This window comes from Ixodes scapularis, unplaced genomic scaffold, assembly GCF_016920785.2.
Source record: "Ixodes scapularis isolate PalLabHiFi unplaced genomic scaffold, ASM1692078v2 ptg000187l_1___fragment_1__unscaffolded, whole genome shotgun sequence".
NCBI lineage: Eukaryota > Metazoa > Arthropoda > Arachnida > Ixodida > Ixodidae > Ixodes > Ixodes scapularis.
Window position 1 is genome coordinate 368,696 of NW_024609930.1, and position 71,587 is coordinate 440,282.

General features: G+C 46.3%; 3 protein-coding genes across 3 annotated transcripts; 2 read left to right on the forward strand and 1 right to left on the reverse strand.

Moving 5' to 3' along the window:
* Positions 1-29,101: 29,101 nt before the first annotated feature.
* Positions 29,102-30,043, forward strand: LOC120839487 (uncharacterized protein K02A2.6-like). Its single transcript, XM_040209756.3, has one exon. It carries the CDS (start codon positions 29,183-29,185, stop codon positions 30,029-30,031), a length of 849 nt encoding a protein of 282 aa, XP_040065690.1. The 5' UTR covers positions 29,102-29,182; the 3' UTR covers positions 30,032-30,043.
* Positions 30,044-31,231: 1,188 nt separating this feature from the next.
* On the reverse strand, positions 31,232-34,263 carry LOC120839486. The gene is made up of 3 exons (XM_040209755.1): positions 33,750-34,263; positions 32,114-33,660; positions 31,232-31,429 (listed from the first exon to the last, which is right to left on the reverse strand). The coding sequence occupies exons 1-3, from the start codon at positions 34,261-34,263 to the stop codon at positions 31,232-31,234; spliced, it is 2,259 nt and encodes a 752-aa protein (XP_040065689.1).
* Positions 34,264-58,702: 24,439 nt separating this feature from the next.
* Positions 58,703-64,708, forward strand: LOC120839485. The gene is made up of 3 exons (XM_042287698.1): positions 58,703-60,966; positions 64,250-64,474; positions 64,600-64,708. Exons 1-3 carry the CDS (start codon positions 58,703-58,705, stop codon positions 64,706-64,708), a joined length of 2,598 nt encoding a protein of 865 aa, XP_042143632.1.
* The last annotated feature ends 6,879 nt before the right edge of the window (positions 64,709-71,587 follow it).

The window sequence follows — 71,587 nt, forward strand, 5'->3', positions numbered from 1 at the left end:
AAATTAAATGACAGGCTATCACCTTCTATAGCCTTGTTTGGTCGGCCTTAGAAATCTATAAATACAGCTACAGCCAACTATAGAAAAGTCTAGGGCCCTGCGTTAAAGCCAAAAACCAATAAATATCGTTTACCCGCCTATAGACAATTCCACGGTCCTGAGTCTAAAAACTCAGGGCCATGCTTCAGTCACAACGACAATAATCAAAATCATAATAAAATTAATAAATAAGTGCGTTTTTAACAGTGGCCAGGGAAAGTCAATTGGTCGTCTTGCTGGCGCAGTGTAATAGAAAGCACAAACAGACGCTTGCGCGCGCGCAGGTACACACATGCACGCGCGCAGGCACGTACACACGCATGCACGCGCGCAAACCGAAACTAACTCAAGCAACGTTTCGTTGCTTGAGTTTCGGTTTTGCACAAAAAAAGAAACAACCTAAAGTTTAAATAAAGCCTAAGGTTTAGTACATTTTTTATATTTTACATTATTACTGTAGCGAAATTCTTATTGTTACTAATATAATAATGGTTTGCTTCCTTTCGTTCTAAAAAAGAAAAAACGTCTTTTGAAGAGTGCGCAAGACCATCGCTATTGCAACCAGTTTCGGTTGGGGCTGACGTTGAATGGCCGTTGGAGTTGCAGTGGCTTCAGAAATCTTCTTTCTTTTTACGGTTTAGCCGTTTTAGAGGATATTTTAGTTATCTTCCTTACGAGGACCGTGTTCAAGATTAGCAAGCGATGACTGAGAGTTGGGAGACGCTGCGTCGTGCCAAAGACCGTAAGTTTAGGACAGCGTGGACGATTCGTGCAAACGCCGGTAAGCAACTTTCTTTTGTTTGTGCGAAGTGGGCTGCTGTTTCAAACTTTGTCGTGTACCGTGTGCTTTGTAAGCTATGCTTGATTCTTACTATGCTTCTCCCTGTGTTATTTCTTTATTTGAAAATAGCGTATCTTCTTCAAAACCTGTGGCACTTTCAGCAGTGTGAGGTTTGTCGTGCGGCGGAACTGGGCATGTTCTGGGCGCCGTCCCCCAACGCTCCTCCGACGACGCTTTTGTGGAGCGTTCAAGTGTCATCTGACGGCAGTTCAAGCATTCAGTCGCCGTCCCAAAGTGTTAATCACAGGTCATGCTAGGTCTGACGTCTTGTGCCAACATCAGCTTGCCACCGATTTGTTTCATAAAGCGGGAGCGATAAAAACCTTACAAGAGCGAGCAGCATGATATTTCTCGTAAGCTAATGCCTGTGCGTAAAGACGCGCGGTCTCTTCGCGTTTGCCGAACCGGCACACTTTGCAAGTTTACGATTGTGTGATGTAAAAAAAGAAGAGTGTAGATGTCACGTTTTTTAGTGGTGGCGAAATCCCTTACAAAAAATAGGGCAGCTAGAGAAAGCAAAAGAGTAAAGCTATACGCACTCCGGAGTGCACTTCGGACTGAAATGGCTATTCGCACTCCGCGGAGAGCTCATGCCGCTCGGGCCACCCTTTTCGAACGGCGCGTGTATCACTGGGGAGCTTGTTAACACAGCCCCCGCCTGCGTTCACGCCGCTTCGCGGCGACAGTACACACTAAACATTGTAACACCCATAAGCGTGTAAAACTGGTGTAAGAAGGGTGTAAGTTAGAAAAAACACCTGTTTTACACCATTTTTACACGATTTCTGAATATCGGTAGGTGTAAAAAGGGTGTGCTGACGTCTTAAACCCCTTAAAAGCCCTTTTTGCGCCCTACTTGAAGCAATTGTGTCCAGAATCGTGTAAAAAGGGTGTATGGGCGAATTTTATGCCCTTTATTCACACGGTGTGAAAAGGGTGTAATCATGATGCTGTCAAATACACCCCTGATTTCATAGCCGTTGATGTCTATTGCTTTGGTGAGGCTGTTGCTGATGTACGGCGGTACAAACATCGAGTATAATTAATCGCCACATGAAGTGGCGTATGATTAGGACGTTCTAGAGAATAGATTTGCAACTCCGATTGAACTCTCGATTCGACACGAGCCGGAAATTACCTGTCGCACGTGCATCAGTTTTATCAGTTCAACTTTGATTTTAAATAAATAATCTCCGCTAGCAAAAATGAACGAAGACGTTTAAATATACAACCGAGGCAGCAAACAGTATTGCGCCGCTAAGGAATTATATCGAAACGATAGTGCCGATACCATTTCGGTCTAGCTAATATTTGTGAAAAATGGGATGGATCGCGTCGACGCCATCCTGACATACCGTACGCGGCGCTTTTTTGGTTGAGTGTCAAAAGTGTCTTGCGTGAATCAGCTATGCCGGCGAGGTATTTATATTTCTTGTCTGCCTAAAATCCGACGTTAAACCACAAAACAAAACAAGATTGAGCAAAACGGAATCTGCTTACTTTTAACCCGAGAAAGACCTCCTGCGATAAAGCCTTGAAGAAACTGTGGCGCCTTCATTTCGGATATTACAAACTAACCTGACTGGGTTACGATCTACTTATAGCACCTTCACTGAGATTTTATATTTGTGTGCACTTCTGAAGAAACAATGTCGCAAGACAATCGAAAGTGCCGTATTCATAACACCTCCGCTAGGGTTCACGACACTTATCTCTACGTAATGACACCAAAATATCTAGCGTTCCGACGTTTTTTTTTTTTTTTTTTTTTTATGTGAAGCCGCGTCTCTTTTTGTTTCATGCTCTCAGCTTCTTAGCTTTGACGCGTGCTTCGATGGCTTTCAAACTTGTTTTCTTTTTATTCACTTTGTGATTTCGCGGTCCGCACCAGAGCATGCCCTTCTACATGAGGGACTGTTCGATGCGCTACAGGTTGTACTACTCAAAGCAATTGCAGACGAGGCCCATTTCGCGACCTTCCCCAGGCAGTGCGGGTGGTCATACAAAAAAGTAGAGGAAGATTAAGTGCTTTGTCCAACCCCCTTTCCCCACCGGGGGCACCTGTGAAAGCAGGTCTTTGGAGAGTGGCGTCTCCACGGATTCCGAGCCCCGCAGGGAGCGCCTGCACCTTAGGTGCTAGGTGCTTGGTGAGTAGCGTCATTACGGACCCCAGCCACGTGGGCCACCATACCCGCACGCAGGGGGCACCTACTTTAGTAGGTGCTTGGTAAGTGGCGTCACTACGATCCCCGATCCATGTGGATTCACCCACCCACGTCTGGCTGTGCGTGGCGTACCCGTGTCGGGGGAAAAGGGGACCCTGGTGGTTGAGCTGAGCACGGGGTATGTTTGAACCCTTCGGGGCCTTTCGGGCGAGGCAATACACCGCTTCGACCCCAGCTTCTCGTAGACGGGTGTCCTGGCTTGGCCCCGACCAGGATGATTCAGCCAGTCGCCTCTTCTACCCTCTTCCTTCTTTTACTTTTCCTCCCATCTCTTTCTCTTTTTTCTACACTCTCTTCCTTTCTTTTTTACCTTCTTAGGCGGCAAGGGCTAACCTTGAGCGGAAACAGGTCCTGTCCCTGCATCCACACTCGGTTATAGTGCCCGGGCAGCACTGGTAGAGTAATTGTGTCAGCCAAGCCTTTCTTGTTATGGCACATTACCTACCCCCTCGTTGGGCTCCGTGGTGGGCGGTGCACCCGGGCACTGAAATTCCTTCCCATCTTTATGGGTTCCAGAACTAAACAAACTGATCGGACCCTGAAAAAGACCCGCACCGAAGTCCTTGACTTTTCCACTAAGACCCCTGACCTCTTCAAATATCCAAAGTTACTTGTTCTGCACTATGAGGGCGAAAAGCCACTGGCTAAACTTTCTCCTTTTTTAGTTTCCAAAGTGCTTGAAGGTGTTATCGGTGCGAACTTTAGCGCCAAAAAGATGGTATCAGGCGACCTCCTTGTGGACGCATCGCCATCCGACGACGTCACGACGCATCACCATTCGTCGCGACGGCGTAGAACGCAAAACAAGGCATGTTATTCTCACTTTCGACTCCACGACTCTACCCACTAATGTAAAGGCAGGCTACCTTCAGTGCCGTGTCAGGCCTTATGTGGCGAACCCTCAGCGCTGCTTTAAGTGCCAGAGGTTCGGCCATGGGTTGCGGAGCTGTCGGGGTAGCGAGACCTGTGCCAAATGCTCCAGTAAGGAGCACCTCGCTGACGTGTGTGAGAACGAAGCTCGGTGCTCTAACTGTAATGGAAAACATCCAGCATACTCCCGATCTTGCCCGTTATGGAAGCAAGAATAAAAAAATTCTCCCCTTGAAGGTTAAAGAAAACATTTCCTACATTGATGCAAAAAAGCGTTTTGCCTTTGTCTCCAAAGGCTCTTATGCCCAGGCTGTACATAGGGGACCGGTGCGGCCAATGGTTTCGACTGGAACACAGACGTCTACGGACGATCTGCGCCTCCCGTCGAGGTCCCCTGCGTCATCGGGAGCAGTGCCAGTGACACCGCTTTCCAATCGCAAGGTGGATGCTGCCTCCTCAGCATCCACCTCAGGGCGGGGGCTGACGCCCCCTGCTCCACCTGGCCCTTTGGCCCCTAAGGGCCGAGGCCTCCCCCTCACACCTCTGCTCCCCAGAGGAAGCCAGGGGAGCCGCCGAAGCAGTCGACCTCCAAGGGTCAGCTGCCGGCGGCACCAGACGAGCCCATGGACGTAAGTGGGCCCAGGTCCGAGGAGGATGTTTCCCTCTCAGGATCGGAGTCGTCTCTTTCTGTCGCCAGTGACCCCACTTGGAAACCGAAAGATCCTCCTAAAAAACAGAGTACCCCACGCGTAAAAATAGATTTTAAACCTTAACGAATCTCCCTTTTAGGTTAATTTTTTTTTCGTCTCTAAATGGCAAAGAACTATAGTATCGTGCCGTGGAATTGCCGTGGTCTTTTTCCTAATATTGGTGACATTAATTTTTTTCTTGATGAGCTTCAACCTGTCCCTATATGCCTACAGGAGACTCATCCCAAGGACACACAAACAAATGTTCTACGTCGTCATCAGGTTTTTAGAAAGGACCGCGCGTCCCATTGCAACTCCTCTGGTGGAGTAGCTGTGGTTGTGCAGAGTGGTCCTGTGCTTCTGTTCCTCTCACAACCCCTCTAGAAGCAGTGGAAGTTCGTATTCTTCTTGACCGCCTTATTACACATGTTTCACTTTACTTGCCACCAAATATTCCACTGCATTTACATGACCTGCATGGACTTGTAGCGCAACTTCCGCAACCTTTTTTAATCTTGGGGGATTTTAACGCCCACCACCCCATGTGGTGTAGTGCCCGCCAAGACTCCCGTGGTGGTGTCATTGAAAAATTTTATTGTCGTCCGGCCTTTGCCTTTTAATTGGACACGATCCTAGATTTTTTAGTGCAGCTCATAATACATTCACTTCCATCGATTTCTCTCTTTCATTCCCAACTTTATTTCCCAGTTTTTCTTGGAAGGTTTTAGATAACCGTTTTGGGAGCGACAATTTCCTGTTTTTTTAGAAAGTACTGTAGCACCTCCTTCAGTTTCAACACGTATCCCCAGGTGGAAATTAGACAAAGCTGACTTGGCTCTTTTTGCATTGGAAGCAGTGCTTGACCTTACGGAACTTTTAGCTATGACTCCGGAAAATGCCGCCTTTTACGTTACTGACCGTATCATAAATGCTGCTTCTGCCTCCATTCCACAAACATCTGAAAATCTTCCTAAGCGCTGCAAGACTTGGTGGACCAAAGACTGTTCTGTTACGCTTAAACGTCAGAACAGGGCCTGGGGCACTTTCTGCCGCTACCCAACGGTCTGGAGCAAGATAGAGTTTAAAAAATGTAAAGCAAAGGCTCGTTGGACAAGGAAACGAGCTAAAAAAAGCTCATGGATGAAATATGTTTCCAAGGTGAACAGTTTTGTCACTAGTAAGGAGGTGTGGGACCGAATGAGGAAAATTCAGGGTAACTACCTGTCTTTTAGGACGCCTCTTTTCCCCTCGGCTTTGCCAACCTTGAAAGGCCAGGCAAATGTTCCTACGGAACATTTTTGTGAAGTGTCTAGCTCGTCTAATTATTCGGCAAAATTTAAGAAGTTCAAAGCTCTAGCAGAAAAGCGGCCAATTGCTATGTCAGGATCAGACACTCTTGTATACAACCAGCCTTTCACAATGTGCGAACCCGAGGTGGCCCTTGGGTCAAAAAAGCAGTCGGCACCTGGTCCTGACAAAATCCACTATAAAATGTTGCGGCACTTGTCTCCTGAATCTCTATGCCATTTGTTAACCTTTTTTAATCATTTGTGGAGGGATTCTGCCTTTCCTCCGTGCTGGAAGCGGGCTCATATAATTCCTCTCCTCAAACCCGGTAAAGACTCTACTCTACCAGCAAGTTATCGTCCCATTGCAATGACCAGTTGCCTTGGGAAGACTTATGAAAAACTAATAAATAGACGATTAGTACACTTTTCAGAGACTGAGGGAATTTCGGATCCCAATCAGTGTGGGTTTAGAATGGGGCGATCAACATTGGATCATCTTGTTCGCCTGGAAACTTTCATACGTGAAGCGTTTGTTCATCGACAGCACTGTGTTTCGGTATTTTTCGACCTAGAGAAAGCATATGATACTACTTGGCGTTACGGGATTCTAAAGGACTTATACACACATGGTGTCCGTGGCCGCATGTTGCGCTGCGTAAGGGAGTTTTTGACTAACCGAGCTCTTCAGGTTAATTTTGGTTCCACACTTTCGGATGTTTTTCCTCAAGAAAATGGCATCTCTCAAGGGGCTGTATTAAGCGTCACTTTGTTTGTGGTGAAGATAAAGAGCCTTGCTGCAGTGATACCTCCATCAGTTTCATATTGATTATATGTAGATGATGTGCAGATTTCCTTTTCGTCCTGCAATCTCTCAAGTTGCGAGCGCCAGCTTCAGCTTTCAATAAACAAAATGAGCAATCGGGCCAATGAAAATGGTTTTAAGTTTTCATTTGAAAAAACAGTGTGTTTGCCCTTTTCACTATGTCGTGGTCTGTCGCTTTATTCTTGTTTGCAGCTCAATAGCGCTGCGATACCTGTAAAACACGAGCACGCATTTTTAGGGGTTATTTTCGACAAGAAACTTACCTTTCTGGCTCACGTCAAGGAGCTGAAGCAGAACTGCTTGCGGTCGTCTAACATTCTCAATGTACTTTCACACACATCCTGGGGGCCTGACAGGCGATGTTTCATCCGATTGTACAACTCACTGGTCCGTTCCCGTCTGGACTATGGTGCAATTGTTTACGGATCAGCACTGCTATCTGTCTTAAAAATGCTGGATCCGGTCCATCACCTTGGCCTTCCACTTGCCACAGGAGCATTTCGGACATCGCCTGTTTTGAGCCTGTATGTAGATACACATCAAATGTCACTAGAGAAGCGCAGACAATATCTTAGCTTGTGTTATGGGTACAAAGTGAAATCTGATCCTATGCATCCATCAAACAATTCAATTCACACTTCCATGTTTTTACGGCTTTTTGAAAACAAACCTAGCATAATACGCCCATTAAGCTTCCGACTTCAGAGCATTTCTTCCTCCCTGCAGCTGGCTCTTCCTGAAAGTGACTTCATTAAGGAAACACAAACTGTTGCCTCTTGGAAGGCAGTAAGATTGTCATGTGACTGGTCGCTTACAAAATATAACAAAAGGTCAGTTAAACATCAGGTTCTTTTCAAGGAATTTCTTGCATTACAAGAGAATTATCAAGACTGCGTGCAATGTTTTACTGACGGGGCCAAAACCTCGTCTTTCGTAGGTTCCGCAGTTTATTCGGAACACTTTAGTAGAGCGAGACGTATTGACAGTGCTGCAAGTAGTTTCACTACTGAGCTTTACGCTGTGCTCATGGCGCTTGAACACATCTTAGAAGACCGTGTTAGGAAGGCTATTTTGTTCGTAGATTCCCAGAGTGCTCTACTGGCTGTATGTTCTCTTACCCTTACGAAGAATCGCCTCGTTCAACAAGCGCGTGTCCAAATGAATCGCGCTCTCCTACTTGGCCTTGATATAAAACTATGCTGGGTGCCAAGCCATGTAGGTATTCCAAGTAATGAGGCAGCAGATGATTGGCTGCCTCTGTTAATGGTGGCCTAAAAGCATCGGTCGGCCTACCCTATGAGGATTTTAAACCAGCTATTAAAAAATCAATTTATAAACTTCAGGAGTTACAATGGAATCAAGAAACAGACAATAAACTACATAATATCAAAACTTGTTTAGGATTATGGGAGAGTTCCCACCAGAGGAAGCGGTTCCACGAGGTCTTGATGTGCCGCTTGCGTATTGGGCACACTCGTTTAACGCATCTATATTTACTTTGTAATGACGATACCCCGCGTTGTGAGCATTGTGGCAAAATGTTGACTGTCCTACATATTTTGTGGCACTGTTGGTACTTGGATCAAAAACGACGAGTATGTTTTTCCACTATTTTTAGATCCCATCTTCTATTTCATCCTAAATTTTTGCTAGGAAATGAACCTCTTGTACCTTTCAATAAAGTTTTGGAATTTCTTAAAATAACAGGCCATCTACACCTGTTATAACCCCTCCTTTTTCACCATATGTTTTTTTTTGTTTTTTTTCCAGATAATTCCTTATTGATTATAACTTTTATATTTACCTGAAATTCATATCCATATCTTTTACACGAATCAGGTTCATACTTTTATTGCATCAACAACTACTATAGCTCTGTCTTCTCCTTAACCCTTTTCCTGCAATAGTGTATGCAATTGGCGCATTTCGGCCTAGTTGTTCTCGCGCCATAAAACTCCAATCAATCAATCAACCCCCTTTGACCTCGTCTTCTGATAAGCCTCCACACCTTCTTCTGTGTCTTCGTGTGGCTGTGAGCGAGTGCGAAGGCCGCTTCTATCAAATCAGAGGGGCGGCACAAAACACGTGACCGCTCTCCGTAGAACAAAACCGCTTGGACGAAAATTTGGCACGTGACTCGCTCGTGCGCGCTGATGGGCTCACTGGGACCGTAGTCCTTCCGTATGCCAAGTTATGGTGAGTTGTAGGGCCTACTTTGGTCCGCTTTTCAAAAGGGGGCCCCCGTCAGTGCTTTCGTCTTCTTTGTGCGTTGCAGTCGCGGCTGAAATTTTTCGTCGCGAAAGGCCCGAATACATCCATGCCAACTTTTCGGTAATGGTCGTTTATTTCGTCGGAGTCCATGGAATTATTATACTGTGTTTGTTGGACGCGTTTCGACAAAGAGCTGCTCAACGGCGGCCGTGAGATTTCCGCTAAATGTGATCGACCGCCTTCAGCCTCGACATTGCGTTTCCGTTGTCTTGTGCTGCCCGAATCGGATTACGCATCTATCACGATTCACGACAGAGAGCTCTTCATCAGCGACCACGAAACTTCTGTTGAATGTGAGCGACCGCCCTCATCCTCGACGTTGTGTTTGTGGATTGTTCTGTGCTGCCCGAATCAAATTACGCATCTCTCAGGGATTACATGAGATCGCTCTTTTATTTGTAACTACTCTGCAAGCATGCTTCTGATAGTAGTCCTGCTTCCGTCTCAATAGAACATTTTACTGAACAAACATGAACTGCGGCTTACGTCCCAAGCAAGTCAAGGTCGTTTTGTTTTTCCAAGCCTGCCAGTTTTGTCCAAGTCACCAGTGCTATAAAGCATAATTGTCGCAAGAAAAGTAAAGTTGGAGATTAAACTAGGGCCTTCGGTTGTATAATTTAAAGGGGTTATGAAACAATATTCGGTTGGAATGTTCATAACCTTACACGCACGGACCGCCACTGGTTCAGGAGCGCCTTGGTCGTGGTGAAATTGCGAGGATAAAGGGGGTCTATTTCTTTCAGTCTTGCCCGCCAAGTTTGATGACGTGCGCGTAAATGTAGCTTTGCCATTTGCAAGCTTGTAATTGTACGCACTTGCCCGCATAAGCAGAGGTATGGCTGCGACCAGATGACCTGCTTGCAATCGTCTATAGAGATTTTTGTAGAACCTGGTAGAACCTTGATCGAAAAATAAAAAGTGAACCAGGCATGTTTCGACTCCTTTGCAGTCTTCTTTTCGTGCACTCTTTTGGGTTATTAGACCCTACTTTATGGGTGTTGGTCATCGCGTCTTTTTTTCTTTTCCTTTCTGGCGGTGGTACACCCAATTTAGAGGGCGTACTGCGTAGTCATAACGCCCTAATAAAAAGGTGTACGGTGGAATCACACCCTATTTTAAGGGTGTTCAGAATAACGTCGTCCTTTAGGGGTGTTAGGAAAAACGCCCTTTTGTTAGGGCGTTTCGGTACACCCATAAGGGTGCTAGCTATAGGACAAGCCATTTACACCCTAAAGGGTGTGATAATGTTTAATGTGTATGTGGCTGCTAATTACAAAACTTCAGCAGTACACGCCGCTTCGCGGCGTTCAGCCGGCAACCCAAGCCCCGCTGTCCCGGTTCGCACCTCCGAAAAGGGAGTCCCATACCATTTAGTTCTGCAAAGCTTCGTCAACAACATTGTTTTTTTTAGTGCTTCTTGTGAAAACAAAATGTCGTAAATATCGCCAAATACATAAAAAAAAACAAATATCCGAGAAAAAAAAAAGCAGGCCCACCGCGGATCGATCTGTGTCCACTTGCGTATAAAGAAGACACCTCAACCCCTATGCTATGCCATCGCTCACAAAACTCGTTGCGACCACTTGTTTTATACGAGATTAGCGGAGTGCGTATAGCCATTTCCGTCCGAAGTGCACTCCGGAGTGCGTATAGCATTATTCGTAGCAAAAACATAAAGAAAGGTAGAAAAAATTGAAATTAAACGCCTAATGTCCTGTCTGATTTTTGCATGGAGTTGGAAGACAACCACCGTACCAACTCGCCCGGTTATTCTTTCTATGAATAATAGAATAATAATAATAATGATAATAATAATAATCAAGAATAATAAGAATAATAGCCAATAATAAGAAATAAATAAATGCCAACTGTTAATGTGTTACAAAAATCGTAAATGATGCAGTGCAGCCCTACCCTGCTCTACCATTTTTATGATATCAGATAATGTTTAAACGTATAGGACAGTTTATAGCAACCATTTATGTCCGACCCATTATATTGAATCGTTTCTCTAAGAGCTCGAAGTTATATAAAAAAGTGTTCTTCATAAATTAATCTGCACCAATGGAATGTGACTTGTATGTATGTGCTCAGCAAAAGAAAAGTATGCATTCAAAAAGCGCCAATCATTTTGTTTCTTCTCTGTTAGAGCTTCTTTCCGGTATACTCAAAAAGTGGGCGCCTAGGTCTAAAAAAGCGAAATTGACTTTTCCTGCAGGGCTGTAAGACCTGACTCAATTTGGCTAGCAGCTTAAAACCTATGGGAACCTGGGGAACCGAACCACAAGAGTGACAGTGACACCCGACTTGCACTTCCTCAACGATAGCGCCATGACTAAGGGGGAGCTGCCCTAAAGTGAATGCAATAGCAGGTGGGTCGTTCCAGTGAACCCCTATACAAATGATGCAAAGCAGAAAATTATTGAAAAATGTATTATTAAAAACGTGGAATGTGAAGGGCACGGACAAGAAGGAGGAGATCAACACACGCTGTGTTGTGTTGGTATCCTCTGTTCCCATATTCTTCATGATTTCTTTTTAATGATTAGCAACCAACTGGTTTAATCATCAGCACTATAGTGCTGATGCTTGAACTAGTTGGTAGCCAATAGCAGCATGCTTTTATTTACTATCTACAATAAAAGTATGCTGCTATTTATTAGTATGCATTAACACTGTGCTTACAGTTGAGTCCTAGTCATTCATTAATGAACAAAAATAAAAACGAGGGTACAAGTTAGCTATACAGGCTAAACAAAAAAAGAAGACGAAGACAAAGCTACGGATCGGACGTGTGTTCTAGTCTCCTCTATTTTCATTGAATATTTTGCTTACGTCGACTTCATATCAGCAAGTAGCTCCACAACGTCATCGGGAGGTCCCTATAGTCCCCTCCAAGGCCTTCTGACCCTTCGATCCGGTTTTAAACCGGCGAGGTATGAACACCACGACCGCCCCTCCAACTGCCATGGATGAAACACCCGACCCGACCGCGCAGGATGACGCCGTAAGCCTGTCCGACTCGCTGATTGAAGACACTGAAGGTGCCTTCCAGGAAGTGACATCCAGAAAGAAGAGACGCTGCAGCAGCCACAACTCTGGCTCCAGCGACACGACCATCGTCACCCTCCCAGAGCCGACAGTTGGTCTGGTGGTTCTGTTCACGCCACTGGATCCAGACGTGAGCATCGACTCCATTGATCCGGTCCGCGTCTCTAACACCCTGGAGACGCTGGTGCCCTCATGCGTCATTGAGGCTCGATTCAACAGGCGAAAAAATCTTCTCGCGGTTGACACCCGGAATGGCCAGACATCGCGGGTGCTTCTAGGCTTGACCACGCTTTGCGGCATGAAAGTTCGAGCGTTTGAGCCCCGTGGAAACGTTTGCAGTGTAGGCATCGTGCGCAACGTTGACATCGCTCTCTCAGACACTGAGATCGTCGGAGTGCTACTGTCAAGTGTTAGCATCCGTTGTGTTCGTCGGCTTGGAAAATCAAGCACAGTTCGCATTGAGTTTGGATCTGCCACACTTCCCCAACACATCTACGTTGGCTTGGTCCGGCATGAAGTCGACCTGTACGTTAACAACCCTCTGCAATGCCACCGATGCGGGCTCTTCGGTAACGTTGCGGCTGGCTGCAAGAGGACGTTGGCTTGCCTCCGCTGTGCGCAGCCCCACGCAACTGCGCAATGTGACGCCTCTGACCTCCACTGCGTAAACTGCAACAAGTCGCATGAAGCAACGTCTCACATATGCCCGTTCTGGCAAGCCGAGCGCACCGTGTGCCGCTATCGCTGCGAGAACAACGTGCCGTTTGCGCAAGCACGAGCAGCATTTGACAAGCCTACTGATGCGCAGGCTGTGCCGGAAGCACAAGCTGCACCAGAAGTCGTCGGCTCTTTCCCGGAACACCCACGAAGGCGCAGACATTCGCGACGACGCCAGGCGCAACAAAATTGCGCTGATAAATCGACCTCTTCACCTTTCCCCGAGGCATCAAGTGCAGTAAACATCGAACCAGGTACCACGTCGCTCCCCGTGTCCACCGTCAACGAAAACGAGAAACGAAGCTTCAAGGACGTACTGTGCAGCAGCTCTAGAATGTCGGCTCCTCAGGTGCAAATGCGGCCTTCACCAAAGCCTGCACAGGAACTCCCAGACACCGCACCGAAAATCGCATTCACGTCCGCCTCAAATATTCTCCGGCTCCTCTTCGTTCTCTAGCATCGTTCGCCAGATATTCATTGCAGTACGAGAATTTTTACCATTCATAAAGTACTCATGGGCAGACAAGTTACTGCATTTCATTGGACGGATAGAACCTTTAATCGAAAGCTTCCTGCGATGAAGGTCCTTATCATGCTTAGCATTATCTATATGGCAGTCTGTCCCTCTATTTTACAATGGAACGCCCGCAGCATCGCCTCTAAACTACCTGAGTTGCAATATTCTCTTGCCTCTACGCCAGTGCCTGTACTTGCAATCTCGGAAGGCCGGCTTCCACCTGGATCTCGAATTCAGCCATATGTTCATTATGGAAGTGCCGTACACGGCCCAAACAGCCTGTCGCGAGCATCGGTTTTTGTTCACTCCACCATTCAACAAGCTGCAGAAGATGTGTCACATCTGTGTACCGAAACAGCAGAGTTCGCGGCTTGCACTGTCATATTTGTTTTTTTTAGAATGACTATTGTATCCGTGTATATATCTCCTGCGGGTCGCTTCGACGCGAAGAGCATTCCAATTTTGCGTCGACAGTTTCCCGGTTCTCTGCTTTTATGTGGAGACTTTAACGCGCATCACCCTTTGTGGGGTAGTGAACGCACGACGCCGCGGGGCACATCCCTTGCAGACGCCATTGAATCTACAGACTTGGTGCTCTTAAATGATGGCTCTCCAACATTTTTCGGCCATCGCGGGAAGCCTAGCGTCCTCGACCTTAGTTTCGCCTCGCCCGATCCTGACGTATATTGGTCGCTGGACGTGGACACGCGCGGAGGCGATCATCTCCCAGTTTTGATGAGTATACCCAGGGTGGGCCGCTTGCCGCGTCGTCTGTACCATGTAACCAATTGGGACCTGTTCCGGAAAAGTCTTCTGTCTCTCGATCCGTCTGAGGATATTCTAAAAGCCATTCCAAGCTGCCTCGTACAATCTACAACAAAAATCACACTCAGAGTATCGCAACCTAGCCCGGACTTGAAATGTTTTCGTCTTCGGGCAGCTCGCCGTCGTGCCCAGCGCCGTGCGCTCCGCTCTGGCAAGATCGCCGATTGGGTGGAGTGTCGCCGTATAACGTCAGCCTTACGCCGGCACACTCGAGTACTTCGTCGCAGACAATTTCGCCAGTTCTGCTCGTCGCTGACCCCATGTACACCGAAGCCGAAGATCAATAAAGTGCTCAGAGGTATGAGTGGATCTCCGACACCTCGAGACGTGTTCGTTACTCTTAGTTTAAAAACTGGCTTGGCGTTATGTCATCTTGCCGATGAATTTGCGATACGCTTTTTCGTTGCTCCAAGCTCTGTGCGGTCATCGCGGCCCCTATCGCTGACTGGCCCATCGCGAAGTCCGCAGAATCTGGACCACCCCCTCACCATGTCAGAACTGGAAGCTGCTCTTCGAAGATGCAAGCGTCACAGCGCTCCCGGGCCTGATCACATAACATATCAAGCATTACGAAATCTCAGCTATCAGTCACGCAGCTCCTTACTCGAACGTCTAAATTTAGTTTGGTCTTCGAGTGTGATCCCTCAAGAATGGAAACACGCATTAATAACACCCCTTTTAAAACGCGGCAAGCCCTCCTCGGAGTTGTCATCCTATCGCCCGGTATCGTTGACATCATGCGTTGGCAAGCTTTTAGAGCGCCTGGTTCTTACACGCCTTCAATGGTTCCTCGACGATACTGAAGCTCTTCCCCCTGAGCTTGCAGGATTCAGAAGCGAACGTTGTACCGCTGACTGCATTGCGACTCTCACGTCAGCATTGGAAGACGCCCGTTCCTAGGGACATACAGGCTTGGGAGTATTTTTAAACGTGGAACGCGCATTTGACTCTGTTCCCCATGATGTTGTTCTTGCGTGCTTGAGACATCTTGGCGTAACGGGAAGGATGTTAAAATATTTCGAAGACTTCCTGAACGGCAGGACTATCAGTGTCCGCCTGGGAACGTTTCAAGGTGCTGTTCGCCCACTGCTGCGGAGACTACCTCAAGGTAGCTGTCTAAGCCCGACACTCTTCAACATCGTAACGGCAACGCTACCACTGTGCATGGACTCATCACCTCATCCTAGTGGTATGATAATTTATGCTGACGACATTTGTTTGTGGGCTTCCCATTCCAATCGCCGTATACTTCGCCCTTTTATGCAAACCTGCCTTAAACGAGTTGCAAACATGCTGGAAGACCTCGACCTCTCCATCTCGGCAGAAAAGACGGCTGTGCTCGCATGTTCCCGCCGTCCTCTTCGCCACGGGTTTCCATGTTTAACTTTATCTGGGATCCGATTGCCACGTGTGCGAAACGACCGTTATCTGGGCGTTGATCTCGACTCGCGGCTCGGCTGGCGTCGCCACGTAACTACTCTTGTACGGCAGAGCACGATGACAACCTCCCTCATTCGTAGGCTGCGTGGCCTTGATTGGGGACCAACTCCTCGAGCCCTAACTCACGTGCATCGAGCGCTGAACCTGTCTCGGATTCTTTATGTTGCGCCGTACTTGCCCTTTACTCGCTCTCTATGGGATCAGCTGGAACGTCGTCATCGCGCTGGACTAAGGATGGCCCTAGGACTCCCCTCTTACTCTCGAATAGAGGCAACGTGGATTGAGGCCCAGGAAATGCCAGTATCTTTGCACGCTAAGGAACGGGCTCTTCGCCACCTGGTTCGACTCGCCAAGTCGAGCAGCGGTGGTTCTCTTTACGAGGATATCCAACGGCGGCATTGTTCTCATTATGGGAGACACTGCAACACTTTGATAGAGGCGCTCGGATCTACACCAGCTGTTCAGCGTTCTCCAGCCGATTCACCGTGGAGTGAGCATCCATTCATCGTATATGATGACATCCCTGGCTTTCATGGAAAATCACAGCATTCCTCGCTGGTCAGCCGCGCCTTGACGGAAGACGTCCTGGCGTCCCGCCACGCATCATTTAAGATCATATTCACTGATGGCTCTGCTAATCTCATTAACGATTCCGCGTCTGCGGCATACCATATCCCATCAGAACACCATTCTTGGTCAGGACGGCTTGATCACGCTGTTTCATCGACTACGGCCGAGCTTTGTGGAATTCACGCAGCTCTTTTTTATATCTTGAAAAGGCCACCAGAAAACTGGCTGCTCGCAACGGACTCCCAGTGTGCAGTGCGAAGCATTCGAAGTGGCCGAGGCGTTAATGCCAACATGACTCGTGAGATATTTAGCTTGGGACGTCTACTCGTTTTCCGAGGCTGCAACATTCGAGTGCAATGGATACCTTCACATGTCGGCATTCTTGGCAATGAAAAGGCGGACCAACTGACTTCCAACGCTCTGCTCCTACCTACTGCTACTTTACAGCTTCCTACCCAGAGTGACTCAAAAATAACATCCAATCCTGGATACAGCATAGACATCCGGTTTCAAGAATTGCAGCGCATGACCCGCCTCCCCTGGCATGTACGCGGGGCTTAACACGCAAGTTTGCTTCCCTTCTTCACCGTCTTAGACCAGATTCCGCATATACAAACGTTAACTTGTACCGGATTGGAAAAGCGGCCAGCCTTAATTACCAATACTGTGACCAACAAGAGACAATTGAACACATATTTTTTAAAGTGCGAACACTACGCATCTGAACGAATTGAATTCTTGAACTGCCTGAGAGGGCTAGACATTCCTTTCACGCTCGAAGCTACTTTATTTCCGAAGGGACCAACTTCCACGTGCATACGGCTGAGAAAATTTGTGTTTTTTTTTTTTCGGCGCGTGCGAACTACTTTTAAGACTGTGACTGCGACGTGTAAGAAACTTTAGAACGGTAGCCTATACTTCGTTTCGCCTTATCTCCGGGCGGGGCCGGGGCTGAGAGCGCGAGACCAGCGCTTTTAGCGCTTCTCCCCAGCTCGCGTGCTCGAGCAAAGCCTGAGCGCGCGGAGCTTTCGTGCTCGCGCTTCCACCTTTGCCTTCGCTCGCATGTGGGGTGAAACGAAGTATAGTTAGGTCGATATAAGTACTCTCATTATTTATTTTGTGCTTGCTGGTGCGCGTTATGGGGTTTTGTCGTGTACAGCATTGATTGAACATATGTCACAGTTCGTCTTAACGGCCCTAACCATTTTCTTTTTTCGCCCGCGAAACGTGTGTAGTCATTTTTTTGCTGACGCTGCCCTCGTCATCCCCGGACCCATCATCACCATATTTTCCCTTTCCTTTCCCAGCATTCACCCTCATCAACCTACAATAACCCAGGCCCGTGAAATCTGCCCACCGTGACTGAGCCAAATGTCACGTCTGGCAAACAATACAACCAACCAACCAACCAACTTATTCAAAACGGGTTCTCAGGAAGATAATACAAACGCAAAGAAGTGTCGATCACAGTTCAGTTTCAATGGACGAAAATGAATGGGTGACCCAAAAGAGGAAACATAGGGGAAGACATGAAGTCACTTTTTGCAATTTCTCGTCTGCTTACCAGCACTTAACGAAGGGAATTCCTTCCTGGACCTTACAGCGTAATACTGTTCAAAACTCCTAACATACCCAAAAACAGTAAACGCAAAGAAGCAACCTTCTAACATCTGGGTACATCTGATTAAACAAACTGGGAATGCCCTTGAGCTTTCAAAAGGAAATAAAAAATATCATGCACAACATCAAGATTTCAAAACACAGACGGACATCGCACCTGTTTATAATAAAAAATATAGGCAAAAGAGAAACTTCTTCCACTCGATGGCAAAACACACGAAAGGCATTCAACTAATTTCTGGGTTTCATCATTGTTATTGATTCTTTCAGTATACACTTGTGGTCACTCTCGCTAGTCAAAATTTTTCAGTAGTGTTCCATAAGGCCACACAATTATTACATAAGATCACGTGCTTTGACACAGCTGAATACAGATCCTTATTTTTTTGCAACATTTATACTAAGTTCAATCAGTCCTTAATGCGGGGTTTTGTCGCATGAAGCGTTCCATGAGTTGAGTGCGACTTCGTAGCGGTCCTTGGGACATGTCGTGCTGTGGCTTATGCATTACTGGCTTTTCTTTGTTACTTTGTGGTATATGGCGAGCTGCATTAAATTTATTGCAGTTCCCAGCTGCACGAAGCGGGTAGACTCATCGTCAAAACCGCAAGCCGCTCTTTTCAAGCCGCACAGAGTGTTCTATGAGGTGAGCAGTCATTTCTGGCGGTCCTTGGTACATGCCGTGCTGGGGGTTTATGTAATACTGGCCTTGTCTTTATTACTTTCTGGTATATGGCAAGCTGCATTAACTTTCTTGTAGGTTGCAGCTGCACCAAGCGGGTAGACCGACCGTCAAACACTGCAAGCCGCTCTCTTCAAGCCACGGAGAGTGTTCTATGACGTGAGCAATCATTTCTAGCGCTCTATGGCACATGCTCTGCTGGGAGTTTGTGTAAAACTGGCCTTGTCCACTTTGTTCCAGTGTTTCTTAACGAAAAAGCGGACCTCTATAGTTGGATGGTGCACGGCTGCATGCATATGCACCCGGAACTTATATATATTTTATATACATATATACAAAGTTTTCTACTTCAATTCAAACAAAATGAAAAAAAAAACAAAAAAAAAACAAAAACGGCGTGAGTGTTACTTGGATGCCGCCTTCACCGTATGTTTGTGGGGCTCTGAGGACATTACATCAAGGGAAACCCTTCGCAGTATGTTATTCAAAACTAGTTAACCAAAGTTTTAATAATATTTTGGACAGTGGTTTTGTGGGATATTTTTCAATTCTAGTTTCAAAGGCAGTGAATATTAAAGACTAACCCAAATGACACAATCTGCGAATGGCAACAATTTTGAGATATTCAATCCTAAACATCTGCCTTTTTGTCGCCCAATAACAAAATCTTGCGCTCAGAAGGCCTCAGGATGTCGTGCGGACGTGGTTGCTTCGGACGCACCTTTACTATCCTGGAAGTATGACGCCGATGCTTCCACAAAGGACACACTTGCGAGATAGTGACGACGTACGCGGTACGTCTATGTCACTCATTAACGGCGCGAATTTTTGAGCTGAAGCTGAGCGCGGTTTTTGCACCCAACATTAAAAATGCAAAAGTTTGACAGTGAATACCTCAAAGCCGCTTGGCTTTTCGTGATCGGTTTAAATCGGTATAGTCTTTCATATTGACTGGCTTTTAACACTGCAATTGCAACACGGTTCATAATGCCATTAATTACAAAGCTTACAGATTATGGTCAATTAGTCAACATACTGTGACAATTATTCCCTTTACTAATGTCCGCCGAGTCCAACGAACACGCGGTGAAAAAGGCATCAACGTAACTTTCACGGCCTTTTGAAAAATTCTATTAGCTTTCAAACAGAGTGCTGTGTCTGCATGTAAAACGACTTGAAGAATATAATCATGCACATAATTGTTAAAATGGTTTGCTTTGCACCCAATTAAGTATTGCATTTTTATCGCAACCTTTAAAACATAGGCAAACCATCCAGTTTGATATTTTAAATGTATTCTATTCGGCAATAAATCATCAGACTACTACTTTGTTCGCCTTCGGCTTCATACTTAAAATAGTAGGCATGTGCGAATCATAGATTTTGGGCTTAAACTGAATAATGGTTTGAGCTTATTAACTTTTCAGTTGAATATTTTCACCTCTCTCTTTGCTCGCGAATTCTGGGTCCATTTACAGAAAATCATCCAACAGCCGCAGGTTACCTTTAGGGCCTCCGAGATTGCTATTCTCTTGACCTAGACAGCTCGTTTTATATTTTGTCATAACACGTTTTGTCTCTCACGACTTCTAGTTGTGCATCGATGTTCAAATTCAACAATGTTTCATAGGTAGCTGTAGAAATATATTATCACGAGCACCTTTTTATGTGCAGCCTCCCCCCCCCCCCCCCCCCCCCCTCCACCGTTGATAACCAACACCGTCAAACTCGCTAGGCTCGACGCGCTGCGTGCTAAATTTCCGCTCCTCCGGTTGGTGTCCGACGGGGGAGCTCATATAGCCAGCGACTAGACATAAAATGTAGCTCGTGAAAGTTAATTTCTACAGCTACATGAGAGACATTATGTTTGCTGTTTTCTGTAACCTTCATCTTTGGGTTTTTCCGTGTAGAAGAGGAGGCAAAAAATTAACATTGGCCAAGGGACAAATATTAGCATGTACCGTTCTGGTCAGTCGGCGGCCCTATACGGTTCATAATGCAGAGTGGCGTGGTGAGAAGGGTGCATCCGTGGCAGACATAGATTGTAGCACCAGAGCTCCCCACCTTTTGTCTGTGTTTGTTCCTTTTCTTTTTAAACTTTCCTTCCCTTGGCTACGTTCGCTTATACCGTTGAGAACCCATTATCGCACCCAATGAACGCTGGCGACCGATGACACCGCCTGGCAAAGTGTGTCTACCCAACATTCCTTGATTTTTGTCTTCTGACTCTTTTGGGAATAATGTTTCTCAGCTGTGCATCCTCTTACCCAAACAGTAACCTCAAATGTACACAGGAGGGCTGCTGTCTGCAGAAAGAAAACCGGCCGCTGTAAAAGCGAAATGTGAGAACAAAGCAAAAAAGCACTCTCATTGCGAAAACAAACCAGTCATGCGTCGGATTTTAGGCGTGGCTTCTATTTTGTTTTTACCTCCAAACCAGTCAGTTCATTTCCAACAATAAATGTAACAAGATACATAAGTCTAGCACGGTATCATAATGCATCGCAAATTTATTTCACTACTGAAACACAAGTAGATTTCACAAATGCATCTTGATACACAAAAAGAGATACTCAGAAGTGTCGCTAAGATTATATAGGAATACTTTCATGTCGTGGTGCTGCCCCGAATGTAATTACTCATTCGTTTTACATTGCTGCAGACGCCCGTTACCTGTTTAAACATAAGCACTGTATGTCTGTGTGGAGGCTGATGCTCATGGCCTTAATGGCAGCGAATAATAGCAGTTGACGAGAGCAAACATGTTTTGGCCTTCTACATTAAAATATATTGTGCTTTATCCTTTTACCTAACGCAGGGCGAGAACATCCTACCGACACCATGTGTCCTCTGCACCAAGCAAGAACTGAACGATGCAGTCTTTCTTCACCTGGTTGTGGATCGTGAGCGCTTGTTTCCCGTTGTTAATGCAGAAGAGGGGCTCTGCATGTTGTTGGCAGCATATTGACTGCTCAGCATCCAGAACGAATGCAAGGCCTCCAACACGCTGGTTGCTCAGGGGAGGCTTTTCCTTGGCTTGCGCGACAGAACTTCAAGGACAGTCGTAATCAAAATTATGAACAAAGTTTGCAGACAGGTTTGGGTCAAAGAGATGTTTTCTGAGCCGTTTTAAAATTTTATAATGCACTTTTCTCGCCAGTATTATCAGGTTCATTTTAGTTTGCTTCCAGAACGAATGATAGAAGGTTTTATGGAGGCATGTTTTATTTTTCTTTCTTTAAATGTTGAGCACTTTCTGTGATAACTTATGCTGACCTCCTGAAGGCGAGGCATGCTTAGAATTTAGCTTGACGAGTTCCTCATTCATAGTCGTCTTCCAGAACTTTATAACTTTCCTTGTACGTGAGCAAGAGGATAGCGTCTTCTACCGAAACATTTGCTTTTTTGCCGTAGAGTGCAAGTGCATTATGTGATATTTTTCATTACATGTTTGCATTCAGTATTCTTTATGTCATGGAATGGCGTACATTGTATTTTTAATTTGCCTCTTAAGGTTTAATAAATGTTCCATTTAACACATTCTAATTGGTGTAATGAGCTTTCCTTACTGAATTACTGCTGTGGTTCAGTTAAGGGCTAGACCACCCCCCTCTACCCTGTTTCCAATTAGTAATCAGACGCATAAAGAGACAAGTGATAAGTGAAGCGTGTTGCCTGCAATCGTCTGAAACAAACAAAATATGTCACGTGATCTCCTAACAGGAAAGTTCCCCTTGCCTCGTTTGTGGCAACCCATGATGCTTACAATGGTTCAGCCGTGCAGTACGATTCTCGAGGCCACTGCTTGCTTAGAGTTCGGGAAAGGGGGGCGCCGTAGCACTTCCCAATTGCCCCCGGGGTTTTGATGTGGATTACAAGGAGCTGCTTTGTATTACTCCATAAGTTGCGTTCAGTGTGACTCATTATTTCTGTATCACGTGCCTCGTATGTGGTGGTGTGGCTATCCCCCTAAGTAAAAAAAGTGTAAATGTGTTCAGTAAACATGATAAGCTGTAAATCATATCATAATAATAATATAAGAATATGCAACACCATATATGTTTTTTGTACAATTTACACATTCTGATATGTGTATTGGACACATTCCTATAATATATTAACTGGGGCTGATACTTCATTTCACCCTTCGTCCGAGCGTGGCGTACACTACCAGCCAATCCAGCGTCGAGAGAGCGTCATATGACCTTGAACTCCACATAACCAAAACTTGGCGTGATACTCTCCCGGCGCCGGATTGGCTGGGGTGGCCCAGCATCCACTGTGCCACCCCAGCGGGCGTCCATTCATGCCAAGCACCCTTTCCTAAGGGTGTTATACAGCTCTCATTATGAATGGAGCCTACCTGAACATTATGAGCGTGTTAGCCCTGGTACAAACTGATTTACACCCTTAAGTGTGTAAAAACGTTTACTGTGTACTGAAGGCTTGGCTTTGCCATTAGTGCCAGTAAGCTTGTGCAAAGTGAAAAATATTGTAACTAAATATCGTTGCACTGTCCCTTCACCTAAATTTACTTTTTTCTTTTACTGCTGTATTACTGGGGGATCTTAATGGTGGTACCACGGACGACTGAAATGGTGGTCGCAACCAGTGTCGTAAGACGTAGTGCTCAAAACGTTTAATAAATATTGAGCAACCTTGCAGCAGCTTCGCTTATAATTAATATGTACAACTTTTTGGGGTTCAGTTCTCAAACTTGAGCGCCCGAAATTGTTGACAATCGTCTTAAAAAACCAAAATTTTCTGGCAGTCTGTGATAAATTATATATGAAGTGTATAACTACAGCCACTTTCTGCCAGTGACTGGCTGAAAGTCAATGGCCAGTGGCTGGCCAAACGGGAATGGCCAGGGGCTGGTCAAACGTGAATGGCCACTGGCTGGCCAAAAGTGACTGGCCACTGGCCAGTGGCTGGCTGAAATCGAATGGCCAGTGGCTGGTCAAAAGTGACTGGCTAGAGGTGAATGGCCAGTGACTGGCCAAAAGGGAATGGCCAGTGACCGGCCAAAGGTGAATGGCCAGTCACTGGCCAAACGTGATTGGCCAGTCAGTGGCCTAAAGTGAATGGCCAGCGACTGGCATAAAGTGAATGGCAAGTCACCAGACGAGGACGAAAACACTGCTATTGCCGAGCACTTTGGCCAAGGTTGGGCCATCGAAAATCTGGTTGGCCATAGTGCACTTGCCAGCGATGGCCCATTCACAACGTGCTGCTTGGGTAAGTTTCACGGTAGGCACCCCATAGAAGAATTTACAGACAGTCATGGGCTCATGGTAGAGACCAGGCGACGCCGAGATCCAGCGATGCTAACCACACAGTGCGAGGTTTTTGAAGACACGTCGCTCGACGTCCGTCTGCCTGTATTTTTGCTATCGGTATTTTTTACACAGGGACGATGGGCCGTAAAATTGGGCCCGGCGTGTGGATTTTTTAATAATACCTTTTGCGTCAAGGCTGGTCGCTGGTTCCATGCTTCAAATGATGATTATTGAATAGCTTTTTACTAAGCCTCTTCGCAATTCACTACAAGGTGGGACGAAAATGTAAAAGAATCTGTATTGTCGCCAACCACGGCCACCCGATTCCTGGGCTCTGCTGTTTCCAGCTGAAGATTTGGTCGCAACATCATATTTAAGAGCCCTCGTCTCGTATGTTCCTCACTGACCTTGTGGGGAGGAGGCTTCTCACTTAAAACTTTCATTGTGCCATCCCCAACCTCACACCTCCAGGTATCACCCCGGTCGCTCTTATAGAATATTTTATTATTTGCCCTCTACGAGCAGCCGTCTGTGTTTACTGGGACGTGATCAGCATTTCGAGTATGCGCCATAGTCTTTCTTATCCAAATCTCATACACCACTATTAAACTCACAGTGTAGTGACTGCATTATTCATCTGGATGATAAGATATGAAAAGATGTATAGTATTTATTCTGCGTGGTACTGACTGGCCATGACATTAGCGCAAGTTAAAGGGTTCTTCTTAAAGGCCGACCAGTAGCCAGAAAAGAGGAAATTCTTCATTAGTTTGTCCTTTTCATTCAAGAAAGTTATGGATATTCCTCCTTTCTGCGAGAAGTGACTCACAAACCCACTGCTGCGGGGTTGCGGGGAGAGATTGAGAAAAGAGTGGAAGAGGCAATGGAGAAAAGGAAACTGGGAAGGCGGTTCTTTAGGTCGGCCTTGAAGGTTCCTACATAATTTATCACCTTCAAAACTGGACTCTAAAAGTGACTACGAACTGACTGCGCTCACGTGATCTTATCTTTTATTTTTTTTAACAGTAAAAGGATATATACAAGCCTTTGACAAAGACAAGGGAGCAGAGAATCCGTGAACAAACCACAAACAGTTTTTTTTTGTAATTGCCATTATTTGTTTATCGAGCATATATTTTTTTTTTCCGTTCTCCACCCTCTTTCAGTACTTTTCCCACTAGACCTAACGGGAAAGCCGTATTGGTGTAGAGGTCATGGGATGTCAAGTCACGACGTCAATCTCGCCGCTAGACTTAGCCGGGAAACAGGATTGCGCAATGCTCGGTGGGTGTCGCTCGTGGATGACGCGCGTTGATACACCCCTTTATGACTCTTGTTTATGACAATTATCTCATAGAAAATGACTTATCAATCACTTTTTTTTAGCAGCTGCAGCCTTGTCGGGTGTGAGGGTACTAATTGTTGAACTGTAGTCTACTTTAGATTTCACGAAATATTCTCGAATAAATACATGTATTACGTTACGGACTTTGTGGAGCTAGATGGGTAAATTGTTTAAGGCGAACAATTTATTATTTGTACGAAACAAGAAGGTTGAGAAGTGAACAAAGAACCTGCGGTGTCATTGTCCATGTCACGAGGTACGCAAGGCTCGTTCAAATAATCATTTATGTAAAGAAAAAGAATACCAGACCCAATTGAATCCAGGCACTTTGTTTCGAGAAGAAAATGAAAAAGGTGTCTAATAAAAAAGGAACATAAAGATACACCGAATCGAGGGATATGTACACAAAGCAATATTCACTTGAGTTCCGGTCTTTTCCGTTGGCGGAAGATGCTCAAGGGGTTGCGGATGTAGTTGCCGGGTTCTGAATCGTGGTTACCAAGTTCTCGATGATGGTAACGGGAGCCTGGATTCCGGACGCCGAAATTCCCAATGGCGATCGCTGGGCTAACCCGGACCTGGTCGGCACCACGCTGATGGATGCTTTGGCCACGGCGAAGGGATCTCGGGATCGGGTTTCTTGGTGTCTGTTGTATGGGTGACACAATAAGCGGGCAACAGCTAGCGCGCGCTCGTGCGTCTCGCGCCACTGTTCCGGGGCGCCATATCTATCTGAGCCAGCGCACCGTTTGCACCACCCGCTGCGATCCTGCCGCTCTCTCACGCCCGTGACTATGTGTCGTACTCCGGTAGTCCTGCAATAAAGATGTGCCAGCGAAGACCCCCATCGGCCTGTTACTCCAGATACCACACAGTGGCGATGAGGACACGGATTTCGCTGCTACAACGGGATGCAGAGACCGTCGGACGACTCAGCAACTGAGGGCTTTTCAACTGATGTTCCAGTATCTGGCATCTTGAATCAAGGACCAGAGGACCGGAAGGCAGTCACGATGGCCTTATTTGGGCAAGTCGAACCTTTTGATGACACGAAGTGTGATTGGTTATCCTACGAGGAAAGGTTGCGAGCCTTTTTGAGAGCGAACGGGGTAGCGGACGCAAACCGAGTTGACGTGGTCATAAGCCTCATAGGAGCTGACACGTATAAGTTGCTCAAGACTCTAGTAGCGCCTGAGGACCCGGCATTGAAGAGTTTTGAAGATGTGCTGGCCGTTTTGCGAAACCACTTGTCGCCGAGGCCGTCGGTCATCGCAGAAAGGGCAACGTTCCATAAGAGAGAACAACAGGAAGGGGAATCGGTCGGAAAATATGTCGCCGAGCTCAAAAGAATGACACAGACGTGCAATTTTGGAAGTAACCTGGAAGAAACCCTCAGAGACAGATTCGTCAGCGGTCTAAGTCGTGTTGACATTCAGAGAGTTTTGTTTGCCGAAGATGAGAGCCTGACATTCAAGAAAGCTGTGGAAAAAGCGTTAACTATTGAAAGAGCCACCATGAATGTGCAGGCGTGTCATAATAAGGCGGACAACGACCAACTCGAACTGCAGAAACTGACGGCGGTGAAACCGAAAGCGGTAGTGGGGGCTCAGGACAAATGTTTCCGTTGTGGGTCCCCTAAGCACATTGCCTCGTCATGCCCGCACCGTAACACTATTTGTTATCGCTGCAACCGTGAGGGTCACTTCCAACGTTTCTGTAAAGCATCACTGGCCAATACACCAGGCAGAGCAAAACAGTTCAGAAACTTCTCCGCTGAGGAAGAAAAGAGTGAAGCGATATACGGGCTTCAAGACAGAAACATGAATGCGCCGTTCTACTACACGCTCAAGGTCGGGAACGCTCCTCTTCAGATGGAACTAGACACCGGTGCTGCCGTGTCTATCATTTCGAAACGCCAGTTCCAATCGTTGTTTCCTCGCACAGAGCTGTCTCCGGCGTCACTAATACTGCGCACGTACACCGGCGAGCGTGTCAAGCCAAAAGGAGTGGCGACGGTGGACGTAGAGTACCGAGACTTCAAAGAAAAACTTCCGCTTCACGTACTGGGAGAAGATGGGCCACCTTTGATTGGCAGAGACTGGGTCTACAAGCTCAAGTTTGACTTGGGATCGCTAAACGCGGTCAGCGTTGATGTAAAAGCGTCTCTCCAAGACATCCTAATACGCTACCAGGATGTGTTCAAGGACGAGCTCGGATGCATGCGAGGGGAAGAGGCTCGGCTAAGCTTAAGGGAAGGTGCGAGTCCAAAGTTTCTGAAAGCTAGAAGTATGCCGTTCGCCCTGAAGCCAGCTGTAGAAGAAGAGCTAAAGAGACTGGAGGTGACAGGTGTCATTGAAGCGGTGGCCCATAGTGACTACGCTACACCAGTTGTCCCGGTTTTGAAGAAGGATGGGTCTGTACGCCTTTGCGGGGACTACAAAACAACGGTAAACCCTTGCCTGGACGTGGAGCAGTACCCGTTGCCAAGGTTGGAAGATATTCTAGCAACGGTAGCTGGGGCGACTGTTTTCTCGAAAATAGACTTAAGTCGTGCATACCAGCAAGTTCCGGTCCACCCTGAGTCACAACCCTATCTGACAATCAACACGCACAAGGGTCTCTTCCGCGTCAAGCGTTTGGCGTTTGGGATCGCTTCAGCTCCAGCACTGTTTCAAAAGATAATGGACAGCTTGCTGGCGGGAATTCAAGGGGTAACCTGCTATCTCGACGATATCCTGGTAACAGGGAAGACCGCCGGGGATCACCTGAAGAATTTGGAGCAAGTCCTAAAGAAACTGAGTGACAAGGGCGTCCGAGTCAAGAAAGAAAAGTGTGAGTTCTTGAAGGCAAGTTTGAAGTTCCTGGGGCACCAAGTCGGCGAGCAAGGGGTAGCTGTGTTGGCAGAAAGTGTGCAAGCGATCCTCGATGCACCTCAACCGCAAGACTCAAAACAGTTACGGTCGTTTTTGGGAATGGTGACATTCTACGGAAAGTTCCTCCCAGACCTCTCGACCACAATAGCACCGCTGAACGAGCTACTAAGAAAAGATGTCGTCTGGACCTGGAGCAAGCGCTGTCAAGACGCTTTTAACATGGTGAAGAGGCTTCTGGTTGACGCACCTGTCCTGGCACACTACGACCCCAAGGCAGACCTTCAGGTGTCATGTGATGCCTCGGCATACGGTCTCGGAGCCGTCCTGTCCAGGGTGTACTCCAACGGCGACACACGGCCTATCGCGTTTGCGTCGAGAACCTTGACATCGAGTGAAAAGAACTACAGCCAACAAGGAGGCACTGGCTATTGTGTTTGGCGTGAAGAAATTTCACATCTACTTGTTTGGACGATCCTTCGTGTTGGTCACTGATCACGAACCGTTGCAAACCATTCTTGGTTTAAAGACGGGAATTCCGAGCATTGCTGCCGCACGTCTGCAGAGATGGGCTATTACCCTTTCCGCCTATCAGTACCGATTGGTTTACCGACCGGGTCGACTCAACGTGGAGGCGGACTGCTTGTCACGACTTCCAGTTCCTGGGTTTCAGGATGAAGACTACGAGGATGACGTCGCGGCGTTTCTCAGTCTCCGCCTGCAGTCTTTTCCGGTAAGCAGCCAAGAGATCGCACAATTTACAGCAAAAGATAAAGAGCTCTGTCAAGTGGCAAGGTTCCTTGCCGGTGCGTGGCCCGCAAAAGTAGAAGATGGTCTGAAGCGTTACTCTGCAAGAAGAAGCGAGCTGACGTGGCACCAGAATTGCCTTTTGTGGGGAATGAGGGTTGTGATCCCGAAGGGACTGCGCGAACGCGTACTGGACGAGCTGCATGAAGGGCATCCTGGAATCGTAAGGATGAAAGAACTGGCACGCAGCTATGTATGGTGGCCGGAGGTCGATGCGGATATTGAATATCGCGTCAGGTCGTGTGATACCTGCCAACAGCAGCAGAGTCTTCCAGGTCCAGCCCCGCTGCATCCGTGGTCCTGGCCAACTCGTCCATGGCAAAGGCTGCACTTGGATTTTGCGGGACCTTTCCAGGGCCGTCATTTTCTGGTGAGCGTCGACTCCCACTCCAAGTGGCCCGAGGTTTTTGTGATGAACAGCACATCGGCCGAAGCAACTATTGAAAAGCTGAGGGAGCTGTTTAGTCATTTCGGTCTGCCAGATGTTGTTGTCAGTGACAATGGCCCCCAATTTTGTTCCCAAGAATTTCAGATTTTCTTGCGAGAGAACGGTGTGAGGCACGTCAGGACCGCCCCCTACCATCCATCAAGTAATGGGCTGGCTGAGCGTTTCATCCGCACCCTGAAGGAGGCCTTACGAAAAGAGATGCCGGGCCGGCCTCTGTCCCGTCGACTAGCAAGTTTCTTGTTAGCTTACAGAAACACACCGCACGCCACAACCCTTCAGAGTCCTGCGGAGTTGCTGCTTGGGCGGCGGCTCACTACCCGTCTCGACAGACTGCGACCCTCTGCAGAGGAAACTGTTCACCGCAAGCAGGACGTGCTACAGGTGAAGCACAGTGGCAAACACCGACACTTCGTGCCGGGTGATAAGGTGTACGTCAAGAACTTCCGGCCGGGTGAGAGGTGGTTGCACGGAGTCGTCATGGCTAGATCCGGACCGGTCTCCTACAGGCTTCGCGTGACCACACCGCGGGGGACCTTCGTGTGGCGGCGACACCAAGACCACCTGCGGTTGCGGGAGAGCTCTACCCCAGAGGAGGAGGAAGGCGGTTTGCTGATACCGAGTGTCCTGCCATCATCGCCAACCCCAGGGCAAGGGGGACTCGTGAACGAGCGGCCTCCAGTTGGGTCACCGGTGGTAGAGGGACAAGACATGGGATCAACTCCAGTCTCCGGTCGTTCCCCAGCCCAGCCGCAAGAAATTCAGCGCCGGTATCCCGAACGGCAACGGCGTGCGCCTAATAGGTTTTCGCCTTGAGAAGGAAGAGAAAAAGACGAGGACTTTCTGTTTTTCAGAACTGTAATTATTTTGTATTTAGTATGTCTGTACTTTGTACTTTCCAGAACTTCAATTATTCTCGTGTTTTGTTAAATTGTCATATCGTGTTACTTTGTGAGTATTGCACTGGAACGCCGTCGAATGGTATTACTGTGCTGAACTAAGTGTGGGGGAGTGTTGTATGGGTGACACAATAAGCGGGCAACAGCTAGCGCGCGCTCGTGCGTCTCGCGCCACTGTTCCGGGGCGCCATATCTATCTGAGCCAGCGCACCGTTTGCACCACCCGCTGCGATCCTGCCGCTCTCTCACGCCCGTGACTATGTGTCGTACTCCGGTAGTCCTGCAATAAAGATGTGCCAGCGAAGACCCCCATCGGCCTGTTACTCCAGATACCACAGTGTCCTCTCACCGACGGATCTCCGGCAGCCTTCCTGTTGCCTTGCTTCAGCCCGCAACTCGCTGACTGGTTCTGGTTTGGGTCATGGCACCCAAGCGCCCAGGCCCGGCAGTTCGTCGCGATGGCTGCACTCCGACGACCGTTCGACGATCTCTCTCACTTTTTTTTTTCTTTTTCTTCTCCCCCCTCGCGCAGCTCTCCGCTTTTTCTTCTTCTTTCATAAATCGACCATGACAATAGCCCCCCACCAAAGTTTTTTCTTTCCCCCCTTTACCAGACACACACCAACGAAACAAAAGAAAGAAAAAGACATAAACATGAGTCGATTCTGCACACCAACCGCGGGCTGGCGTCCAGTTGAAGGGTCGTCGGTGTATCCATTTTTCCCCACGACAAAACGTTCAAAACGAGATCATTCCTCTCATCCTTCTGCAATCAGAACTAAGAGCCACGGTAAACCAATCAATTCCACATCAAATACGGCTTAAGTAATCCCCTCCGACATTTTCGACCCCTTAATGCACTGAACTATAAACTCGTACTCTTGCAAAAGTAGACTCCACCGCAAAATTCTACTATTTGACGTTTTCATTTTGCGAAGATATTGTAGGGGCTGGTGATCCGTTTGAACGATAAATTCTTTGCCATACAAATAGATGTGGAATTTTTGAATGCCCAGACCAGTGCTAAGGCTTCCCTTTCGATGGTAGGATAGTTCATTTCCCTTGGCATCAACTTTCTGCTGGCACAAGCAACAGGATGTAGGAGCGTTGAATGTTTCTACATCAACATAGCGCCCAAGCAGCTATCTGACGCGTCTGTACGAAGGATGAATGTCTTTGTCAGGTCAGGAGCCTTGAGAATTGGTCCTTTTGAGAGCTCTCGCTTCAGTTCCTGGAAGGCAAGCTCTTGTTTGCTGGTCCAACGGACGTTGTTGGGTTCCTTCTTTTTTGTCAACTCGACGAGAGGCAGAGCCTTCTGTGCGTAATTGGGAATGAACTGACGGTAGTAACCGGCCAGCCCCAAAAATGACCTAACTTGTTTCTTGGTTGTGGGTCGCCTGGATCCCACAATTTTTTCTACGGTTTCTGGTACTGGCGCAAGCTCACTGTCCCCTACTCGATGTCCAAGAAATGTGACGTACCTCATCCCGATCTCACATTTGCTAGGCTTTATGGTCAACCTAGCACGTTCTATTCGTCGCAAAACTAGCTCAAGCACGGAGGCGTGTTCTTCCCAGGTGCTGGACGCAATCAGGACATCATCGATGTAGTGTTGCACACCATCTATTCGGAGCAGCACCTCTCTCATTAACCGTGTGAAGATTGCTGACGCAGTTTTTATACCAAAAGGCATGTACCTAAATTGGTATAAGCCCGAAGAGGTGCAGAAGGCAGTCTTCTCTTTTGAGTCTTCTGATAGCGGGATTTGCCAATATCCTTTTGAAAGATCCAATTTCGAGAAATAGGTCTTTTTTCCTATTTCTGAAAAGACAACATCGACCCTAGGAATCGGTTCGGCATCTGAGACCAAGATGTCGTTAAGTCGACGAAAGTCGATACAGACACGGTAGGTTTTGTCCTGCTTCTTAACAAGCACCAATGGTGAACAGTATGGAGATGTTGACTTTTCTATTACGCCCAGCTTCAGCATCTCGCCTACCTCCTCTTCGATCACGCGCTCCATCGCGAAAGGAATCGGGTACTGTGGTGCATGCACCGGTTCCTGCGCGGTCAGCTGCAGCTTACATTCCAAGATATCTGTTTGGCCCGGCACATCCGTAAATATTTTTGAATATTTCGCTAGGATGTCCATAACGTCGCTCCTTTGCTTCTGGCTAAGATCGTCGGCTAGCGCGACTTCACTTACTCCCTGCTTACTTCTCAGGTCAAGACACGGAAGCTGCTGATCAGCCGACGTATCCTCTACAGCTCTAATTGAGGACACTTGCTCCTTTGTCTGACTTGTCGTCTCGCGTTCCTCGTACCGCTTTAGAATATTTATGTGGTATGTTCTAGTGGTATGCCCAAGGTCTACCTCGTAGTCAACCTTGTTCCTTTTACCCACGACGATGAAAGGGCCTTTCCAATGCATTAGAAGCGTGTTCTTTTTCGTCCGGACCAGGAGTAGGACGCGATCTCCTACCTTCAGAGCCCTCCTTGCAGTCCTTCTGTCATACAACTTCTTCTGATCCTTTCTTGCCGAGGATAAGCTTTGGTGGGCAAGCTCTAGCGTTCGCCCAAGTCGACTGCGCAGGTCAAACACGTAGTGGTAAGTCGTCTTAAGATTAGTTCCCAACTCGTCTCTCGTCCAAATCTCCTTCAGCAGGGTCAACGGTCCCCGAACATGACGTCCGTAGATTAGATCAAACGGAGAAAACCCCAGACTGGCTTGAGGCACTTCGCGGTATGCGAATAGGAGTGGCGCTAAGTATCGATCCCAAGATCGTGGCTTCTCCAGGCACATCTTGGAGAGCATTTGTCGCAGGGTGCCATTATATCTTTCTACTAATCCGTTGCACATAGGATGATAAGGTGTAGTATGCAATTTCTGGATAGACAATAACTGTGTCAGCTCCTGCATCAGTCCAGATGTGAAGGTAGCACCTCGATCAGACAAGATCTGCCTCGGTAGCCCTACTCGAGAAAAAATCTCTAATAATCCTTCTGCGACAGTGCGAGAATCGCACGATGGTAGCGCTACGGCATCAGGGTACCTAGTGGCGAAATCTACCTTCGCCAGGATGTAGCGATTTCCATTTTCTGAGGTAGATGAGAGGGGACCTATAAGGTCTATGGCCGCCCTCTCGAAAGGGGTGTCAATAATGGGAATTCGGCCCAGTGGCGCTTTCTTTAGTCTTCCTTTCGGTGCAGCCCTTTGGCACGCATCACATGACTTCACAAATCTCTTAACATCGGCCTGTATCCCTGGCCAGTAAAACGCTTCTAACACTCGGTCAGTAGTTCGTTTTATGCCCTGATGTCCGGCCAACACACTGTCGTGTGCTATCTCGAGGACGTAGGTTCGCAGTGTCTTTGGTACCACCACTTGTTTGAAACTCTTTCCACCCTTCTGTTCATAGCGACGGCATAAAACTCCCTTAGAGAAATAAAAGCTGATTTTAGAACCGTCCTTCGTGCTTTGCACTTGCCCAGCTTTGGTTCGGCACGCCTCCAAGGTGTCATCTTCTTTCTGCCGCCTCTTGAGTTCTGTAGAGTCGATGTCAATTCTAGTTTCTTTGCTAGTAGTTGGAGTCGCCTTCGTTGCTTTCACTCTATTCGCCGCTGCTTTATTTCACCAGCGTGCGGAACCGCATCTTCCCTCTCTTTTGAAGATTCTTTTCCTCCTCCTGGCATTTGGTTCCTCTCGGTGTCCCATTCGTAGCTTGGTTTGTCAGCCCCTCGTGCTCCCTCAACATTTCCGATAATTACGTCGTAAAGGGGGGCTTCCATACATTTCACGAGCAAGTCTCCCGTAAAATATGGGGAGCGTAGGCTTATCTTGGCTTCCGGCAAGCTTAAAATCGTTCCATCCACAAGCCACACCACCCCCATTTTTCCAGTGAGCTGGGAATCTGGTATCAAGCTGCGTCGGGTAATAACCGTGTTGCTACCGGTGTCACGTAGCACGCTAACCACTTGTCCGTTCAATCGGCCGCTCAAAACAGGCATATTTTCCACCTCCCTAGTCGCCCGGGTTTCTTGTACGACGTTCACCATCTCAAATTCGTAGCCGTTCTGCTCGGCGTTTAAGTCCTCTACTAAGTTATATGGCATCGCCTTCTGCAAAGGAGGGGGTTCCACAAAGCACATGACGCTCGGCTTATCTTGCCGTTTTCGAGGACAGCTTTTTGTTTCATGTCCCTCTCGTTGGCATGTTGTACAAAACGGAATTTTATGCCTGAATCCACTTCGACACTGTGGAGCCTTATGACCTACGCGCCCACACAAAAAACACTTTGGCCTCATAGGCGGTGGCTGATCTCCGTGATTTCTACTTGGTGAAAATGCGCTCGTCTTCGTGTCGTAATCAAGAAAGAAAAGGCTTCTCAATTTCTGCGCTTCAAGAAAGCGATCCGCAGTCTCCACCATCGACGCAAGCTTCCGACAATTCCTTTCCTTCAGGAAGGTGGCTACCCTCGCGTGACATTGCGAAATAAATTGCTCTTCCAGCACCCTATCCCGAAGGGCTTCATAGGTAGCAGGAGTCTCGCCGACCTCCATCCACCGGTCGAAATACCCCTGCAGCCGAGCTGCGTACTGTCTAGCTGTCTCTCCCTCCTCGGGCTTAGATTTTCGGAACTTTTCCCGGTAACCCTCCGTTGTGAATCTAAACCTCTCGAGAAGCGCTTTCTTAGTTGCCTCATAGTTCATAGAATCCTGGGGCGATAGTCTCCCATACACCTTGAGTGCTTCCCCAGTAAGACACATACTCAGTGCTGTTGCCCATTTTGGTAGTGGCCACTCCTCCCCGCGGGCAATGCACTCGAATATTTTAAGGTACGCATCGAGATCGTCCCTCTGGTCATCAAATGGGGGAATCAGCTTGCGAGGGCAAAGACTACTCGAGCTAACTCTCTCGCCACTGTTTCCATTCGAATCGGTTACCGCGGTTGCAGACGCTCCGCTGTCGGCTAATCTTATGCGAAGCTGAAGTGTTCGTTCCTCAATCTCCGCCCTTTCTCTCAAGGCGACTCTTTCGACAGCTCTTTCCTCTCTCTCCAGGTCCTTTTCTTTTCGTTCTCGGGCTTGCTGTTCTTCAAACCATTTCCTCAAGCCCTCTCCCTGCAACCCCAGTTGTTTTCCGACGTCAAGCATCGCTCTGTAATCCATTTTCTACTGACGTCTGACCAGCTCACGGAATACTTGTAAGACACAAGCTGCCCAAGTTCAATAGGTCTCGTCCTGTCGCGGACGCCAATATTTGTCACGAGGTACGCAAGGAGCGTTCAAATAATCATTTATGTAAAGAAAAAGAATACGAGACCCAATTGAATCCAGGCACTTTGTATTGAGAAGAAAATGAAAAAGCGTGTCTAATAACAAAGGAACATGAAGATAAACCGAATCGAGGGATATGTACACAAAGCAATATTCGATTGAGTTCAGGTCTTTTCCGTTGGCGGAAGATGCTCAAGGGGTTGCGGATGTAGTTGCCGGGTTCGGGATAGTGGTTACCAAGTTCTCGATGATGGTAACGGCAGCCTGGATTCCGGACGCCGAAATTCCCAATGGCGATCGCTGGGCTAACCCGGACCTGGTCGGCACCACGCTGATGGATGCTTTGGCCACGGCGAAGGGATCTCGGGATCGGGTTTCTTGGTGTCCTCTCACCGACGGAGCTCCGGCAGCCTTCCTGTTGCCTTGCTTCAGCCCGCAACTCGCTGACTGGTTCTGGTTTGGGTCATGGCACCCAAGCGCCCAGGCCCGGCAGTTCGTTGCGATGGCTGCACTCCGAAGACCGTTCGACGATCTCTCTCACTTCTTTTTTTTCTTTTTCTTCTCCCCCCTCGCGCAGCTCTCTGCTTTTTCTTCTTCTTTCATGAATCGACCATGACAGTCCACTCCTTTACGCTTTTCTTAAAAAAATAATTCTGCAGTTCACATTAAAAATTTAGGTGTACCCGGCTTTACACAGATATTGTAAATATATTGTCGGTCTTTTGTTTGTTCTGTTTAGGCGTTGAATTCAGAAGCATATGTTCTTGCCCTCTGCTCTGCTTCCCAATTTAACCCTTTTGACAGCATAGTAGATTTTATGACAGCTTTCTATCTGTCAAAAAAATTGCGAAAACACCAAAAATGTCCGGCTCATGCTGACCGTAAAGCACGCTTCGCGCAGTGATGGGCCAGCTGCCTGCAGCGGTCGTATTTCCGGAGCATTCACTGTGTGCAATCCGGAACTTCGTTGCGAATAAAGCAAATATTTGCCCTTAACACCCCGCACCGAGCAAAGATAAAAAAAAAGTAGCAGGAGACAAACAAAGACGAAACCCATGGCCGAAGTAATCCAGACCTTCGTCAACATGCCCCAAGTACAGATGGCAGGGCAGTGGACGTTCGGCGGCGGAAGGAAAGAAAGAAACCTACTCCCTCCGAAAAACGCTGAGGCAAGTAACAGTAGGCAACAATTGTATAAGAATAAAATAGAAAGGACATAAAGAAAAAATTTCCTTTTTTTTGTGAGCACGCTTGAAATATTTTGTGAAATATTAGCTTGAGCATTCCAATTTCTTGAAGAAAAAAAACGGAGGAAACAGAAAGAAAAATTGGATCAACGGAAACGACGCTTTCTTACTCTGAGCTATGGACGGGCTTTTTTTTTTTTGTGTGTGTATACAATTTATTCTATAAACATCACCCCTATCGCAACCGCTCTTCGAAAAGACGTTGAGAAATGTGTTAGGCGCAAACGCGTTCCACACAGTATGAATATATGAGGCGAAAAGGGGGTCTGCTTCGCGTGAATCGCCTCAATAGCACGCCAGAGCTATGCTAATTTTGAGTCGCGCCTTCGAGGGAGGATTTCATTTTTAGTAGTTTACGCATAAATAATTTTCAGAACATTCTGATTTTTTTTTTGTCGTAATTGGTAAGCAATATTTGTTGTCGCAGATCCTCATGCCTTGAGCAAGTTTAGGTATACATTTATTTACGCTGCCAAATTATCAAACCAAAATAACAAAAATTTCACCAGAAAATTGATTCCAGAAGCCGATATTTTCATACACATATTTTCCTTTCGTCACTCAACGAAACCTGTGGGGCACCAAGAAACTACTGCCACAAATCGCGACGTCTCGCCTATTTTAGTTTCCCCTCCTTACCTATCTCGAGCCTACCGTGATTGAGCCTGTCAGATGATGGACTGAGCGAAGCGACCAGACCAACCCGACGCCAACAGGAGAGTAAGCGATGTAGATGGTAGAGTGTCGAACCGATATGTTTATCGGTTCGGTTCGGGTTCACGGCTTTCGGCTAAGTTCGAGTTCAGCTACGGGGAGCAAAAATAACGGTTCAGAGCGGTTCAAACCGGTTCAAACCAATACGAACCGGGTTGAACAGCTAAATTGAGAACATATTTTCTGCACTGTTCTGGCAATAGGCACTAATTCCGCCGTAAAAGGATCAACTTGATAGTTTCTTTTCACGTCCGTTAAAATTAACTTTTATCTTCACGTTCCAAAAGTATGAAATTCCGTTAATAATTTTGACACAACAGTAAAAAAAACTCTACATTAACATACAAAACGTCGTGTTCATACGACTCAAAATCCCTTTGTTTACCACAGTCAAATATATTTATTTGGATCAAAATGTTAAGTCAGACCGTAAGGAGTTGAGCGTGTTGTTGCATAGTTGTAAATAGATCAGCTTGAACTTTATAGCTATACTGCCCTTTTTTGTCCGTTCTTTTTTCGTGTTTAAGTATAGTTACAAAGTTCAACCCGATCTATTTACACGGTGTCAAAATGTCACGAAGTATGATAGCTCGCATAAAATATCCGTGATTGGTACAATTTTGAGTCGTAGTATTAAAAATTAAATCGTGGTTGTATCTTGAAACTAAGGAATTAATTAAAGCGTACAAAATCATGGCATGGGCACTTCGTCACCAATAATGTTATGAATTATGGTTTACAAAATACATATCGCAATATATATATATATATATATATGTGAATGTATGTATGTATGCATGTATGTATGTATGTATGTATGTATGTTTGTGTGTGTGTGTGTGTGCGTGTGAGGGCGACGCAACTGAGCTAAAAGCAATGCAAATTTCAAATTGTCACGAAAGATTTAGGACAATTCCTTTCAGTCTGTCTTTTATAGAGACTCAGCGGCAATGAACATGCTTGTTTTTCTAACTAAACATTGTTTACACTGAGCACCGTGTTGCATGCGACGAGTCATGCAGAAAGGAGTAGTTGAAATTGTTCACACTAATCTATACGTAATTTCGCACTCAGATCGAATATCGCCTAAAATAGTGTTTGCCCAAGTGTCCATTTTCTTATACAGGATAAAACTGCATAGCCTCACTCTTGGGGTTTGCTCTTGACAAGATGTCAGTCAATTCAATTTGAAAATAAGCACCCTTGCTATTTGATGATTTTAACGCGATAGCGTTAAGAAGATCGCGTCGCAGAACAGCCAATGTCGTTGGCCTGAGGAGGAAATCCTGATTGGTCGGTAGGGTCATGACATCAAAGCCGCATATCTTCGCGCGGGAATTTCAAACAACCCACAACGCTCATGTGGAACCTCCCAAGCAGCACAGACCTGGCCAATCATGGGCCAATGCTTGGCAATGGTCCTTTGGCCACTGGCCAGACACTCTCAAGAAAAAAGGGTGTCAAAAGGTGTATTCTTACACCCTTTGTCCTATTTAATACACCCCAGAATTTCAATTCGACGTACAGTGCCCTACAGTCGAACAGAGGGCCCAACATTTTACGAGGGGCTCGATAGCCGTGTGGTACAACATTTTAAATAGCTAAGGTACGTATCAAAGACCACATAAAGAAAACACCGAGTTTTTACAGTAGGGCCAAGAAAACCCGGATTATTTTTTTCGTGTTCAGTAAAACGTACATGAGCTATTTTTATAAGTTGTACCACACGGTTATCAAGCCCCTCGTAATCTTTCGGGCCGTCTTTTCGCCTGTAGGGCGCTGTATGTCGAATCGAAGTTTGGGGGTGTGTTAGATGGGACAAAGGGTGTAAGAATACACCTTTTGACACCCTTTTTTTTTAGAGTGGACAGTGGCCAGCCATTGGCTGATGACTGGCCTTTTTCTGGCCATTCGCCACTGGCCACTAGCCATCAGCCATCGGCCGAGCATTGGCTGATGAATGGCCACTCTTCCGCCACTGGCCAAAAGACCATCGCCAGCGACTGGCCAATGCATGGCCAAAATTTGTGCTGCTTGAGGAGACGTCACGCGTGAGATTAAAGTCATTAAAACATGACATGTAATGCAAGTTAAAGGTCACCGCATGTCTCAAGTAATTTCAGTTTAGGAAGTAACTAATTTGGACTTAAAGAAAATATATAAACATTTTAGGCGGAATTCAAGCCCACGACACTTCGGCTGCGAGCCAGACATGCTACTGACAATGCCATGCAAGACACTCTTGCACGGCCAAGGAGACGGCGATTCGAAGGGGGCCCAATAACGCTGTCGCGTTTCACTCTTCAAGGCCAAACTTAAACATTCTCCCAGGTTTTGTTTTTATCTGTTTGAAGTGAAACCAACGAGGTAGAGTGCCTTAGAGCGATAAACTGGCAGCTGAGAGTGATCACCAATTGGCCGACGCCATGTTTCACATTTGTAACCACGGGACACGTGACCTTATAGTTTTACGCCTAGGTTTTAACGAAGTACCGCGCACAAATAATTGCGTATTAGTCTTTAATAACAGTACCGACGAAATAAAGTATGATTAATTTTTTTTTTAAGTTTAAAGTATGCTTTTATTTCAAAAACTTGGGCAGCTTCGGAATATCTCCGCTAGATGCCGTCAGCGTGGTGCTCTACTTGTTTTTTTTTTTTATTTTTTTTTTATCAATGTTAGACACTGATCTCTCGGGCTAACAGTATTGAAAAAAAAATAGTTTATCTTGTATTTTACAGCAATCCCATTAGGAATCGCGGTTCACTTTTGCGCAAAAGCCTCAGGATTTGGTACGGTCACGTGTATTGTGGTCAAAATTGTACAACATGGCGGCAGCCAAGTTGGCCGGCTGAACGGGATACTGTTTATCGCTCTAAGCCCCTCTACCTCGTTCAGTAAAATGAAGTAGCATCTCATGCTCTACTCGACATGTCAGCTACTTAATTGGAAACTTTTTGGCGATTTACGTGCGTAATCGTCATAATTGCGGCAAAGGCTCCTGTGTACTTTGTTTTTGTCCAGCCCAATGACACATAAAAGTCATTTTCACCAAATAAAAGAGGCTATAACAAACAGACATATGTTTGAGAGGTTATATAGATCAGAGACACATAGCTTTTGTTTTATTATTTTCAAAAACAGAAATTTGTGTAAGTCTCTCCCAAATCACTTATATCGAGCCAGTCGAGAATAAAAATGCCGGACAAGATTAACAGAACATGTTTCTGAGAACTTGGGTGTGCATTGCTTGATTCATGTTGTCAAATCTTCAGTCAGTAATTATATATATTTTATTACCATCAATAAATTTACGTTATGATGTTCACCTAACCGCTTGAGAGCGACAGGAAGGATGATCTCGAAACTATGCCAGCTGTTGAGTCGGCGTTAACGTGTTCTTTCGTTGGCTGATTGACAGTGTGAAACATCGGGTTACAGGGCATGCCAAAAAGGAATTTGTGCTCATATGATAGATTGGAAAGTAAATATAGAAAATGCATAAAAAGAGAGATTTCATAAATGGTATTTGTTGTAAATATTCCGTTACAGCAAAAATAAATGCATAAAGATGCATGCAATGATCTTCCTTATTATATATGTATAGCGCGAATAAGAGGGAAAGATTTTGAAAATGCTAAAAGAAATCAAGTTTTATGAACTTGCTCGATTTCGAAACCTCGCGAAATACTGCCTCTGGAGGCTAATCTTATATTCGGTTTTACGTGTACTTGTTTAGGGCTCTCATTTTACAACTATGTGCTTTATCAGTCATTCACTCTAACATTTCTCCAAACTGCCGTATATCATCGCAGAACCGCTATAAATACTGCACAAATTTACAATTTGAACATCTATTACTAGTGTTGCGAAGGTCTCATTTCACCACAAAGCTGAACTCTTTAATATGATATGTGCGTGAAGTCATCACAGTATACGTTGGTGGTCATTGCTATTTACTTTTTCTGACAAAAATCAAAATCGACGGTGGAAAATGCACGCTGCAGGAGGTTCGCGCTCAGTGAAAGCCAAGTATTTCAGAGGAACGAAGCCATAATATTTTAGCAGAAGTCTGGGAAAGCCGTATCTAGGTGGCAGCGGCTCAGTGGGTGAACAGGATGTGCCTGACGTTTTGGGTGTCGAACGGGCGCACGTTGTGTTCTGGCCTTTTAGTCTCAAACCCAGTCGCGTGTCTAGGTGGCACCATATATTCGCCGAAAGGTGGATTTAGGCTTAAGACACCCTTTAAAAACAAGTTTCTGGCAATCTCATTTTATTAAGCCCCTCATGGCTTAACGCATTTCTCAGTACATGATATTACCATACGCTGGCCGGGATGCCAATAATGGCCCCTATAATATACGGATATCACTACAGTTAGCATCTCGCTTCAATTAACCTTACCATTCTAGTTGGTGCGCACTGGAGGTAAGGGACAGGGGGTGGGGGGGAGGAGGGGGAGGGGAGGTTTGCTATTGAGCGTTGCCGATAATTTCATTTATTTGTTACTCATTTCATTTCTTTAACGCGCCTTTTTTATAATCATCGTAATATTCAACGAAAAAATGCTTCAAGCAAGTCCTTAAGACAGTTTACTCTTATTTTATTGCAACACTCATCATTTGTTCAAACCAGTTAGGATAGGGCCGGGGTTGCAGTGTAGGTGAGCATCCTTGAGACGCGTAGTATTTCTTTCGCTTAAAAGTTTTTTTTTTTTGTATTTTTGCCAATTATTTGGGCTAGTTTTTAACAAACAACACACTAGGCTATCATTGAAATAATAAGGACAACCGTTAAACGAATTCGCAATAAATTTTAAATGCAATTTTGCATGCAGACATTTCGGTGTTATTATCGCGGCAATGAACATCAGCTTCTCCAAAAGAAACTTGTCATGATTTTCCCCGTCTTATTAACGGGATGTTAGTCCCTCTCGCTTTCGATTGCTCCTTAAAGTAGAAGCGCACTTTCGTTCGAGAAATATCGTCTCTAGCGATCGCCGCACCACTCTGCACTTCCGTTTGGTCTCCTTGCAAAAAACTGTCGGCTAAAGTGCGAAACTGTTCACCAGTGACGAAGAACATGTTTCGCTAACAATGTGTGCCATCTAAAACAATTTGTATAAATATTTCTAGAGTAATGTGTTTTTATTTGGAAGTTTTAGTAGAGTAGTAGACTTGTCTTTCCATGACTCCGATAAAAATACTCGATACTTCGCCGACATCTTTAAGGATGCATCATATTATTATCGGAGATATAAAAAAAAATCAAATAAGACTGCCTGTTATTTACTTGGCGTGAATTTTGCGAGAGTGAAGGACCACCAATGCGAGCAGGGAAGAAGTTCCCATACAAAAATGTTCTATGGTCGGTTATAGAAAACTGTTTGTATGGTCGGCTTCAACTATTTGGCCCAATTAGCTAAATAATTCTCTATGGCTGTTTTTAGCATTTTGTTATGGTCGCCTTAATGGGCCTCTTTAGTTTTGTCTATGGACCTATCGCTGTCCAGCCATAGCGCTCTTTAGCTTTCCTAATGGTTGGCTATGGCTTACCTTAAATCTCTCTTTAGCTAGCAAACTCTCTAAGAAAAATTTTACATCAAGTTACCCCGAGTTGTGAACGCTTCATGGTAGATATACATACATCTCTGAACACACATAATACACAGAGCACAAGCAGAACACTAACCCACAAAACAGCAACAACGCAGCGACACCGGGCCCCCACCCCTCTACATATGCAATGTTCGCACTAGCGGTATATATGGCAGTCTAATTTTTGAATCCTACTTTGCCGGTGCTCCAGCATTTGTCGTAAAAACACGGAGAGGCGGAACAAATATTACTCGTACATAATACATTATTTCAATTGTATCTCGCAATTACCCCATCTCTTAATTCAACACCCTGAGCAAAAGAAGTGTAGATCATTAGGCTAATTAACTAAAATGTATTATTATTTTTAAATTAGTTTGATGAATCGTGTTGACAATGAATTGTTGAAGTGCAGTACACTGGTAAGAGACATTGCAATCCAGCTATTGCTTGATTGCAGTGTAATCTATTATCAGTTTTCGTGGGGTATTAATTAATTTTAATTGTTGCACAAGTATTTCAATAGATTTTTCAAGCAAATAATATTACAGGTTTTCAAGACTTGTTGCAACAGCAGAGAACATAACTTGGGTCATGCTTTGTCACCGGTATTACACAAATTTAGTATTGCTTTAATTTTGTAACCTGGAGCGTTTTTTCTATAAAAAGTAGGTGCCGGGAGTGATAAAAACCCACGAACTATGACTTCGGTATTACAGCAGACGACTAAAATGAGATTGCTTTCAGTGATATAATGCGACCGCTTGAAAACATCATTTGCCCAAGTCAGAAAGTTCAAAAGCCCGAGTTGAGAGTTTTAGTATATCGTTTAGCAGACCGCCGCTGCCGCCGCGAGCGTGGAGGCGGAATGTTAGCTTCATTGCCAAAAAAATTTCAATGGGCGGGTAAAGAAAAATTATTGGTTCCCAGTCTTTATACCCGGGCTCTAAAATTTTCTATAGGCGGGTAAAGATGATATATTGATTCTCTGTCTCTAGACTCAGGGCCATAGAATTTTCTATAGGGGGGTAAAGACAATTTGCTAATCCTAAGTCCTTAGGCTCGTGGCCATAAAATTTTTTCTAAGCGGGTAAAGAAAATGTATTGGTTCCCAGTCTTTAGACACAGGAGCATATATATTTTTTATAGCTGGTTGTAGCAGTGTTTATGAATTTCTATGGCCGACCATAGAAGGCCATAGGGGGCGATAGCCTGCCACAGAATTTTTCATGGACGACCATAGACCATTTTTGTATGGGTTAGAGCGGTGCAAACGTGAGTGATACTCTTCATCATAAAAACACAAGAAAAAAAAACGACGAGGACGTCCCGTGTGTTTTTTCTGCTTCCTCGTCGGTTTCTTTCCCACTGTTTTATACGATGAAGAGTATCACGCACGCTCGGCAGCGCGTTAACTTGTTTCCTGCTCGCATTGGTGGTCCTTCCCTCTCGCAAAACTCACGCAAAGTAAATAAATAACGGGGAGTCTTAGTTGATTGTTTTGATACCTCCGATAGCAATATGATGCACGCTTAAAGGCGACGGCGAAGTATCGGGGATTGTTATTGGAGTCATGGGAATAATTTCTAAATCTTCCTTATAAAAATATGACCCCAAAAATATCTATAGAAGTTGTTTTAGCCGGCACAGATTGCTACCGAAAAATCGTCTTCCTCATTGTTGAACAGGTTCGCGCTCTTGCCCGCCGTTTTTCGCTAGCAGAACATCCGGGAGTGCAGAGCGGTGCGGCGGTCGCTAGAGATATGTCTCGACTGCAAGGTTCGCTTATACTTCAACGAGCAATCGACGGGGGGCACTGAAAGTACCGCGGGTCACGCGGAGCGGTGTTCGCACTCATATTGATCGTGATAGTAACCCTATATAACATATTTCAACTTGTTTATAGGAGGCGCACTTTCGTTGCTTTAATGTTTCGGTTGTAACAAACGCCCCAGCTGTTAGGATAATGCTCGCGACCATCACCTTCTATTCATAGTTTGGATTCTGGACGCGATACTGCGAAGTTATGCAATCGGTTTTTAGCTTCATACAGTGGATCTTGCGATTCCATAAATTAATTAAAAAGAGTACCTTATACTAAAACTACAATAATTGCTTTAATCCCGCGAGGCGTGAGTGAATAGCTCTCATAGAGGCTCCACCTCAAGTTACTGATGCAGCAGTGGCGACCCTTTGTGTAAGACGCTCGTGACTGTCAAACTAAACTCCCTTGATGCTTCTATTACAAGTAAAAACCACCAATACAAACGACAAACCACATTCTGCTGTAACAAAATGGCGGCACTCAGTTCAAACCTCAGCTGTGCGCCAACATTCGCTCCCGCTTCCTAAAACATGCACCGTCACGCAGTCGGTGATTCAAAAAATGTCGGTACTTGTACGAAGCTCTTGTATAAAAACATTACGTCAAACACAGCAATTATAGAGATGCAAGGACAACGGCCGACAATGATTGATTTGCAAAGTTACGTTTCGCATTTCCTGTTGCGCTCACTAAGGTGAACAGTATCTATCGCCCTGAATCCAATTGGGGGCTATCTTCTGAACCAAAGTGTCTTTAGTCTGTGCGAATTACCTTGCTGCTACTTGTCTCGGGGAATGACATAGCACACCGGTTCAACAACACGAAGACATTTAATGACCGCTATCGCCCCCGCTGCGATCCCGAAAGCCCCCGCTGCGACGGCACTTTAACAGCGGCGGAGCGTCGCTCGCGTGGCCAGTGGAACAGTCAAACACTGGATACAATATGAAGTCCAATGCGTCACGCGTTGCTATAAACACGCACACACACTTCAGCTGTCTGAATTAGATTTCGTATTTGGGTTGTTCTAGTGAGAACAGCGTTTATTAATTTATGCGTTTTGTGGAGAGGTTGTAAAAATCGTATTTATTCTGTTATTCTTGTGCTGGAATAAATGTTAAAGCACTTAATCATCTAAATACCCAAAACCCATTGAAAGTCCCGCAGTTCATTATTTCACAATTATCTGAGGGAGGAAAGGCAGCGAGAACGCAGAAGTATCCGCACTGATTGTTTCAACAACTACAATAATCTATGTTACCTCTAAGGTGTATGAAAGTGACACTGAAATCTCCAAAATATTTTAAAGTGCCTCAATTGAACATGTATGTCACGAAATAACATTTCCGCGGGCAACTTCTTTAACTAAATAGGTCTGCTGTGAGACACATCCTAGGTTATGAAAGAATTCGAAATTAAGACCTATGTTGAGAAATTAAATCCAAAATAGAGGTTTGGTTTCGGTTACGCTCCAGAATTGAAACATGCCTCCTAGAGTAAGTATTACGCTAAACACCGTTCCTGCTTTCAGGATAAAGACGTGACCTGCGCTCATAACACCCTAGCTTCCTCGTATTATCAGACGTATTTTGTATCACTCAGTGAAGCCAGCACACTATACATGCTGAGCAGCGGCGCGCATCTCCGATCCTCAGTATAACCGTCATTTTGGAAAACGAGTGGCTCCACCTATAGTTAGTTGGAGTCGCGAATATTTCCGCTCAAGCTCTGTGAACTCCCGCGACAGCGGGAGTTCACAGAGCAAACAAGAGCAAGCAGACGGACGTCTGCTTGCTAACTCCGTTTGAGAAGTTTTGTTGTTTGCTCGTGCGTGATTAGTCCAGTTCTTTGTACGGGAACTTGGCTGTCGTGCGCTCGGACCTTGGACGCTACTGCGTCCAAGGGGCTTAACGTCCTTTGCGACGATGAACACAGTGCGATATCCAAAAAAAACGGCGCTCCATTGAAGTGTGTGAAAGCGACACCCGGACGCCTGGCATCTCGCTGCACCGATTTCGACTCGACTTTCGAAAGTGAGACTTCGCTACTGTGCATAACATGCCTGCTGTGTGATGTCATGCCTTCTTGTTCGGTTTTCTCTTCACTCTCGTTAATCTTATCTAAAACTATTACGGTTGTCTGGACGTGCACAAGACACGCATCTGCTGTCATCCCCTCCTTAATCAAACAAAAATCCTGGGGGTGCATGGCAGCAGATTCGGCAGGGAGATCATAAAGTCATTTGCCATGACCGCAGCAAAAAACAACGTGTCAAACCCTTCCCTCCTGAATTGTCATCTCTTCTTTGATGAAACAAAAATCCTGGGGGGCATGACAGCAGATTCGACAGGGAGATCATAGAGTCATTCGCCATGACCACAGCGAAAAAACAACGTGTCAAACCCTTCCCTCCTGCTGACGAAAACTGAGATTGAATTTCTAAAATCCGAAAAAAAACCACCACTCTGATTCACACTTCGCGTTTTTTATCTCCCCTCCTCTCACCTTCTCCCCCCTTTCCCTCTTGGGTATAGTTGGCTGCTCGCTGTTTAACTCGTTTGTTGCTAGTTGAAAGATGCGGTTGGGTGTTGTCCATGTGTTAATTGTTTTATTCTTTCTTCATCCATGACTTGAACCAACACGCTCTTCTCCGAAGCATAAAAAGCATGAGCTCAAAGCTATTTCCGGTACGAGCGTCGTCCGCTAGGATATTCCGTTGCCCGCACACAACTCCTGCTCCTTATCTGCTGGCAGAGCTAACAACTTTTATGTAAGCTAAGATCTAGACAGTGCTTGTTTGTGTGATACTGCTCAGGTATAGAGTAAAGTATGCGTCATTGCGCCACTGTTTAGGCCGCGCACGACGTGTATCACGCCAGCGCCCGCTCTTTGGACATTTGTTCTATCATGAGATAAGATAAGCAGAAAGAGAGAGAGAGAGAGAGAGACCGAGAGAGAAAATAAAAAAGACAATTGTGCATTGGATATACGATGATGTCAACAGACCGATCTCACGAGGAGTTGCGCGACGCCACCGCTGCCACGGTGCATTCTAGTACCTGTAGTTCTCCCCAGTTTTTCCGGCAGCGTCGGTGCGTATTGTACGCCCGGCGTCGGGTGAGCACGAGACATTTAGCCAGGTGTTGACTCATGGTTTTCGATCGGTGGCTTTACATGTTGTATGCCACGGAGCTATAATAACAGCACCAGGCGAAAAGGCCTCGGATATTATGTCTTCTCACAAGAAAGAAGCATGGCAAGGAAAGGTCAACAGAGCCGGACAGAGCGGCAGGAAAAATAGCGTTATACGATTTGTTTCGCGATTTGCTTCATAATTTATATACAATTATTGCACGCCAGCTAAAATATGTAAGATTACAGGGCCCGAGACATAGAGCGTGCCTAAGTGTTCCGTAAGCTGGAATCTCTCTGACCATTTACTCCGTAGCGGCCTATTCGTTGGTCTATCTCAAATAGGACCTCCGCACTGCTTTGCGGAGACCGTTTTTAATACACTCCTTACTCGGTGTATTTTGGTGGTTATAACTGTTATTGCGACGACATGTTTCAAGCACAACTGTGCTTGAAAAGATCAGGACAATCACTGAAAAAGAACAGCGATTCCCGATGTGTACCACTTGATATAAAACAACTTTTTTTCAAAGCAGCCTTCATTTTTTTTTTCATACCGACGCGAAAAGATTACATAATGCAATTTAAAAGTGCGACACGTACTTACCGCCAAAAATGTAACAAAGGAACCTCATCTATTTTGTGGTGGTCTATTAGGCTGGCGTTACTGATCCATTCTGCATTAGCACCAGTCGAGACCGCAGATAAACGTTTCCCCCGTCGGGCGACTGTTAGCGTTCGTATGTTGCGCAAACAAAATGAAACTGAATAGAAACTGTGCACGAAAAATCATCTCCACCCCAAGCTTTGAGGTATCTGACATGGTTGCTTCTTTTTGATAGATGCTAATTATTACGGCGCGTCAGGCCTTTCTGTAGATCAGTTCTTTGTGTGCAGGCTTCTCCCGCTTTTCATCTGTACTCTGTCGCACGGGCTGTCAACCAGAATGAAACAACTTTTAGAAAACTATCGCTGACCGAGAAAGTCTATTTAGCTCCTCTCACTTGATGGCTGAGTAAACGTTATGCACAAGTCTGAGCACCACCAAGCTTAGTTTTTCATCACATTTGATGCTTTTCCGTGGTGCTACACCGAGCCGATGGTCCCTCGAATTCTCATCTTCTTTGCTATTGCACTAGATGTTCACTTGTTCGCAAGGTAATTGAGACGTCCGAAAAGCCGGAATGCTCGAATAGTGGCGCCGTTGTTTTTTTTTGTCTTGTTTTTTTTCCGCGGCCGCAGTGGGATTAACCCATGAACGACAGTGGGCTCACGCGTTCATGAAGACGAAGCAGACGACGATGAAGCAAACGACAAAGCGATTCTAAAGCGATAAGACGACAGAAACTGCTTTCTGCACTGGCTGAGGAAAGTAAGGTATCACAAACAACACAATCTTATGAAGTAAAAACATGCAAGAGAATCAAGGTGATACCGGGGCGTGGCAAATGATATTTTATGATGATGTACGTACGCGCAGCCGTATGTAGCCGGGAAGCCGGGAAGGGATGACTACAAGTAGCATGGCGGCGGCACCACTTCCGGAATGCGCGCGCCTGCGCAGTTCGCTTGGTGACATCGGTCTATTAGCCCCCTGCACTACTTTGCTACGGACCAGTGGCCGTGTGCGGTAAGCGGAATAGGATACCAGAAGACGCTCGAACTGGAAAGAGCTTTGTGCGCACGCGCCTAATCTCTCCCGTATTGCCGCACGCCTCCACGAGACGGCGCTGGCGGGCCCGGCGATCGACGTTTGCTTGATAGTACTAAAACTTTGGCTACTGCACAACAAAATACTTAGTGAACTCTCCCGGTTCCGGAGCTTTTTCAGTGTTAAGTTCTCCAGGACAACGCCTTTTTGAGCGGCTGCCACGAGTTAGGTTTTGGAGGAGGTGCCATGAGAGGCGAACTGTTTTCAGAACCTGTGATGTGCCAACCACCACGGTGCCCAACGGTGGAATAGGTAACGCACAATAACGGAAAGGGCTTTGCTGGAGACGTTACGCTATTAGCACTGCCCAGGTACTATAACCAAGTGTGGCTCTGGACAAGGGGTCTGTCGTTACCCAAGGTTAGCCCTTGCCGCCAAAGAGGTTGAGAAAGGAAATAAGAGAAATGAGAAGAGTGAAAAGAAGGAGAAGACAAGGGTGAAAGAAAGGGAGGGGAAAGTAGAAGATGTGGCGACTCACTGAATCATCCTTGTCGGGCCAAGCCAGGACACCCGTCTAAGGAAGCGGGGGCCGAAGTGGTGTATTGCCTCACCCGTGGGGCCCCGAGGGGGCGAAACCTACCCCATGCTCGGCTCAACCACCAGGATGCCCTTTTCCCCGGAGACAAAAAAGCCACGCACAGCCAGACCTGGGTGGGTGAACCTGCATTGCTTGGAGTCCGTGGAGACGCCACTCACCAAACACCTGCTTTCACAATTGCCCCCTGCGGGGCACCGATGCCTTGCCGTTATCAAAGTAGTTAAACGCGTTTAAGAACGCACTTCTAGGTTTTAAAGCGTTCTCAGGTATATAGCCCAGACGGCTCGATGCGCCCACAATACGTTATTCACATTTGACATTTATTTTAGGAAGAAGTGTTCCTTTTTTATCCAAGGGACCAGGGATCAAGGAATGACGATCCCGTATACGCATCTTTCTGGAGTCACCAGAGTTAGTTTTTGGAGGTGAGACTTTTAAATTGAGCGCTGTCAATTGCGGGTTCTAAAACGCAAGCAAAAACGATGGCCAACCGGAAGCAAACAATCTCCCCCGGAAGTTCGGCCATGTTTGTTTTTGTTTACCTCAGAACACCCCGTATAATCATAATAAAAGTGTGGACGATAAAACGCAGTATTTTTAACAATCTGGAAAATTCTTAAACTGGTATTACCATTCAATTACGACTTCTGATATCATTCCAGATCTCCACCAACGTGTGCACATTCTGTGATCTACAATTAAGAGTAGCTGATCAGGGCATCAAACGGTTTTATTATCAAAAAAAAGGCTTCTAACGAAGTTTAATCTACCGACAAAGAGTAATCCGAATTTGGGGAAGAGGGCATATATCTCGGAAGATGATTCAATTAATGTCACCTGGGATAATTTCAAAATATGCGCTTCTTTCCAAGATATATAAGCTTCGTTCCAATGCGCCTGCCTTTTGTTATTCTTCTGAGGTTCGGTGAAAATGGGCAGAAGATTCTACAGAAGTCATTATTTCACTCTACAGCAGCCTGCACCTCCCGCGATGCCTCAGTTATTGAATTGCTTTTACTCAGCAGAGAAAACAATTCAAAGAACAAGAAACAAGCGACAATAAAAAAATAAGGAGCGGAAGAGGCACGCCAAGAATTCGATTTCATAATGAAGAGTTTACTTTGGAGACCGGTCGATTCCCCATGAATGGGAGCGGGAAGCCTTCAATTGTGACCCCGGCTGTGCCGAGGAAGCCGCTGTTTGCATTCGCTATTTTTCGCTTCAGGTGTTTTCTTTTATTCCTTAAGGCCCTGAGCAGTTTGTTTTCCTTCTTTTTTTTAGAAAGAGCGCGGTGTGGATGAGTTTGGAAACACGCTTTTGCATATCGGGCATCATTTTCTTTAACAATGGCGAAACTACTCCCAGATATAGCGAAGCTTGATTAAGCCAATACGAAAATAGCGAGTTCAAAAAGTGCGCTTTTTGATTTTAGACTTTGCTAGGGAACTTCACTGTAGTGTGAAGAGGTGTATTATTTTTAAAACTTGTTACTTTGTTTATTGTACAGCGAGGATTCAAATTAATCTGGCCCCTTTAAATAAATATCGTATAGTTACATATGATGTGCCGCTACAATTTACCGCAACCATATTGCTACGGGATGCATTCGTGCTTTGATAATATACAAATAAAATTTCTTTTGCAGCATGTAAAAAAAAAAAAAACAAGCAGAAAAAATAAGGGTTTGTGCTTCAGAGGTCAAATAAAAACGAGTCAAGTGTTCATTGTTTTCCCTCAAATATATAACCGCTTCAATTTCCCTTTAATAGAAGACTACCCTGCTCAAGGGTTCATCCACGACTGGCACCCCAAAAGCACGAAGAGTGCTCGTGGATAGGCATAAGCATCGTACCGCTGTTTTTTTTTTTTCTTTAAAAGCAAGCCCCCTGCAATAATTCCTACCAGTGATGCCATTTTTTTTTTTTTTGCTTTTTGTAAAAGAAGTAATGAAACAGAAATGGAGGAAAGAAAATAGATATATTTGCCTCCGGATTCAGTATTGGGACATCACATGTTGCATGGTTTTTCGAGCCGAAATTTTGTTTTTGTCAGTAGAATTTGGGAAGTTAAAAAGCCGAAAGAAGTCTAAGTAAATCTAAACTTTACTTTGTTTGGCCGGAGCTGGGTATCTTCGTCCCAGGGGGAAAAAAACGGGAACAGAACGCGGAACTTCCTGAGCGCTGACATCAGCGGTCCCCAGAGAAAGAACAAGAAAGAGAGTGACAAAAAAGCGGACAGAGAAAGCAGAGGAAAGGTTAGATGTGTTTGTTTTGGCGCGACTATATGGAGTTGCTCGAGTGCTTATCAACTTTATTTAGTCTCATACAATGCGCGATTCCGGTGTTTTCTTGCAAAGTAGGCAAAAAACAACAAGGTGCATACCTTAGAGGTGTTATTTTGATGCTTCCTTTTCCCTGTTAATGAGCGATATGGCCCATCGCAACTGCCAATATGGACTGCCGATGTCCGCGTCTATGCCTCGCTTTTTCAAGCGACCACAATGCATGGGATGTTTTCCTGCAGATTATTGCGTTAACTCAATGTTTGGCGCAAATTCGCCAAACAAGTGCCAAATGTAGGCTTCACAGCTGGTAGCTTGGTCGTCATCTGGCGTCTTTGGAACTAAACCGCACAGCAAGTGTCAGAGTTAGGTTTCACTTCTGGTTGTTCGGTTTTTGATGTGGCAACCGTTTTGGAAGTGAATTCTCAAAAAAGTAGGACATCTAGGCTTCAATGCTTTTTTTTTTGTTTATACGTGGCATTTTTCGCTCATGTATGGCACTTGGAAAATTATGTTGCGAGCAAAAAAGAAAAAAAAAAGCTATTAAAACATGGAGGTAGGAAGCTTGTGGCGTCCACAAAGAGGAACGCCAAAAAAAATGTACTCTGGCACTAAGCAACGCATTGGAGCAAAAACATATTAGGCCCCAGTGAGGCCCCTGGGATTACCAAGCTTCTGACAAAGGCGCTTTTTTGGCGTGCTACGTATAGTATGCATGAAAGCTCAATTAATTTTAATTATAAGCTCGATTCTGCTTAGACAAATAAAAAATAAACAAGTATTATTTTTGGTTCCATGACCACCAGCCTGAATGACCGTAAGCTTCGTCGACAAAGAGCTGTTGATACTCGCGCAAACCTAACAGGGGCCCTAAACTCGTCAAACACACAGTTGGAGCCTAAAGTTCACAGAGCGCGCCGATAGGACGTCGGTGACAAAAGTGCAAGGTCATCGTCGTGATAGTCCAATCAGCGCGCTCCGTGAACTTCGGCCCCAACTTCGTGTATGACGAGTTTAGCGCCCCTGGAATGTCTAACTTGGTAGCAGAGCAAGTTACTATACTCCTAGGTATTATATTGATATCGACAGTTGCATCTGGCAAGGCTAATTTTCCTTTTTTTGAAAACTAATCTCAACCAGCTCTAGTCACCAATAAGTTGAAGTGCCTCTTTTGTTTCACTTGTGGCGGCTCACTCTGAACTGAAATTGCGCACACGAGCGTCAGCGTGTAAGAAAGGTGGCGCTCGCATCGACTGGTTACGAATATAGGGCTGAGATTTGGCCGTTGGTTTCTGTCTCATTGGATGCCTGACTGCATGTCTTATTTATCAACGCTGACTTAGTACGAAAGCGGTTGGTTTTCTCCGCTACAGTTTTGTTAGGAGGACGAAAAGCCCAGCGATTTTTATACATTTGGCTGACCAATGAATATGTGTTCTCTGTTGTTATAAAACGTACCAATACTTTCAATTTCATCGACATTAAGCTCATATGTTTTTGTTATTATCCCGCAGCAGTAATTTCCCTTCCTCGTTTTATATAACGAAGTATGGCGTTCTTTGACTTAATAGTGGTTTACGTAAGAGAGAGCGAGACACATTTTTATTCTTGGTACAGTAACCAGGTGGTTATTTTCTTAGTGGAAATACTTATTGGAACATTTTTGTTTTTAATTTAATCTCGCTAACAGCTTTTTTTCGTACGCGCAACGCCGTGACAGTTCATCACTTTAACTAAATTCAAGTACAAAAATGGCACAACGCCGTATCCCTTGTTCATCTGACGGCCATTATGCATGTGGCTGCTCTTAAAAGCAACTATATGAATAACCTCAGCGTCTACTATTGACATTCATTTCATTTCGTGCGAAGAAAACTTTTGATTGAATGTACAGGGCACAACTTTTTCGTCTTCTGTCAAAGTGATATTTTTCCTTAAAAAGAGTTATGGAGATTTTATGTCTTCGGGTTAAAAAAAAACTACAGCTGCTATTTTTTTGAGCTAAAGATAACATATTGACGTTTATATCAATGAAACGAAGTCTAAAAGTGCCTCCTGCAACGCAGCCTTAACATCTTGACAAAGATATACAAAAGATGTTAGTTCAGGTCTCGGCTGGCTCACTTTGTAGGACCATAAAATAATACCCCGGGCAAGCATAGGCAGCCAATAATCTGCCATGCCTATGCTTGTCAGAAAGTATTTCTATACAAAATTAAGCCCGTGGTAAATGCGGACATTGAAATCCAATGTTATCCTTTTTTTAAAGTGCCCATATCAGGCATCGTTTCAAGAACAAGGCAAACGCTACAAAAATGATTTTCTCGTCTACGGGAGTTTAGTTACATCTTATTACCAATCCGAAAATATATCCTGTTTTGGTTCATAAATTACGTCTCATCCTTTGGAAGTTTATCCATAGCAACTATCTGGAGAAACTAAGAATATTAAAATTTTGCCAATGTTCAAAGTATGCATAGCTGCGATGGTTGCTGCTAATTTCTGAAGCTAATGGTTCCTACGTATTTCTGAAGCATCAATAATGAAGCTGAAGCTACATCCGCTCCGGCAGCGCTCATGAAAAAACTAATTAATTTAGTTTTGATCGTTCGCTCCGTCTCCACGTCTATTCTTCCCTTCTTATATAAATATCACTACGCGAATTCAAGGCAGGCGAACAATCAAGGCAACAACATTTAAATTAACATTTATACGAGCTCGTAATTTAAAACAAGAACGATTTCAAACATGAAGTAGAAAACGCGTCACTATAACGTTCTAAATAATTCACTATGCTCTTTAAACACCGAACATCCGTTCTAGCTTGTTCTAAATTAGAGTTTTTCATTTAAACTTTATACCTCGGCTGCTTTGTACGATTTTTTTATAGTCGCATTACTTAGCAGTTATAAACAGTTATTACTGTTTAGTTACTTTCATTTGTTAGAGGCATGGTCACTAGATAAGATGAACTCAGACTCAAAGGCCGAGAGACGTTTCACGCCCGCAATAACTGCGTCAGAACGCAGTGTTTCTCGACCAGCGTTCGCAGTGACTATTCATACTCCTGGCATAACCTAATTTTTAGAGCGCAGGTCTTGGTCCAATCCTTCCTTTTTAGTTTTAGAACAAGTAGTAAGGTCAGCGGCGCCAGAGCTGAGATTCACGTTAGAGAGGCCAAGGGGCGAGGTCCTGCAATTTCTCGACCTGCGTTTACATTTGGAACGAGGTCTTTGTTGGGAGTATGGGAATGAAAACCCAAAACCGGTTCTGTCAAAGAGTAGCTGTCACTCGAAAAATGTAAAAGCCGGGGTAGTCAGATCTTTGATTAGTAATGCTTTGGTGAGATCATGCATGCATTTCGGACCGGAGGCACTAAAAAACCAGTGGGAAAGACTGGTAATGGCAGGATATGGGGAAGAGTACATCAAAAGGCAGATTGCCCTACAGTGCAGGGAAAAAAAGGGGAAGACGCAAGAAGTCAGGAATAGGTACGCTGTGGTTCCGTATTTTCACGAGGTGTCCCACAATCTTAGAGCATGTGCAAAAAAATATGGCGTGGATGTCGTATTCAGCACGGATTTTAGGTTAGATAGATTGACACCTTTTGAAACGGCTCAGAGGGGCTGTCAGAAGGCGCATAGGGAAAAGTCGGTGCCGTGTAGCGTAGGCGTGGTGTATGAGGTTCCTTTGGCGTGTGGTTTTAAGTATGTAGGCCAAACCTCTCGGTGTTTAAACGATCGTTTAACAGAACACAAAAGGAATGTTAAAAATAATGCGGCAAATTCGGAGTTGGCTAAGCATCTGGAGGAGTGTAGAAACTGCACAGCGGATTGCACTGGAACGGATGTAGTTGTTAAGGAAAGCAACGATGTTAAAAGGGTGGTAAGAGAAACAATTAGGATTAGATCGTTGGGAAATTGCATTAGTCAACCTTCCATGCAAATAGGGAACCGCTGCAAGCAATTTTTACAATTTTAAGTGTTTTTTTTTAGTTAGTCATCCTGAAAGGCTTCTTTGGTGTGTATTGTCTGTAGTGTGTACTGGTGTGTATTGTCTGTTTTCTACAGTTTTGGAGGTGACCAGTTTTGATTGGGATGTTGTTGTGGGTTGTTGTCCTGTTTATTGTGAGGACACAAAATAGTTGCTTGAAGCTTTGTGAGGCATATCTTCTGATAGAACCTTTTTACTTGGAAACGTTGGGAGTGTCCGCTTCTTTTGTGATAGAGTGGAACCTGTAAAGTCACGGTGCAAAGGACAAGTCGTGTGTGATTGGTTGTTGACGACGAAAACGAACTATATAAGAGGAAGTTGTTGAAATAAACGTGTAGCTGAGTTTGAGACCTGTCTGTTTTTTCTGTTACTTTTGCTCTTCAAAAAACCCCCCAGTCTCAGGGTAAACGACGAAATGGTTGACTTCCACCAGCCAGCCTGTACTTTGACTCTTTTCTCGTCTATCGCTTCTTGTTCGTCAGGAGACGCATGTAGAAATGAGAGAGGTCTTGAATTAACGACCGCCTCAATTCCGTGGAGGATCGTGGTAAGTTCTTCAAATTCGTAGCTGTTCCTTCCTAGAACCTTTCGAAAACTTGCTTTTACGGTGCGCAGTAGGCGTTCCCAAAAACGGCCCCACATGGCGGCTCGCTCTACGATAAATTTCCACTGTATTCGTTGCTCGAAATAATATTCGTGCGCTTTCTTGTCAACGAACACGTTCTAGAAGTCACAAATTTCCTTGGAGGCTTTCTTGAAAGTTAAGGCGTGGTCAGTGTACACCACCCGAAATATTCCTCGCCTGGCTTTGAGCCTCTGGTGGGCCATCAGGGAGGCTGGAATAGCCAGGCATGCGACCAACTCTAGATGTACGGCGCGCGTAACTGCGCAGGTGAATAGTGCGATGTGAGCCTTTTCCATGCCGCTTCCAGACTTGATCAAGAGGGGTCCGGCAAAGTCCACGCCTACTATTTCAACCGGTCCTGCTTCATTCACGCGCTCTGCTGGAAGTGGAGCCGTTGGTGCTGATGTCTTTTGGACTCTTGACCGAGCACAGACGTTGCAGCGGTTAATAGCCCTCTTGACGGTCTGCCGAGCTTTAGGAACCCAATAACGCTCTCTTTAATTTGTTACAGTGTCTTGTATTCAGAAGACTTTGACGAGCGTGTTGGGACAGATGTAACAGTAAGAAAGCACAAAACAAACAGAGGGACAAAAACAGACATGTACAAGCTTTCAGTTTACAACAACATATATTTGACGCCAGCGAAGTCTGCACCAACAACCGTCGGTGGGGAAAGGGGGAACGAGCAAGAGGGAGAAAAGAAGGGAGAGAAGGTTGAGAGGGAAGAAAAGGGGGGAGGGAAGGGAAGATAGCGTTTCCGCATACGAAGCTGATTGACGGCCGAAGGCCGAGGGGGGGGTCTAGTTGTTCAAGGTTGTGCAATTGGAGTCCGAGAAAACGCCGGCCTCAGAAACACCAGTTCTGGTTTTGTCAACGAGAGGGATGGGGAAGCAATGTTATTCTTGGTGGTAGTCATCCTATAAGCTTCAATTATCTCCCTCCCATAGCGCTCCCGGTGTCCCCCAACTACTTTGGTCTCGTTGAACAAAGGCGTGCATGCCTGGCACTCCTTACCGTGAACTATAATAGGATGCAATGACCCCTCTGGCTGTGACGCGCATTCAATGTGGTGTTCTCGGAGGCGATCATTTATGCATCGGCCTGTTTGGCCGATATATTCCGCACCGCAGGTCAAAGGAATCGAGTAGACTTTTTCTTTTGCGCATCGAACGAATTGAGAGCCGTGTTTTTTTGCACATGCTGGGGGGGAACTGGCGTTGTTAACCAGTTTGCACATGGAACCCAGTTTGAACCTGCATTTGAAAATGACCTTGGTGCCAAAGCGGGACGCGAGAGACTTGACGCGGTGCGCCACGTTATGCATGTAGGGAATGCAGGCGATCCTCCCGCCCGGAGCAGCCCGTGAGGTGCGGGGAGTTCGATTTACGATGAGCCTCTGCGTGACAGAACTGAGAAGGTCCATCGGGTACCCTGCCTTGAGAAGGCGGTTAAATTGTGTTTTCGCACTCGAGGTTGAGTGGTGACTGCACGACCTGCTGCGTGCAGAGGTGATCAACGAAGTGAACGAAGCACCCATCGCACGACCCCACCCGCCCCTTATCCCACATTCAGACCCCATCATCTTCGTTTGAACCTACCACGTTCCTCCGTGCCGCCATGTTCATTTCAAGGCAAACCCTCCTCAAGATGCGCCTCCGGACATTGGGTCTGTGCGTCCGCAAGAATGTCGTGCACCCCTCGGTGTTTCAAGCCCTCGGCTTCCACTCCCACAACTGGTCATCAGGTCACAGGATCATGCAGATATCACGCAAAGAATTGTCTGAAGAGCTCCGACTGACAGCGGCTGTTCTTCCGGGATTCATGACATCGTGCTTCGGACCATCCTACGGCAAGCACGCGTCGTTTATCTTTCTGCAAGAAGCCGCTGCGCAGCTCTTGGAGTCATCCTGGAGGAATGTAATTGCGGGGGTGGCCACCTCAAGCCGGGCTAACACGAGCTCAGGATTTGATCCGCCAATTAATATTTCCGGAGTCGAGCTCTCTGAGAACACCAAGACCGCCCTTTCATGTGGCCCCAAGTTTGCACCGGACTCCCAGGTGCCGAGAATCGATCAGCTAGCTGCGGTGCATCAGGTGGCATCAACGGTTCCAGAAAAAGAACGCCACGAGTTCCTGGGAGCAGCGGTGCGATCCGTGTGCACCCACCCTGTGCCGGCGCCCTCCACCAAGTTCTCCGTCAAGTCAGCTGTGGATGAACTCCGATCTTCAGACCTCAAGCTTCTTGAGGCCGACAAGACTGGAGGTTTCGTCGTCATGGGTGAGGACCAGTACCGACAGAGGGTAGAACAAGCTCTTGACAAAAACTTTCGTCGAGTAAAGGGGCGGCCTTCGGGGTCTGTTCGGTCCAGAGTTAAAGAGCTGTGCTCCGAGCTTAATCTCCCGAAACTCAAAAGTTCCGTCATGAAACCATCCAAGCAGTACTTATCCCTGTTCTTCTCAGCGAAGACTCACAAACCGGAATTACCCTTCCGCTCCATTGTTTCGGAAGGCGGAAGCTGGCAGAAGCCCCTTGCGCTTTTTCTCCAAAAACACCTCTCCCTTCTCACCCCTTCCCAGCCGTTCCGAATTCGTAACTCTAACGAGCTAATTACGGTTTTGACTCCCTTACATAACGCGCCCGTTCCACTGTCAGTGTTTTCTTACGACATCGAGGATATGTATTATAGTTTAGACATTCCTTTCCTAATTAAGTGCGTTGATGAGGCCATCAATGAGTTCGGCCTGTGCAGGTTCCAGAACGCTTCAGGCATTCCACTGTCTGGGTTTATCCAGTTGCTCCAGCTTTACCTCCGCTCTACAATGATTGAGCAAAACGGAGAAGTGTTTATTAAAAAATCAGGTGTATGCATTGGGTCTTGCCTGGCACCGGTGCTGAGTGAAATCTATCTTTCCTTCGTAGATAGGACAATCGACGAGGAACTACGGAGCATCGTGCCCGGATGTCAGGTAGTGCGCTATGTGGATGACTATCTTGTAATTCACCCCACAGAAACCCCGGTCCATTCTATTTCGCCTTGTTTTCTCAGCGCGGCAGGCAGCCTCAACTTTAAGAGAGAGGACCCCACGGAGGAGGGACTGCAGTACTTAGACATCAGGTTGAATACGACTGAGAGGGGTATCTGCTGGGCGTTTCGGCAACGTTCGGAGAAACCAGTTCTTCCCTTTTCCAGCTCCCATTCCAGGTCCGTTAAGACGGGGGTGGTCACTTCGTTGATCACCTCTGCACGTAGCAGGTCGTGCAGTCACCACTCAACCTCGAGTGCGAAAACACAATTTAACCGCCTTCTCAAGGCAGGGTACCCGATGGACCTTCTCAGTTCTGTCACGCAGAGGCTCATCGTAAATCGAACTCCCCGCACCTCACGGGCTGCTCCGGGCGGGAGGATCGCCTGCATTCCCTACATGCATAACGTGGCGCACCGCGTCAAGTCTCTCGCGTCCCGCTTTGGCACCAAGGTCATTTTCAAATGCAGGTTCAAACTGGGTTCCATGTGCAAACTGGTTAACAACGCCAGTTCCCCCCCAGCATGTGCAAAAAAACACGGCTCTCAATTCGTTCGATGCGCAAAAGAAAAAGTCTACTCGATTCCTTTGACCTGCGGTGCGGAATATATCGGCCAAACAGGCCGATGCATAAATGATCGCCTCCGAGAACACCACATTGAATGCGCGTCACAGCCAGAGGGGTCATTGCATCCTATTATAGTTCACGGTAAGGAGTGCCAGGCATGCACGCCTTTGTTCAACGAGACCAAAGTAGTTGGGGGACACCGGGAGCGCTATGGGAGGGAGATAATTGAAGCTTATAGGATGACTACCACCAAGAATAACATTGCTTCCCCATCCCTCTCGTTGACAAAACCAGAACTGGTGTTTCTGAGGCCGGCGTTTTCTCGGACTCCAATTGCACAACCTTGAACAACTAGACCCCCCCCTCGGCCTTCGGCCGTCAATCAGCTTCGTATGCGGAAACGCTATCTTCCCTTCCCTCCCCCCTTTTCTTCCCTCTCAACCTTCTCTCCCTTCTTTTCTCCCTCTTGCTCGTTCCCCCTTTCCCCACCGACGGTTGTTGGTGCAGACTTCGCTGGCGTCAAATATATGTTGTTGTAAACTGAAAGCTTGTACATGTCTGTTTTTGTCCCTCTGTTTGTTTTGTGCTTTCTTACTGTTACATGTCTTGTATTCCTCCATGGAATGTAAGTCGATGCATGCTGTGTATCAGAAGTTCAGTGAAACGACGCCCAGAGGGTAACAGTAGTGAGTGCTTGACTTCTACTGGTTCGTGTCTGCCTTGGAGTCGTCCTCCGAGTCGCAGTTGCGGTTAGCATCGAGGTAAGGACTGAGAGCAATAATGCTGGATTTCACGTTCAAACCTCTGTCTTCCACTAGTCCGTTGGTCTCATTGGTGTAAGATTCCTCTTGGGTTCGTTTAATCAAAAATAGTTATGCTTTCTCAAGTTCATTTGTGGCCAGAGGACCCCCCGTTTTACTTGGTGGTGTTCTGCAGTTCTTACAGAACGTCATGATCCACGCTGTAACTCAAAGAACACGTTCTAGTTTGCTGTATCGCTCTAACTCCAAGAGCGGTGTCGTTTCCTAGGTTAGTATATGTAGCACGTGAGGTTTCCAGCTTCATTCTTCTTCTGCTACTTCGGTCGGCATCTTTTCGTTTCTATTCGCACTTTACCAAGTTGTTCAGTCTTCTGAGAGCCAACTAGGGCCCTTTCACTATAGTTGTCAAGTTTTTAGGTACTCTACCGACATTCCTCGTGTTGTTAACTCAGCAGGCTTTTCTAGTCCAGGGCAGTGGTTCCAACTTGTTGGTTCCCCTCCTGATTGAGTTTCGGTCACTCCATTAGCAACGAAAGGTTTCCACATGTAGGCCGAGCCCTTGATTCAATGGAGAGCGATTGTGCTGTCGGTCCAGAAGAATGCCACCTGAAACTTCAGTATCCTTCTAAAGAATTTGCCAATTTGATTACCGATCACGGCCGCGATAAGCTTAAGACGAGGAAGTGTCAACCGTTTTATAGAAGCTACTCGTGTTTTGGCCAACACGTTTCCATCCACGTAGTCAAACCTCCGGTACGCACAGGTTCTACAAGCCAGAGGGCTAGCGTCACAGTAGACATGAAGTTGCACAGTATTTGGCTGCTGTTTTCGTGTGCTCATGATGCACCGGTTCGTCATTGTGTCTTTTAACTGTGAAAGCTGGTTACACTATTTTTGCCAGTCTCCTGAGAGGTCTTCTGGAAGTTCACTGTCCCAATCGAGTCCGCGTTCCCATAGGCGCTGGAACAAAATCTTCACTCTTATCACAAAGGGTGCTACGAGCCCGATTGGATCGAAAACCCTCGCTGCAGCGCGTAGCATTCCCCGCTTCGTCCTGGCGTTACTGTTGATTAAGTTCAGGATATTTTTTTTTTACCTGAATCAATAAAGTGTCATTATCCCGTATCCATTTAAAACCAAAGACCCCTTCGGGCTCTAAGTCTGTTGCCAGGCTACCTTCGTTGATTACTTTCTGGAGTTCGCTGGAGTTTGTAGCCCATTCTCAAAGTGTCATGCCTGCTTCTATCACGATTTGATTGGCTTGGGTTTGAAGGTGTCTAGCGTCCTCTACTGTCTGAGCTCCGACAAGCAAGTCATCAACATAGAAGAACTTTTGAAGAAGACTTGCGGCTTCTTTCATTTTTCTATTCACGTTTTCAGGTGATGTTTGAGAGTTGCCGAAAGCGGGAATGGAATCACCGAGGTTCCAAACGGCACGCGGGTCATCCGGCAGTCTTCAACTTTTTGCTCCTCAGCCGGCACTTCAGCGGCGTCACACCATAAAAACCGCAGTGCGTCACGATCACCAGGCCGCACGCTCACTTGTTAAAAAGCATTCTCTATATCGACTGTGATAACGATAGGGTATGCTCGAAAACGTATAAAACCTCAACCCAATCGGCATTCATCTTTGGCCCCTTTTCTAGATGATCATTCAGTGAGGCGACTCTTTGCAAATGTGATGATGCGTCGAGCACTACTCTTAGTTGTGTGGTTTCAGAGTCCATCCGAATCATTGGCTGGGTGAGACACGTAATAGATACGTGAGTTGTCCGAGGACCCCTGTGGGACTTTCTCCGCATGTCCAGCTTTAAAATAGCCGTACATGGCATTCTCATAATCTCTCAATAGAGACTCGTTTCGTGAGAGTCGCTTCTGCAAAGCTTCGAGTCGCTTCAGCGCTACGGCTCTGTTATCGTAAAGTTCGCCTGCGTTCGATTTCCAAGGCAAGCTCACCTCATATCGTCCGTTTACTTTTACGATAGTTCATTCAAACTCATTCCACACCGCGTTTTGTTCTTCACCCGTGTCATACAGGTTATCTATACAGGGTGCAAAAACCTGCTCAAGGTCTTTTCCTCACTGAAAAAACAGTGCGTGCGCAGCGGGCGAGCTGGTGGATGTTGAGCATGATGTAGAAAACCCGAGACTGTCGTAAAAGCAGGGAAACTTGGTCGAAGAAGAAAGACAGGGGAAAAGAACGTGTCAAACTCAGCTAATGCGTATATCTCCTCAATGTGTTATATACCCAGAACCTAACCATTGACCACCGACGTCACAAGGTTCTTCCAACCTTTGTTATCTATATAATCCTACCAACACCGGTCTTCACCTCAACCGTAAACGGTGACCTCAATCCCAAACCGAAACCTTAGGGCTTTGAACAAAAACAAACAAAACAAAAGAAACACACCGACCCACTTCCTTTCCAGCCGGAGTTTGGAAAGGCGGTGCTTTATCTAAACGAGAACTGATATGACTTCCAACTAAACCCCTGCCCGCAAAATGACAAATTCTACGTTCACTTACCCCCATTAAAGCAAAATTTATACAAGGCATTGAGGAAATAAAGGCTGTAGCTGAGTTTTTGAGACGTTCTTTTCCCCTAGATCATGATCTTTTCCTCAGCGTTTTCAATTGTCCCAAGTTGTAGCGCGCAGGCCATCGTCTTAGTAGATTCAGTAAGACAGCTATGCAGCGATGCTGGTTCCTGAAAAATCCAACCAAATTTGGTGTTGAAGGACAGCGGACAGGAGTTGCCCTCAAATCGCCGTATCTGGTCGGTCGTGACCTTCCACAGTGGGTCTGAGCCAATAAGGAGGCTTATTCCTTGTTCCGTAGGCATACCAGGGAGAAGAAGCTTATCTCCTATGCAGCCTCCTTCTTCTTCGGTGCTCTGGACAAACTCGTGATCCACAGGCACTTAAACAACGTCTTTGCATATGAATGGTATTTCGACCGCTTCGATAACATAATTCTCATGACTGTACTGACTGCGCATCTTCACTTAACCAACCTTCGTTCATATGGTATCGAAGTGGATCTACCAAAGGTGTTCAAACGCAAGTTAGTCTCACTTAACACCTTGAGATTTAGCTGGCGTGAACTGTCTTCGCGAATAAACGTTTGCTGTCTTCCGCCATCAAAGAAAGCACGTGGGCATACACTGCGCCCATATCCGACTACCCAAGTCCGAATGGTCTGCAGAAAAATTTCTGCATCCAGCAAGCCTGCAGCATTGGTGTTGCCGGTGCTCTGAACGCTAGTAGTGATGGCTTGGTTTTCGCTGCTACCCGATGAAGGTTCCCAAGTGAGATCACACATTGATGTTGCGAGTCGTCCTCTGCAGGTAGTGCAGGACAACTTCCGGTGACAATCCTTTAATCTGTGTCCTCAAAGTGTGCACCGGAAGCATCGAATTTCCCCAGCAAGCTTCGTTTTCTTCTCCTTCAACGAGATGTCAATGGTACAGAGCTGTGTATCGAGGTTCGTGGCTCCGCAAAAGAAGCACTTCTTTGTGTCTTGTGCCTTGGCATGCAGAACCGAAGAGGTTGGTAAGAAAGCTTGTTTCTCTTGTTGCTCTCGGCTATTCCTCTTTTGCGGGCGATCATCGATGACTCCCGATCGTTTTCTGCTCTCGATCTCAATGAATAGGTATTCCAACAAGGTTTTCAATTCGTCTTCCGGAAGACGTCGGGATGTTGGAATATCTTCAGCGCGTTCTGTTGGTCTCGCGGTCGGCGCGTAATACTCGCTGTACCGGACGAGGAGGACCGTTTTCCCAGTGGCGCTGGTAGAACTCCTTTCGGGGTGACCAGCACGTCGGTAACAGTCGACCACGATGTCAGATGGGAGTGAACTGATGACAATATCTGTCAGCATGGTTGAATACGTGTTAGATGCCACTCCAAGTCCTCAAAGACCTCGTATGTGGGCTTGCACTTGACCAAAAAGCCTTCTCAGCCCCAGTAGATGTTAGGTAGGTTGTTTTCCCCGACCTCGATGGACCACCTTGAAGTTGCCGTCGAGGACCGGGGGATCGTGGATGAAGCTAGTTGCTGGAGGGCTGGGTGCGTTGGTGGTGATGCAGAGGCGACCGACAACTTGGAGGGTTAACGAGATGAACGAAACTTTACTTCGATAAAAAAAAAGAATCAAACAGTTACATAAAATACAAGTGCGAACTGTAATAAACTTCCGCGCACGGCTTACAAACTGCACAGACGCCTCGGCGTCGGATGGCCCTACCGCGCACGGTAAGGACGGCGAATACCTTGTAGCCGCGAAGACGAAGATGCTGTCGCGCACGACAGGTAACGCGGCGCACCGCGGGGGCTGAACGTCAGTTGGGTCGCTCACGAGCCCGTTCCAAAACTCAGATTCCCCTGTCCGACCAGGGTCTAAAACAGCGTGCTCGAACCTGCGTAGGCCAATCAGGGTTTGACCCTGGTCCCATTGGCCAGAGGAACCAAACTCCAACGCCTACACACAGCGCACTTTCGACCAATAGGGTCAGAGGTCATTGCTCCGGGAGTGAACCATAAGCCGAGAATTGGTTCTCAGAAGCCGAGGATAAAATAAGACTTATGGCTTTCCTATCTGGCCACAGAGGATACACATTCGCAAACGGCAAGAACCATCGAGACATGTTGGCGGGGGAACGTCAATGCCACCGCCAAAGGCCACCGCCAGGCATATGCAGAATATATAGGGAGCGCCTGGTTCCCGGGCGTCACGGAAGAGTTCCGAGACACGACTTCAGGAGCTCTGAAGCACTTTGTCTCCCAGCAAACGACCTGGCGACCGGTGACGTGTTAATGTCTCGGCCGTGGGTTCCCCGGCAAACCTTTACGTCTGGCTTCGCGTCTCAGGGTCAATGGGTAGACGCACGCAGCGCCGAGACAGCAGCCTCTCGTCGGCAAGTTAAGTGTTTTCACGTGGGTTCGAAAACCGGGGTTCCGCATGAAATGCAACGAAGAGGGCGAAATGCCCGCGGCCATTTCCCCGATACCGGGAAAAGCTCATAAACAAGCAGAATTCCAACTTCTAACGGCACGGGACCCCTTGAAACGCGACACTCGACTTCCAAAGCGCCTCCCCACTCCCGACCGAAGCGCCGCCAGGCGGCTAAACAAAACAGAGCGGGATATGCCGTCCTGTCGGTCAAGAAAAAAGTAATAAATAAAGGCGACCACCTCTACAGCCCCTTTGTGTCGGCTGAGGAGGTAACAGCTTGGAGTTTGCGAAGCTTCAAAAGATGGTCCTTCTGGATTTGTCGTGCGTCTTCGAATTGTCTTGTCAAAATTTCTATCGCATCGTTGTAGTGGGCGTCCGCTACTGGGAGACCGGCGACGGAAGCCCTCGCAGGTCCGTTGACCATCGTCTTCAAGTACTGGAACTTCTCGCCGTTTGACAGATCATCGCTCTCGTGTAGGGCTCGTTTGAACTGTTGCCAAAATGGCTGCCACTCCGAAAGATCGCCCTTGAATGACTGCAGCTGCAACCAAGGAAGGTTTACACCGCTGCGCCTCCTTTCGCCTCTTTCTTCGTTGTGGGAGCCATTTGCTGATGCTGCTGGGCGCGGTGGTTCATTTGAGCGAAGTTGCGTCGCTCGCCTCCGAAGCAAACTCAAAACGGAAGTTGTCTGTTCTTTGTACACCATCACTGACAGGTATTCTACCTCAAGATTTCCATCCGCAATAACTTGTTCCAAGTCAGTGTTCAGCTTCTTGACTTCTTCGTAGTTGGCGTCCAGTTTCCGCAGAGTTGCTTCGATTTGTTCTACGTAAGTAGACCGAAGAATAGTGGTCGTCTCTCTGATTATGCGGGTGTTTTGCACTTGTCTCGACGTCCTCTTCGTTCTTATTCTCTCCATATCGTTCCAGGGTAGGTAATAACCGGTAGTTGAAAGAATTTCTTACTTGGTCGTACGTTCGAAGGCCAGTCCGGGGCGACCGATCGTTCACGGTTTCTTAGGGTCGTTCCTGGCTTGAAGTCCAGGGTTTTGTCACCATCTTTTGCGTAATGAGTCCCCACGAACTGACTTATAAAAGGGACTTGGTTTAATATTTACATGACCGCGGTAAAATCTATCCTGACCATTGCCCTGCTTCTTTGTCGTACCAAAACCAAAGTGTCTCTTCTCGTGCCACCAACACTTCTCCTTCGTCCTCAGTCCCTGACACGATCTCGCTCACCGAAAAAATGTCCCAGGCGCGAGACAGGATCGCCCTCCACTAGTCATTTTCCAACAGCTGGGATTCACATCACCTCGTCATCTGCGCTTGGTGTATAAAATAAAGATGCGAAATACACACAGTGAGAACAGACACTTCGCTTTATTACGAGCAATAACAAAAACAAATTTGGTGCTCGAATTCTCTCTGTGAAGGCGGTTGGCCAGCGAAGCTGTGGTATCACCTGGAACGATTGCCCATTGCACTATGCCAATATTTGAAGAAAGAAAAGCAAATGTACTGTACCAAATATTTGTTTATTAGACCCTTTTCTTTTCAAACGCCACCAGGCGGTGCTCCAGTCTATGACGTCAGAGTTAACTTCCGGCTCATAAAAAGAATACACAAAGCCACCTTGACACCGCTGCCTGAAGTGCGGATGAATCATTTAACTGCCAATTCTTCAGGCGAACGCCAAAAGAACGAAGAAGCTGGATGTGCGTTAAAATGTTTGAATATTGTGTAACCCAACTTGGCTCCTCCAAGACGTTCCATTGTAAAGAAGAATGCCCTCATTAAATCTCCAATTTCGTTGCCCGCGTAGCATTTATCTTTTCCACCACTGGTGGCATAAGCAAGCTCGACATCCTTGCAAAGTCGGAGCGACGGCAGTCGCTTGGAACTTAAGCGGCAGTTGATGTTTGCAAGCAGCAAACGGGTCTATATCAAAGACTTCGTACTCTGCCGTTGGGGCGGCAGCTTATGCAATCGCAATTTTTACCGAGATATGCATCCGAGGAGAGCGACGTGCTTCGCGCACGCCTTATCATCTATCATGTGGTTTCGAGACTTGTTTTGTGGTTTTCTTACTGAAACAAGTGTCAAAACCATATTATAGAAGATAAGGTGCGCGCGAGCGAAGAGAAGGCGGGCGAGATAGTTTTCTGTCGACTACTGTTTTGTCGACGCACACAAAGAAACTGGACCAAGGAATCATATACAGCTCCGCTGTGATAAAGACGAGTTAAAAAAAGTGTTTTCTCACGTCGTCTCGAATTTTCACATTGTTGGTACCTTATTAACATGGCGCGATTAACTTTCTCAGCAAATAAATCTTAATTCAGTTTCATAGGCCTACTTCAAACCGGGGAAAACAACGAATATCAAAGCATAGGTAGATTCTTGAGGTGCTGCTGCATTTTTTAAACCTATTAAAAATTAGCTATCCACAATCGCCGTTTCTACATGCAGCGCTTGCAGTCGCCGCCTATATTTGTAGTACCACGTGCATAAACGTACCTGCTCGTCGATGATTTTACTTGCTCTGCAACATCAAAGTTACATTTGGATGGAGGCAGGCACCCTTATACTGCTACATAGTGCTGATAAAATTTAACTGACCACGGTCAACCTAACGATGTCATTTTTATATCCTATTTCTATGCGCGTCGCCGCGCGAGCACATGCGTGGCCGAATGTCTTTCCGTGTTTGGCTTTACCGAGGTGGCCCCAGTTTAAATTCCTGGGAGCGGACGCTTGGTTTATTTATTGTTTCAATTCAGCGTTCTTGTAAGTTCGAGAGCCTTAACGTCTATTGGAGTTACTAATGTTTTACTCGTCGAACGTTCTACGCCGAATGTTCCAGAAGCCCACGCGTGTACATAAAGACTTCCGCGTGGCCAGCCAGTGTGAGTCTCGCCCCAGCGATAAATCGTGCTCTTACGTCGCCATCTACACCTGCGATGATAGCCTTTTTTTATTTGGTTTTGGGCTCAAGTTCGCCTCAATGAACGCGTGATTTCCGTCAGTAATTCGTCGCCTCATCAATTGCCGTTCGTGACTCTCTCTAGTTTCCGTAATACAAAAGATCAGAATCTCATATTGAGCGTTTGAGGACGTCCTGTTCTTCGTTACAATGAGAAGCAGGCATTCACCTTTACCTAATGCTTACGATCTATTCTAGCGATAGCTGATTTCCTTTCAGGGCGCGGTTCTTAGATGCCCGTTTCCGCGTATAGCGGTGTCGCCATCGCCGTCGGCGTAACCGCTTCGCTAAATTCAGCGGGAAATTGAATTGTTGTTGAGGTCACGTGGCGTCAATCTTCCAGCGAACTTTAGTGGGCAAACTTTAGAAAGCGGGGAGGGTATGGAGTAGGAGGAAGAGAATGGGAGGGTTCGCCGAAGGGGAGGAGGGTAAGGAGGAAGAAAGCAGAAGGGAAGGAGGATGAGAAGGAAAGGGAGAGGAGGACGGAACGAGGAGGAGCAGAGGAGAGGAGGAGGGGGACACGATGAGGGGGATAGGAGGGGAGGAGGGGCACACCCTCCGTGCCCTGCCCTCCTCCTCCTCAAGAGATCCGCTCTCATTTCGCATTACTGAGATTTATAAACGTCTTTCATTTTTAAATGTGAGCTCAGGCAAAATCCATTCGGAATTACTATACTGCCGCTAGTAAGGCAAGCTGCACGCTCGAAATAAAAAAAAAAATAAAAAAATGAACGCTTCAACTGCAAACTTAGTCAAAAAAGTGGACTAAACAATCACCGTGGAAAACGTTCTAGCGGATCTGGGTCGAACGTTTTCTATGCAAATGCCGTGGTACTTCAGGAAAACTATATTCCGTCTAATTTAGGAACTTCATCAGAAACCGGATGACTAACCCTTCCAGCAACACCTGCCCGCCGTCGACAAGCGAACGCGTGCCGAGTCGTCGTCCTACTTTCCCATATTTAACAACGTTCGGACGGTACTTGACAAACACACAATACCACTTAGCCTTTCCAGCGAGCTCTCTACATCGACAACGTTGTAGCCTGGCACTCCTTTGCCATTTTTCCGATGCAGGACACGCAGTCTGCCACGCTAACCGTGATAAATTCGGGGCACCGTCCAGGGACTGTCCCTAGGCACCGAGAAAAAAGAGCGGGGCAGCGCCGGGAGTCCGCTTCGCCCCTCCCCAGGGTGAGAGGCAGCGCGAAGGACGGGAAGTGAACTTCATCACGCTCGGTAGACGTTTCGCGTAGATCGGGACAGTGCCGTTGTTGTCTTTTGTTCTTTCTGGCCACCAAGTCTCGCGAATACCGGCGCTCGCTCGGTTGTTTATTCAGCAGATGGAGTCGCAGAGCGGCCTAAGTGCTCTCTATTTGAGCAGGAAAGTGTCGCGGTCGCAGACTCTATACTCGCTCCGTCTCTAGTCACACCGTTAGTTTCCGGAGGGAGCTGTGCCTCTTCCGTGTCTCAGCTGTTACGGCGAGAGTGGTGCATAGTTACTTGTACCAGGAAGATTAGTGCATTTAATGATTTATTTTCTTTATTCTATTGCGGTTCGTTATATTCTTGAATAGGAAGATAAGCAGTGTTGCGATGGCTATGTATCGCCAACTATGTGACCGTATTGCGACCGCTTTTTCGCAAACCAAGGAAAGGCGGTGTGCACAATTCTGCGCATATTTATTTGTTTGTTTATCCCTCCAGCAGTGAGCTGAAATGGTCAAGCAGTGTAACAATTAAGTTACAGAAGCTAAAAAAAAGTGAACTGCACAAATATTAGCCACCCAAAAGACACGCTTTTATGTGCATGCCATAATTCGGAGAAACTCCGTGGAGTGGAGTGGATTTATGCCATTATTTCATTTATATTTCCGCTGAACAGGTTCAATCACCTAGGGTGTGGTAGCTGTAAGTAATATTTTTTTTGTCTGTATAGAATGAAATAAAGAATTTTGCTAAAACGGAATTACTAAAACTTTTAAGGGGTAATAGCACTATTCCCACTGCTTGCATTGACCCTACTAGTAGTGCAAATAAATTTACCAGGCTACAAATTACTCTTTAACATACTTTATTATGCATAAAGACTGAAAAGTCTTATTGACTAAATATGTAAACCTATCAAATGTGATAGATTATTGTATTTAAATGTATTATGAGTGAAATTCATATTTTATAAAGAGAAGTTTTTTTTTTTTTCATTGCAAAGACTTTATTTATACAGAAAATCCTTTC

Coding starts and splice junctions, on each gene's coding strand:
- LOC120839487 (XM_040209756.3), top strand. CDS start 29,183: ATGAACAGCACATCGGCCGAAGCAACTATTGAAAAGCTGAGGGAGCTG.
- LOC120839486 (XM_040209755.1), bottom strand. CDS start 34,263: ATGTGCTTTGTGGAACCCCCTCCTTTGCAGAAGGCGATGCCATATAAC. Junction 33,661..33,749: donor AGATGCGGTTCCGCACGCTG/GTGAAATAAAGC, acceptor TCGACTCTACAG/AACTCAAGAGGCGGCAGAAA. Junction 31,430..32,113: donor AGCGCGTGATCGAAGAGGAG/GTAGGCGAGATG, acceptor AATTACGCACAG/AAGGCTCTGCCTCTCGTCGA.
- LOC120839485 (XM_042287698.1), top strand. CDS start 58,703: ATGCGCCTCCGGACATTGGGTCTGTGCGTCCGCAAGAATGTCGTGCAC. Junction 60,967..64,249: donor GTGTTTCTGAGGCCGGCGTT/TTCTCGGACTCC, acceptor CTTGTTCCGTAG/GCATACCAGGGAGAAGAAGC. Junction 64,475..64,599: donor CCAAAGGTGTTCAAACGCAA/GTTAGTCTCACT, acceptor CGACTACCCAAG/TCCGAATGGTCTGCAGAAAA.